The sequence below is a fragment of the Podarcis tiliguerta genome (assembly GCF_965153285.1).
Source record: "Podarcis tiliguerta genome assembly, chromosome: 6".
Classification (NCBI taxonomy): Eukaryota; Metazoa; Chordata; class Lepidosauria; order Squamata; family Lacertidae; genus Podarcis; species Podarcis tiliguerta.
The window spans coordinates 85775985-85848073 of NC_139539.1; positions in this window are offsets into that span (position 1 = coordinate 85775985).

Here is a 72089-nt window from a genome sequence, read left to right on the forward strand (position 1 = left end):
GCAACAGTTTGGCACCATTTTTGAGTGAATTGCAGAACGACAGATTTTTGCTGAAATTGTGACCGCGCGGCTTAGGGATTTTTTCAAAAAAAGTTGTTCAGACGTCGAGGGCTAATTCTGTTTCCCATGATAAAAACCCATCTGCTTCCACCGAAAAAGCTTTCAGGGCATCATTTGCAACAGTTTGGCACCATTTTTGAGTGAATTGCAGAACGACAGATTTTTGCTGAAATTGTGACCGCCGGGCTTAGGGATTTTTTCAAAAAAAGTTGTTCAGACGTCGAGGGCTAATTCTGTTTCCCATGATAAAAACCCACCTGTTTCCACCGAAAAAGCTTTCAGGGGATCATTTGCAACAGTTTGGCACCATTTTTGAGTGAATTGCAGAACGTCAGGTTTTTGCTGAAATTGTGACCGCGCGGCTTAGGGATTTTTTCAAAAAAGGTTTTTCAAGCGTCCAGGGCTAATTCTGTCTCGCATGATAAAAACCCATCTGTTTCCACCGAAAAAGCTTTCAGGGGATCGTTTGCAACAGTTTGGCACCATTTTTGAGTGAATTGCAGAACGTCAGATTTTTCCTGAAATTGTGACCGCGCGGCTTAGGGATTTTTTCAAAAAAAGTTGCTCAGACGTTGAGGGCTAATTCTGTTTCGCATGATAAAAATCCATCTGTTTCCACCGAGAAAGCTTTCAGCGGATCATTTTCAACAGTTGGGCACCATATTTGAGTGAATTGCAAAAAGTCAGATTTTTCCTGAAATTGTCACCGCGCAGCTTAGAAATTTTTTCAAAAAAGGTGTTCAGACGTCGAGGGCTAATTCTGTTTCAAATGATAAAAACCCATCGGTTTGCACCGAAAAAGCTTTCAGGGGATCGTTTGCAACAGTTTGGCACCATTTTTGAGTGAATTGCAGAACGTCATATTTTTGCTGAAATTGTGACCGCGCGGCTTAGGGATTTTTTCAAAAAAGGTTGGTCAGATGTTGAGGGCTAATTCTGTTTCGCATGATAAAAACCCATCTGTTTCCACCGAGAAAGCTTTCAGGGGATCATTTTCAACAGTTTGGCACCATTTTTGAGTGAATTGCAAAACGTCAGATTTTTCCTGAAATTGTGACCGCGCGGCTTAGGGATTTTTTCAAAAAAAGTTGTTCAGACGTCGAGGGCTAATTCTGTTTCCCATGATAAAAACCCATCTGCTTCCACCGAAAAAGCTTTCATGGGATCATTTGCAACAGTTTGGCACCATTTTTGAGTGAATTGCAGAACGACAGATTTTTGCTGAAATTGTGACCGCGGGGCTTAGAAATTTTTTCAAAAAAGATGTTCAGACGTCGAGGGCTAATTCTGTTTCCCATGATAAAAACCCACCTGTTTCCACCGAAAAAGCTTTCAGGGGATCATTTTCAACAGTTTGGCACCATTTTTGAGTGAATTGCAAAGCGTCAGGTTTTTGCTGAAATTGTGACCGCGCGGCTTAGGGATTTTTTCAAAAAAGGTTTTTCAAGCGTCGAGGGCTAATTCTGTCTCGCATGATAAAAACCCATCTGTTTCCACCGAAAAAGCTTTCAGGGGATCATTTGCAACAGTTTGGCACCATTTTTGAGTGAATTGCAAAACGTCAGATTTTTCCTGAAATTGTGACCGCGCGGCTTAGGGATCTTTTAAAAAAAAAAATTTCAGTCGTCGAGGGCTAATTCTGTTTCGCATGATAAAAACCCATCTGTTTCCACCGAAAAAGCTTTCAGGGGATCATTTGCAAAAGTTTGGCACCATTTTTGAGTGAATTGCAGAACGACAGATTTTTGCTGAAATTGTGACCGCGCGGCTTATGGATTTTCTCAAAAAAAGTTGTTCAGACGTCGAGGGCTAATTCTGTTTCCCATGATAAAAACCCACCTGTTTCCACCCAAAAAGCTTTCAGGGGATCGTTTGCAACAGTTTGTCACCATTTTTGAGTGAATTGCAGAACGTCAGGTTTTTGCTGAAATTGTGACCGCGCGGCTTAGGGATTTTTTCAAAAAAGGTTGTTAAAGCGCCGAGGGCTAATTCTGTCTCGCATGATAAAAACCCATCTGTTTCCACCGAAAAAGCTTTCAGGGGATCATTTGCAACAGTTTGGCACCATTTTTGAGTGAATTGCAAAACGTCAGATTTTTCCTGAAATTGTGACCGGGCGGCTTAGGGATTTTTTCAAAAAAAAAAATTCAGACGTCGAGGGCTTATTCTGTTTCCCATGATAAAAACCCATCTGTTTCCACCGAAAAAGCTTTCAGGGGATCGTTTGCAACAGTTTGGCACCATTTTTGAGTCAATTGCAGAACGACAGATTTTTGCTGAAATTGTGACCGCGCGGCTTAGGGATTTTTTCAAAAAAAGTTGTTCAGACGTCGAGGGCTAATTCTGTTTCCCATGATAAAAACCCATCTGCTTCCACCGAAAAAGCTTTCAGGGGATCATTTGCAACAGTTTGGCACCATTTTTGAGTGAATTGCAGAACGACAGATTTTTGCTGAAATTGTGACCGCCGGGCTTAGGGATTTTTTCAAAAAAAGTTGTTCAGACGTCGAGGGCTAATTCTGTTTCCCATGATAAAAACCCATCTGCTTCCACCGAAAAAGCTTTCAGGGGATCATTTGCAACAGTTTTTCACCATTTTTGAGTGAATTGCAGAACGTCAGGTTTTTGCTGTAATTGTGACCGCGCAGCTTAGAAATTTTTTCAAAAAAGGTGTTCAGACGTCGAGGGCTAATTCTGTTTCAAATGATAAAAACCCATCGGTTTGCACCGAAAAAGCTTTCAGGGGATCGTTTGCAACAGTTTGGCACCATTTTTGAGTGAATTGCAGAACGTCATATTTTTGCTGAAATTGTGACCGCGCGGCTTAGGGATTTTTTCAAAAAAGGTTGGTCAGATGTTGAGGGCTAATTCTGTTTCGCATGATAAAAACCCATCTGTTTCCACCGAGAAAGCTTTCAGGGGATCATTTTCAACAGTTTGGCACCATTTTTGAGTGAATTGCAAAACGTCAGATTTTTCCTGAAATTGTGACCGTGCGGCTTAGGGATTTTTTCAAAAAAAGTTGTTCAGACGTCGAGGGCTAATTCTGTTTCCCATGATAAAAACCCATCTGCTTCCACCGAAAAAGCTTTCAGGGGATCATTTGCAACAGTTTGGCACCATTTTTGAGTGAATTGCAGAACGACAGATTTTTCCTGAAATTGTGACCGCGGGGCTTAGAAATTTTTTCAAAAAAGGTGTTCAGAGGTCGAGGGCTAATTCTGTTTCCCATCATAAAAACCCATCTGTTTCCACCGAAAAAGCTTTCAGGGGATCATTTTCAACAGTTTGGCACCATTTTTGAGTGAATTGCAAAACGTCAGATTTTTCCTGAAATTGTGACCGCGCGGCTTAGGTGTTTTTTCAAAAAAGGTTGTTCAAGCGTCGAGGGCTAATTCTGTTTCCCATGATAAAAACCCATCTGTTTCCCCCGAAAAAGCTTTCAGGGGATCATTTGCAACAGTTTTGCACCATTTTTGAGTGAATTGCAGAACTACAGATTTTTCCTGAAATTGTGACTGTGCGGCTTAGGGATTTTTTCAAAAAAAGTTGTTCAGACGTCGAGGGCTAATTCTGTTTCCCATGATAAAAACCCATCTGCTTCCACCGAAAAAGCTTTCAGCAGATCATTTTCAACAGTTTTGCACCATTTATGAGTGAATTGCAAAACGTCAGATTTTTCCTGAAATTGTGACCGCGCGGCTTATGGATTTTCTCAAAAAAAGTTGTTGAGACGTCGAGGGCTAATTCTGTTTCCCATGATAAAAACCCACCTGTTTCCACCAAAAAAAGCTTTCAGGGGATTGTTTGCAACAGTTTGTCATCATTTTTGAGTGAATTGCAAAACGTCAGATTTTTCCTGAAATTGTGACCGCGCTGCTTAGGGATTTTTTCAAAAAAAAAATTTCAGACGTCGAGGGCTAATTCTGTTTCGCATGATAAAAAGCCATCTGTTTCCACCGAAAAAGCTTTCAGGGGATCGTTTGCAACAGTTTGGCACCATTTTTGAGTGAATGGCAGAACGTCATATTTTTGCTGAAATTGTGACCGCGCGGCTTAGGGATTTTTTCAAAAAAAAATTTTCAGACGTCGAGGGCTAATTCTGCTTCGCATGATAAAAATCCATCTGTTTCCACTGTGAAAGCTTTCAGGGGATCATTTGCAACAGTTTGGCACCATTTTTAAGTGAATTGCAAAACGTCAGATTTTTCCTGAAATTGTGACCTCGGGGCTTATGGATTTTCTCAAAAAAAGTTGTTCAGACGTCGAGGGCTAATTCTGTTTCCCATGATAAAAACCCACCTGTTTCCACCAAAAAAGCTTTCAGGGGATTGTTTGCAACAGTTTGTCACCATTTTTGAGTGAATTGCAGAACGTTAGGTTTTTGCTGAAATTGTGACCGCGCGGCTTAGGGATTTTTTCAAAAAAGGTTGTTCAAGCGTCGAGGGCTAATTCTGTCTCGCATGATAAAAACCCATCTGTTTCCACCGAGAAAGCTTTCAAGGGATCATTTTCAACAGTTTGGCACCATTTTTGAGTGAATTGCAAACGTCAGATTTTTCCTGAAATTGTGACCGCGCGGCTTAGGGATTCTTTCAAAAAAAGTTGTTCAGACGTCGAGGGCTAATTCTGTTTCGCATGATAAAAACCCATCTGTTTCCACCGAAAAAGCTTTCAGGGGATCGTTTGCAACAGTTTGGCACCATTTTTGAGTGAATTGCAGAACGTCAGATTTTTCCTGAAATTGTGACTGTGCGGCTTAGGGATTTTTTCAAAGAAAGTTGTTCAGACGTCGAGGCTAATTCTGTTTCCCATGATAAAAACCCATCTGTTTCCACCGAAAAAGCTTTCAGGGGATCATTTGCAACAGTTTGGCACCATTTTTGAGTGAATTGCAAAACGTCAGATTTTTCCTGAAATTGTGACCGCGCGGCTTAGAAATTTTTTCAAAAAAGGTGTTCAGAGGTCGAGGGCTAATTCTGTTTCCCATGATAAAAACCCATCTGTTTCCGCCGAAAAACCTTTCAGGGGATCATTTGCAACAGTTTGGCACCATTTTTGAGTGAATTGCAAAACGTCAGATTTTTCCTGAAATTGTGACCGCGCGGCTTAGGGATTTTTTCAACAAAAAAATTTCAGACGTCGAGGGCTAATTCTGTTTCCCATGATAAAAACCCATCTGTTTCCCCCGAAAAAGCTTTCAGGGGATCATTTGCAACAGTTTGGCACCATTTTTGAGTCAATTGCAGAACGACAGATTTTTGCTGAAATTGTGACCGCGCGGCTTAGGGATTCTTTCAAAAAAAGTTGCTCAGACGTTGAGGGCTAATTCTGTTTCGCATGATAAAAATCCATCTGTTTCCACCGAGAAAGCTTTCAGGGGATCATTTTCAACAGTTTGGCACCATTTTTGAGCGAATTGCGAAACGTCAGATTTTTCCTGAAATTGTGACCGCGTGGCTTAGGGATTTTTTCAAAAAAAGTTGTTGAGACGTCGAGGGCTAATTCTGTTTCGCATGATAAAAACCGATCTGTTTCCACCGAAAAAGCTTTCAGGGGATCATTTGCAACAGTTTGGCACCATTTTTGAGTGAATTGCAAAACGTCAGATTTTTCCTGAAATTGTGACCTCGGGGCATATGGACTTTCTCAAAAAAAGTTGTTCAGACGTCGAGGGCTAATTCTGTTTCCCATGATAAAAACCCATCTGTTTCCACCAAAAAAGCTTTCAGGGGATTGTTTGCAACAGTTTGTCACCATTTTTGAGTGAATTGCAGAACGTTAGGTTTTTGCTGAAATTGTGACCGCGCGGCTTAGGGATTTTTTCAAAAAAGGTTGTTCAAGCGTCGAGGGCTAATTCTGTCTCGCATGATAAAAACACATCTGTTTCCACCGAAAAAGCTTTCAGGGGATCATTTGCAACAGTTTGGCACCATTTTTGAGTGAATTGCAGAACGACTTTTTTTTGCTGAAATTGTGACCGCGCGGCTTAGGGATTTTTTCAAAAAAAGTTGTTCAGACGTCGAGGGCTAATTCTGTTTCCCATGACAAAAACCCATCTGTTTCCACCGAAAAAGCTTTCAGGGGATCATTTGCAACAGTTTGGCACCATTTTTGAGTGAATTGCAGAACGTCATATTTTTGCTGAAATTGTGACCGCGCGGCTTAGGGATTTTTTCAAAAAAAAATTTTCAGACGTCGAGGGCTAATTCTGCTTCGCATGATAAAAATCCATCTGTTTCCACTGTGAAAGCTTTCAGGGGATCATTTGCAACAGTTTGGCACCATTTTTGAGTGAATTGCAAAACGTCAGATTTTTCCTGAAATTGTGACCTCGGGGCTTATGGATTTTCTCAAAAAAAGTTGTTCAGACGTCGAGGGCTAATTCTGTTTCCCATGATAAAAACCCACCTGTTTCCACCAAAAAAGCTTTCAGGGGATTGTTTGCAACAGTTTGTCACCATTTTTGAGTGAATTGCAGAACGTTAGGTTTTTGCTGAAATTGTGACCGCGCGGCTTAGGGATTTTTTCAAAAAAGGTTGTTCAAGCGTCGAGGGCTAATTCTGTCTCGCATGATAAAAACCCATCTGTTTCCACCGAGAAAGCTTTCAGGGGATCATTTTCAACAGTTTGGCACCATTTTTGAGTGAATTGCAAACGTCAGATTTTTCCTGAAATTGTGACCGCGCGGCTTAGGGATTCTTTCAAAAAAAGTTGTTCAGACGTCGAGGGCTAATTCTGTTTCGCATGATAAAAACCCATCTGTTTCCACCGAAAAAGCTTTCAGGGGATCGTTTGCAACAGTTTGGCACCATTTTTGAGTGAATTGCAGAACGTCAGATTTTTCCTGAAATTGTGACTGTGCGGCTTAGGGATTTTTTCAAAGAAAGTTGTTCAGACGTCGAGGCTAATTCTGTTTCCCATGATAAAAACCCATCTGTTTCCACCGAAAAAGCTTTCAGGGGATCATTTGCAACAGTTTGGCACCATTTTTGAGTGAATTGCAAAACGTCAGATTTTTCCTGAAATTGTGACCGCGCGGCTTAGGGATTTTTTCAACAAAAAAATTTCAGACGTCGAGGGCTAATTCTGTTTCCCATGATAAAAACCCATCTGTTTCCCCCGAAAAAGCTTTCAGGGGATCATTTGCAACAGTTTGGCACCATTTTTGAGTCAATTGCAGAACGACAGATTTTTGCTGAAATTGTGACCGCGCGGCTTAGGGATTCTTTCAAAAAAAGTTGCTCAGACGTTGAGGGCTAATTCTGTTTCGCATGATAAAAATCCATCTGTTTCCACCGAGAAAGCTTTCAGGGGATCATTTTCAACAGTTTGGCACCATTTTTGAGCGAATTGCGAAACGTCAGATTTTTCCTGAAATTGTGACCGCGTGGCTTAGGGATTTTTTCAAAAAAAGTTGTTGAGACGTCGAGGGCTAATTCTGTTTCGCATGATAAAAACCGATCTGTTTCCACCGAAAAAGCTTTCAGGGGATCATTTGCAACAGTTTGGCACCATTTTTGAGTGAATTGCAAAACGTCAGATTTTTCCTGAAATTGTGACCTCGGGGCATATGGACTTTCTCAAAAAAAGTTGTTCAGACGTCGAGGGCTAATTCTGTTTCCCATGATAAAAACCCATCTGTTTCCACCAAAAAAGCTTTCAGGGGATTGTTTGCAACAGTTTGTCACCATTTTTGAGTGAATTGCAGAACGTTAGGTTTTTGCTGAAATTGTGACCGCGCGGCTTAGGGATTTTTTCAAAAAAGGTTGTTCAAGCGTCGAGGGCTAATTCTGTCTCGCATGATAAAAACACATCTGTTTCCACCGAAAAAGCTTTCAGGGGATCATTTGCAACAGTTTGGCACCATTTTTGAGTGAATTGCAGAACGACTTTTTTTTGCTGAAATTGTGACCGCGCGGCTTAGGGATTTTTTCAAAAAAAGTTGTTCAGACGTCGAGGGCTAATTCTGCTTCGCATGATAAAAATCCATCTGTTTCCACTGTGAAAGCTTTCAGGGGATCATTTGCAACAGTTTGGCACCATTTTTGAGTGAATTGCAAAACGTCAGATTTTTCCTGAAATTGTGACCTCGGGGCTTATGGATTTTCTCAAAAAAAGTTGTTCAGACGTCGAGGGCTAATTCTGTTTCCCATGATAAAAACCCACCTGTTTCCACCAAAAAAGCTTTCAGGGGATTGTTTGCAACAGTTTGTCACCATTTTTGAGTGAATTGCAGAACGTTAGGTTTTTGCTGAAATTGTGACCGCGCGGCTTAGGGATTTTTTCAAAAAAGGTTGTTCAAGCGTCGAGGGCTAATTCTGTCTCGCATGATAAAAACCCATCTGTTTCCACCGAGAAAGCTTTCAGGGGATCATTTTCAACAGTTTGGCACCATTTTTGAGTGAATTGCAAACGTCAGATTTTTCCTGAAATTGTGACCGCGCGGCTTAGGGATTCTTTCAAAAAAAGTTGTTCAGACGTCGAGGGCTAATTCTGTTTCGCATGATAAAAACCCATCTGTTTCCACCGAAAAAGCTTTCAGGGGATCGTTTGCAACAGTTTGGCACCATTTTTGAGTGAATTGCAGAACGTCAGATTTTTCCTGAAATTGTGACTGTGCGGCTTAGGGATTTTTTCAAAGAAAGTTGTTCAGACGTCGAGGCTAATTCTGTTTCCCATGATAAAAACCCATCTGTTTACACCGAAAAAGCTTTCAGGGATCATTTGCAACAGTTTGGCACCATTTTTGAGTGAATTGCAAACGTCAGATTTTTCCTGAAATTGTGACCGCGCGGCTTAGAAATTTTTTCAAAAAAGGTGTTCAGAGGTCGAGGGCTAATTCTGTTTCCCATGATAAAAACCCATCTGTTTCCGCCGAAAAACCTTTCAGGGGATCATTTGCAACAGTTTGGCACCATTTTTGAGTGAATTGCAAAACGTCAGATTTTTCCTGAAATTGTGACCGCGCGGCTTAGGGATTTTTTCAACAAAAAAATTTCAGACGTCGAGGGCTAATTCTGTTTCCCATGATAAAAACCCATCTGTTTCCCCCGAAAAAGCTTTCAGGGGATCATTTGCAACAGTTTGGCACCATTTTTGAGTCAATTGCAGAACGACAGATTTTTGCTGAAATTGTGACCGCGCGGCTTAGGGATTCTTTCAAAAAAGTTGCTCAGACGTTGAGGGCTAATTCTGTTTCGCATGATAAAAATCCATCTGTTTCCACCGAGAAAGCTTTCAGGGGATCATTTTCAACAGTTTGGCACCATTTTTGAGCGAATTGCGAAACGTCAGATTTTTCCTGAAATTGTGACCGCGTGGCTTAGGGATTTTTTCAAAAAAAGTTGTTGAGACGTCGAGGGCTAATTCTGTTTCGCATGATAAAAACCGATCTGTTTCCACCGAAAAAGCTTTCAGGGGATCATTTGCAACAGTTTGGCACCATTTTTGAGTGAATTGCAAAACGTCAGATTTTTCCTGAAATTGTGACCTCGGGGATTATGGATTTTCTCAAAAAAAGTTGTTCAGACGTCGAGGGCTAATTCTGTTTCCCATGATAAAAACCCACCTGTTTCCACCAAAAAAGCTTTCAGGGGATTGTTTGCAACAGTTTGCCACCATTTTTGAGTGAATTGCAGAACGTTAGGTTTTTGCTGAAATTGTGACCGCGCGGCTTAGGGATTTTTTCAAAAAAGGTTGTTCAAGCGTCGAGGGCTAATTCTGTCTCGCATGATAAAAACACATCTGTTTCCACCGAAAAAGCTTTCAGGGGATCGTTTGCAACAGTTTGGCACCATTTTTGAGTGAATTGCGGAACGTCATATTTTTGCTGAAATTGTGACCGCGCGGCTTAGGGATTTTTTCAAAAAAGGATGCTCAGACGTTGAGGGCTAATTCTGTTTCGCATGATAAAAACCCATCTGTTTCCACCGAGAAAGCTTTCAGGGGATCAATTGCAACAGTTTGGCACCATTTTTGAGTGAATTGCAAAACGTCAGATTTATGCTGAAATTGTGACCACGCGGCTTAGGGATTTTTTGAAAAAAAAAATTTCAGACGTCGATGGCTAATTCTGTTTCCCATGATAAAAACCCATCTGTTTCCACCGAAAAAGATTTCAGGGGATCATTTGCAACAGTTTGGCACCATTTTCGAGTGAGTTGCAGAACGATAGATTTTTGCTGAAATTGTGACCGCGGGGCTTATGGATTTTCTCAAAAAAAGTTGTTCAGACGTCGAGGGCTAATTCTGTTTCCCATGATAAAAACCCACCTGTTTCCACCAAAAAAGCTTTCAGGGAATTGTTTGCAACAGTTTGTCACCATTTTTGAGTGAATTGCAGAACGTCAGGTTTTTGCTGAAATTGTGACCGCGCGGCTTAGGGATTTTTTCAAAAAAGGTTGTTCAAGCGTCGAGGGCTAATTCTGTCTCGCATGATAAAAACACATCTGTTTCCACCGAAAAAGCTTTCAGGGGATCGTTTGCAACAGTATGGCACCATTTTTGAGTGAATTGCAGAACGTCATATATTTGCTGAAATTGTGACCGCGCGGCTTAGGGATTTTTTCAAAAAAGGTTGCTCAGACGTTGAGGGCTAATTCTGTTTCGCATGATAAAAACCCATCTCTTCCCCCGAAAAGCTTTCAGGGGATCATTTGCAACAGTTTGGCACCATTTTTGAGTGAATTGCAAAACGTCAGATTTTTCCTGAAATTGTGACCGCGCGGTGTAGTGATTTTTTCAAAAAAAGTTGTTCAGACGTCGAGGGCTAATTCTGTTTCGCATCATAAAAACCCATCTGTTTCCACCGAAAAAGCTTTCAGGGGATCATTTGCAACAGCTTGGCACCATTTTTGAGTGAATTGCAAAAAGTCAGATTTTTCCTGAAATTGTGACCGCGCGGCTTAGGGATTTTTTCAAAAAAAAAATTTAAGACGTCGAGGGCTAATTCTGTTTCTTATGATCAAAACCCATCTGTTTCCACCGAAAAAGCTTTCAGGGGATCGTTTGCAACAGTTTGGCACCATTTTTGAGTGAATTGCAGAACGACAGATTTTTGCTGAAATTGTGACCGCGCGGCTTAGGGATTTTTTCAAAAAAAGGTGCTCAGACGTTGAGGGCTAATTCTGTTTCGCATGATAAAAACCCATCTGTTTCCACCGATAAAGCTTTCAAGGGATCATTTTCAACAGTTTGGCACCATTTTTGAGTGAATTGCAAAACGTCAGATTTTTCCAGAAATTGTGACCGCGCGGCTTAGGGATTTTTTCAAAAAAAGTTGTTGAGACGTCGAGGGCTAATTCTGTTTCGCATGATAAAAACCCATCTGTTTCCACCGAAAAAGCTTTCAGGGGATCATTTGCAACAGTTTGGCACCATTTTTGAGTGAATTGCAAAAAGTCAGATTTTTCCTGAAATTGTGACTGCGCGGCTTAGGGATTTTTTCAAAAAAAAAATTTCAGACGTCGAGGGCTAATTCTGTTTCCCATGATAAAAACCCATCTGTTTCCACCGAAAAAGCTTTCAGGGGATCGTTTGCAACAGTTTGGCACCATTTTTGAGTGAATTGCAGAACGACAGATTTTTGCTGAAATTGTGACCGCGCGGCTTAGGGATTTTTTCAAAAAAAGGTGCTCAGACGTTGAGGGCTAATTCTGTTTCGCATGATAAAAACCCATCTGTTTCCACCGATAAAGCTTTCAAGGGATCATTTTAAACAGTTTGGCACCATTTTTGAGTGAATTGCAAAACGTCAGATTTTTCCAGAAATTGTGACCGCGCGGCTTAGGGATTTTTTCAAAAAAAGTTGTTGAGACGTCGAGGGCTAATTCTGTTTCGCATGATAAAAACCCATCTGTTTCCACCGAAAAAGCTTTCAGGGGATCATTTGCAACAGTTTGGCACCATTTTTGAGTGAATTGCAGAACGACAGATTTTTGCTGAAATTGTGACTGCGCGGCTTAGGGATTTTTTCAAAAAAAGTTGTTCAGACGTCGAGGGCAAATTCTGTTTCCCATGATAAAAACCCATCTGTTTCCACCGAAAAAGCTTTCAGGGGATCATTTGCAACAGTTTGGCACCATTTTTGAGTGAATTGCAGAACGTCATATTTTTGCTGAAATTGTGACCGCGCGGCTTAGGGATTTTTTCAAAAAAAAATATTCAGACGTCGAGGGCTAATTCTGCTTCGCATGATAAAAATCCATCTGTTTCCACTGTGAAAGCTTTCAGGGGATCATTTGCAACAGTTTGGCACCATTTTTGAGTTAATTGCAGAACGACAGATTTTTGCTGAAATTGTGACCGCGCGGCTTAGGGTTTTTTTTCAAAAAAAGGTGTTCAGACGTCGAGGGCTAATTCTGTTTCCCATGATAAAAACCCATCTGTTTCCACCGAAAAAGCTTTCAGGGGATCGTTTGCAACAGTTTGGCACCATTTGTGAGTCAATTGCAGAACGACAGATTTTTGCTGAAATTGTGACCGCGGGGCTTATGGATTTTTTCAAAAAAAGTTGCTCAGACGTCGACGGCTAATTCTGTTTCCCATCATAAAAACCCATCTGTTTCCACCGAAAAAGCTTTCAGGGGATCATTTGCAACAGTTTGGCACCATTTTTGAGTGAATTGCAAAACGTCAGATTTTTCCTGAAATTGTGACCGCGCGGCTTAGGGTTTTTTTCAAAAAAAACTTTTCATACGTCGAGGGCTAATTCTGTTTCCCATGATAAAAACCCATCTGTTTCCCCCGACAAAGCTTTAAGGGGATCATTTGCAACAGTTTGGCACCATTTTTGAGTTAATTGCAGAACGACAGATTTTTGCTGAAATTGTGACCGCGCGGCTTAGGGATTTTTTCAAAAAAAGTTGCTCAGACGTTGAGGGCTAATTCTGTTTCGCATGATTAAAATCCATCTGTTTCCACCGAGAAAGCTTTCAGGGAATCATTTGCAACAGTTTGGCACCATTTTTGAGTGAATTGCAAAACGTCAGATTTTTCCTGAAATTGTGACCGCGCGGCTTAGGGATTTTTTCAAAAAAAGTTGTTCAGACGTCGAGGGCTAATTCTGTTTCCCATGATAAAAACCCATCTGTTTCCACCGAAAAAGCTTTCAGGGGATCATTTGCAACACTTTGGCACCATTTTTGAGTGAATTGCAAAACGTCAGATTTTTCCTGAAATTGTGACCGCGCGGCTTAGGGATTTTTTCAAAAAAAGTTGTTCAGACGTCGAGGGCTAATTCTGTTTCCCATGATAAAAACCCATCTGTTTCCACCGAAAAAGCTTTCAGGGGATCATTTGCAATACTTTGGCACCATTTTTGAGTGAATTGCAAAACGTCAGATTTTTCCTGAAATTGTGACCGCGCGGCTTAGGGATTTTTTCAAAAAAAAAATTTCAGACGTCGAGGGCTAATTCTGTTTCCCATGATAAAAACCCATCTGTTTCCACCCCAAAAAGCTTTCAGGGGATCGTTTGCAACAGTTTGGCACCATTTTTGAGTTAATTGCAAAACGTCAGATTTTTGCTGAAATTGTGACCGCGCGGCTTAGGGATTTTTTCAAAAAAAAAATTTCAGACGTCGAGGGCTAATTCTGTTTCGCATGATAAAAATCCATCTGTTTCCACTGTGAAAGCTTTCAGGGGATCATTTGCAGCAGTTTGGCACCATTTTTGAGTGAATTGCAAAACGTCAGATTTTTGCTGAAATTGTGACCGCGGGGCTTAGGGATTTTTTTAAAAAAAGTTGTTCAGACGTCGAGGGCTAATTCTGTTTCCCATGATAAAAACCCATCTGTTTCCACCGAAAAAGCTTTCAGGGGATCATTTGCAACAGTTTGGCACCATTTTTGAGTGAATTGCAGAACGATAGATTTTTGCTGAAATTGTGACGGCGGGGCTTATGGATTTTCTCAAAAAAAGTTGTTCAGACGTCGAGGGCTAATTCTGTTTCCCATGATAAAAACCCACCTGTTTCCACCAAAAAAGCTTTCAGGGGATTGTTTGCAACAGTTTGTCACCATTTTTGAGTGAATTGCAGACCGTCAGGTTTTTGCTGAAATTGTGACCGCGCGGCTTAGGGATTTTTTCAAAATAGGTTGTTCAAGCCTCGAGGGCTAATTCTGTCTCGCATGATAAAAACACAACTGTTTCCACCAAAAAAGCTTTCAGGGGATCGTTTGCAACAGTTTGGCACCATTTTTGAGTGAATTGCAGAACGACAGATTTTTGCTGAAATTGTGACCGCGCGGCTTAGGGATTTTTTCAAAAAAAGTTGCTCAGATGTTGAGGGCTAATTCTGTTTCGCATGATTAAAATCCATCTGTTTCCACCGAGAAAGCTTTCAGGGAATCATTTTCAACAGTTTGGCACCATTTTTGAGTGAATTGCAAAACGTCAGATTTTTCCTGAAATTGTGACTGCGCGGCTTAGGGATTTTTTCAAAAAAAGTTGTTCAGACGTCGAGGGCTAATTCTGTTTCCCATGATAAAAACCCATCTGTTTCCACCGAAAAAGCTTTCAGGGGATCGTTTGCAACAGTTTGGCACCATTTGTGCGTCAATTGCAGAACGACAGATTTTTGCTGAAATTGTGACCGCAGGGCTTAGGGATTTTTTCAAAAAAAGTTGCTCAAACGTCGACGGGTAATTCTGTTTCCCATCATAAAAACCCATCTGTTTCCACCGAACAAGCTTTCAGGGGATCATTTGCAACAGTTTGGCACCATTTTTGAGTGAATTGCAGAACGACAGATTTTTGCTGAAATTGTGACCGCGGGGCTTATGGATTTTTTCAAAAAAAGTTGTTCAGACGTCGAGGGCGAATTCTGTTTCCCATCATAAAAACCCATCTGTTTCCCCCGAAAAAGCTTTCAGGGGATCATTTGCAACAGTTTGGCACCATGTTTGAGTGAACTGCAGAACGACAGATTTTTGCTGAAATTGTGACCGCGCGGCTTAGGGATTTTTTCAAAAAAAATTGCTCAGACGTTGAGGGCTAATTCTGTTTCGCATGATTAAAATCCATCTGTTTCCACCTAGAAAGCTATCAGGGAATCATTTGCAACAGTTTGGCACCATTTTTGAGTGAATTGCAAAACGTCAGATTTTTCCTGAAATTGTGACCGCGCGGCTTAGGGATTTTTTCAAAAAAAGTTGTTTAGACGTCGAGGGCTAATTCTGTTTCCCATGATAAAAACCCATCTGTTTCCACCGAAAAAGCTTTCAGGGGATCATTTGCAACAGTTTGGCACCATTTTTGAGTGAATTGCAGAACGTCAGATTTTTCCTGAAATTGTGACCGCGCGGCTTAGAAATTTTTTCAAAAAAGGTGTTCAGACGTCGAGGGCTAATTCTGTTTCAAATGATAAAAACCCATCGGTTTCCACCGAAAAAGCTTTCAGGGAATCATTTGCAACAGTTTGGCACCATTTTTGAGTGAATTGCAGAACGTCAGATTTTTCCTGAAATTGTGACCGCGCGGCTTAGAAATTTTTTCAAAAAAGGTGTTCAGACGTCGAGGGCTAATTCTGTTTCAAATGATAAAAACCCATCGGTTTCCACCGAAAAAGCTTTCAGGGAATCATTTGCAACAGTTTGGCACCATTTTTGAGTGAATTGCAAAACGTCAGATTTTTCCTGAAATTGTGACCGCGCGGCTTAGGGATTTTTTCAAAAAAAAAAATTTCAGACGTCGAGGGCTATTTCTGTTTCCCATGATAAAAACCCATCTGTTTCCACCGAAAAAGCTTTCAGGGGATCATTTGCAACAGTTTGGCACCATTTTTGAGTGAATTGCAAAACGTCGGATTTTTCCTGAAATTTTGACCGCGCGGCTTTGGGATTTTTTTTTTAAAAAATTTTCAGACGTTGAGGGCTAATTCTGTTTCCCATGATAAAAACCCATCTGCTTCCACCGAAAAAGCTTTCAGGGGATCATTTGCAACAGTTTGGCACCATTTTTGAGTGAATTGCAAAACGTCAGATTTTTCCTGAAATTGTGACCGCGCGGCTTAGGGATTTTTTCAAAAAAGGTTGTTCAAGCGTCGAGGGCTAATTCTGTCTCGCATGATAAAAACCCATCTGTTTCCACCGAAAAAGCTTTCAGGGGATCGTTTGCAACAGTTTGGCACCATTTTTGAGTGAATTGCAGAACGTCACATTTTTGCTAAAATAGTGACCGCGAGGCTTAGGGATTTTTTCAAAAAAAGTTGTTCAGACGTCGAGGGCTAATTCTGTTTCCCATGATAAAAACCCATATGTTTCCACCGAAAAAGCTTTCAGGGGATCATTTGGAACAGTTTGGCACCATTTTTGAGTGAATTGCAAAACGTCAGATTTTTCCTGAAATTGTGACCGCGCGGCTTTGGGATTTTTTTTTAAAAAAAATTTCAGACGTTGAGGGCTAATTCTGTTTCCCATGATAAAAACCCATCTGCTTCACCCGAAAAAGCTTTCAGGGGATCATTTGCAACAGTTTGGCACCATTTTTGAGTGAATTGCAGAACGACAGATTTTTGCTGAAATTGTGACCGCGCGGCTTAGGGTTTTTTTCAAAAAAAGTTGTTCAGACGTCAAGGGCTAATTCTGTTTCCCATGATAAAAACCCACCTGTTTCCACCAAAAAAGCTTTCAGGGGATTGTTTGCAACAGTTTTTCACCATTTTTGAGTGAATTGCAGAACGTCAGGTTTTTGCTGAAATTGTGACCGCGGGGCTTATGGATTTTTTCAAAAAAAAAATTTCAGACGTCGAGGGCTAATTCTGTTTCGCATGATAAAGATCCATCTGTTTCCACTGTGAAAGCTTTCAGGGGATCGTTTGCAACAGTTTGGCACCATTTTTGAGTGAATTGCAAAACGTCAGATTTTTGCTGAAATTGTGACTGCGGGGCTTAGGGATTTTTTTAAAAAAAGTTGTTCAGACGTCGAGGGCTAATTCTGTTTCCCATGATAAAAACCCATCTGTTTCCACCGAAAAAGCTTTCAGGGGATCATTTGCAACAGTTTGGCACCATTTTTGAGTGAATTGCAGAACGATAGATTTTTGCTGAAATTGTGACGGGGGGGGGTTATGGATTTTCTCAAAAAAAGTTGTTCAGACGTCGAGGCCTAATTCTGTTTCCCATGATAAAAACCCACCTGTTTCCACCAAAAAAGCTTTCAGGGGATTGTTTGCAACAGTTTGTCACCATTTTTGAGTGAATTGCAGAACGTCAGGTTTTTGCTGAAATTGTGACCGCGCGGCTTAGGGATTTTTTCAAAAAAGGTTGTTCAAGCGTCGAGGGCTAATTCTGTCTCGCATGATAAAAACACATCTGTTTCCACCAAAAAAGCTTTCAGGGGATCGTTTGCAACAGTTTGGCACCATTTTTGAGTGAATCGCAGAACGTCATATTTTTGCTGAAATAGTGACCGCGCGGTTAGGGATTTTTTCAAAAAAAAAATTTCAGACGTCGAGGGCTAATTCTGTTTCCCATGATAAAAACCCATCTGTTTCCCCCGAAAAAGCTTTCAGGGGATCATTTGCAACAGTTTGGCACCATTTTTGAGTGAATTGCAAAACGTCAGATTTTTCCTGAAATTGTGACCGCGCGGCTTTGGGATTTTTTTTAAAAAAAATTTTCAGACGTTGAGGGCTAATTCTGTTTCCCATGATAAAAACCCATCTGCTTCCACAGAAAAAGCTTTCAGGGGATCATTTGCAACAGTTTGGCACCATTTTTGAGTGAATTGCAGAACGTCAGATTTTTCCTGAAATTGTGACCGCGCGGCTTAGGGATTTTTTCAAAAAAAAAATTTCAGACGTCGACGGCTAATTCTGTTTCCCAATATAAAAATCCATCTGTTTCCACCGAGAAAGCTTTCAGCGGATCATTTTCAACAGTTTGGCACCATTTTTGAGTGAATTGCAAAAAGTCAGATTTTTCCTGAAATTGTGACCGCGCGGCTTAGAAATTTTTTCAAAAAAGGTGTTGAGACGTCGAGGGCTAATTCTGTTTCAAATGATAAAAACCCATCGGTTTCCACCGAAAAAGCTTTCAGGGAATCATTTGCAACAGTTTGGCACCATTTTTGAGTGAATTGCAAAACGTCAGATTTTTCCTGAAATTGTGACTTAGGGATTTTTTCAAAAAAAGTTGTTCAGACGTCGAGGGCTAATTCTGTTTCCCATGATAAAAACCCATCTGTTTCCACCGAAAAAGCTTTCAGGGGATCATATGCAACACTTTGGCACCATTTTTGAGTGAATTGCAAAACGTCAGATTTTTCCTGAAATTGTGACCGCGGGGCTTAGGGATTTTTTCAAAAAAAGTTGCTCAAACGTCGAGGGCTAATTCTGTTTCCCATCATAAAAACCCATCTGTTTCCACCGAACAAGCTTTCAGGGGATCATTTGCAACAGTTTGACACCATTTTTGAGTGAATTGCAGAACGACAGATTTTTGCTGAAATTGTGACCGCGGGGCTTATGGATTTTTTCAAAAAAAGTTGTTCAGACGTCGAGGGCGAATTCTATTTCCCATCATAAAAACCCACCTGTTTCCACCAAAAAAGCTTTCAGGGGATCGTTTGCAACAGTTTGGCACCATTTTTGAGTGAATTGCAAAACGTCAGATTTTTCCTGAAATTGTGACCGCGCGGCTTAGGGATTTTTTCAAAAAAGGTTGTTCAAGCGTCGAGGGCTAATTCTGTCTCGCATGATAAAAACCCATCTTTTTCCACCGAAAAAGCTTTCAGGGGATCGTTTGCAACAGTTTGGCACCATTTTTGAGTGAATTGCAGAACGTCAGATTTTTCCTGAAATTGTGACCGCGCGGCTTAGGGATTTTTTCAAAAAAAGTTTCTCAGACGTTGAGGGCTAATTCTGTTTCGCATGATAACAATCCATCTGTTTCCACCGAGAAAGCTTTCAGGGGATCATTTTCAGCAGTTTGGCACCATTTTTGAGTGAATTGCAAAACGTCAGATTTTTGATGAAATTGTGACCGCGCGGCTTAGAAATTTTTTCAAAAAAGGTGTTCAGACGTCGAGGGCTAATTCTGTTTCAAATGATAAAAACCCATCTGTTTCCACCGAAAAAGCTTTCAGGGAATCATTTGCAACAGTTTGGCACCATTTTTGAGTGAATTGCAGAACGACAGATTTTTGCTGAAATTGTGACCGTGGGGCTTATGGATTTTTTCAAAAAAAGTTGTTCATACGTCGAGGGCTAATTCTGTTTCCCATCATAAAAACCCATCTGTTTCCACCGAAAAAGCTTTCAGGGAATCATTTGCAACAGTTTGGCACCATTTTTGAGTGAATTGCAAAACGTCAGATTTTTCCTGAAATTGTGACTGCGCGGCTTAGGGATTTTTTCAAAAAAAGTTGTTCAGACGTCGAGGGCTAATTCTGTTTCCCATGATAAAAACCCATCTGTTTCCACCGAAAAAGCTTTCAGGGGATCATTTGCATCACTTTGGCACCATTTTTGAGTGAATTGCAAAACGTCAGATTTTTCCTGAAATTGTGACCCCGCGGCTTAGGGATTTTTTCCAAAAAAAAATTTCAGACGTCGAGGGCTAATTCTGTTTCCCATGACAAAAACCCATTTGTTTCCACCGAAAAAGCTTTCAGGGGATCGTTTGCAACAGTTTGGCACCATTTGTGAGTCAATTGCAGAACGACAGATTTTTGCTGAAATTGTGACCGCGGGGCTTAGGGATTTTTTCAAAAAAAGTTGCTCAAACGTCGACGGCTAATTCTGTTTCCCATCATAAAAACCCATCTGTTTCCACCGAAAAAGCTTTCAGGGGATCATTTGCAACAGTTTGGCACCATTTTTGAGTGAATTGCAGAATGACAGATTTTTGCTGAAATTGTGACCGCGGGGCTTATGGATTTTTTCAAAAAAAAAATTCAGACGTTGAGGGCTAATTCTGTTTCCCATGATAAAAACCCATCTGCTTCCACCGAAAAAGCTTTCAGGGGATCATTTGCAACAGTTTGGCACCATTTTTGAGTGAATTGCAGAACGACAGATTTTTGCTGAAATTGTGACCGCCGGGCTTATGGATTTTTTCAAAAAAAGGTGTTCAGACGTCGAGGGCTAATTCTGTTTCCCATGATAAAAACCCACCTGTTTCCACCAAAAAAGCTTTCAGGGGATTGTTTGCAACAGTTTTTCACCATTTTTGAGTGAATTGCAGAACGTCAGGTTTTTGCTGAAATTGTGACCGCGCGGCTTAGGGATTTTTTCAAAAAAGGTTGTTCAAGCGTCGAGGGCTAATTCTGTCTCGCATGATAAAAACCCATCTGTTTCCACCGAAAAAGCTTTCAGGGGATCGTTTGCAACAGTTTGGCACCATTTTTGAGTGAATTGCAGAACGTCAGATTTTTCCTGAAATTGTGACCGCGCGGCTTAGAAATTTTTTCAAAAAAAGTTGTTCAGACGTCGAGGGCTAATTCTGTTTCCCATGATAAAAACCCATCTGTTTCCACCGAAAAAGCTTTCAGGGGATCATTTGCAACACTTTGGCACCATTTTTGAGTGAATTGCAAAACGTCAGATTTTTCCTGAAATTGTGACCGCGCGGCTTAGGGATTTTTTCAAAAAAAAAATTTCAGACGTCGAGGGCTAATTCTGTTTCCCATGATAAAAACCCATCTGTTTCCACCGAAAAACCTTTCAGGGGATCATTTGCAACAGTTTGGCACCATTTTTGAGTGAATTGCAAAACGTCAGATTTTTCCTGAAATTGTGACCGCGCGGCTTTGGGATTTTTTTTTTAAAAAAAATTTCAGACGTTGAGGGCTAATTCTGTTTCCCATGATAAAAACCCATCTGCTTCCACCGAAAAAGCTTTCAGGGGATCATTTTCAACAGTTTGGCACCATTTTTAGTGAATTGCAGAACGACAGATTTTTGCTGAAATTGTGACCGCGCGGCTTAGGGATTTTTTCAAAAAAAGTTGTTCAGACGTCGAGGGCTAATTCTGTTTCCCATGATAAAAACCCATCTGTTTCCACCGAAAAAGCTTTCAGGGGATCATTTGCAACAGTTTGGCACCATTTTTGAGTGAATTGCAAAACGTCAGATTTTTCCTAAAATTGTGACCGCGCGGCTTAGGGATTTTTTCAAAAAAGGTTGTTCAAGCGTCGAGGGCTAATTCTGTCTCGCATGATAAAAACCCATCTGTTTCCACCGAAAAAGCTTTCAGGGGATCGTTTGCAACAGTTTGGCACCATTTTTGAGTGAATTGCAGAACGTCAGATTTTTCCTGAAATTGTGACCGCGCGGCTTAGGGATTTTTTCAAAAAAAGTTTCTCAGACGTTGAGGGCTAATTCTGTTTCGCATGATAAAAATCCATCTGTTTCCACCGAGAAAGCTTTCAGCGGATCATTTTCAACAGTTTGGCACCATTTTTGAGTGAATTGCAAAAAGTCAGATTTTTCCTGAAATTGTGACCGCGCGGCTTAGAAATTTTTTCAAAAAAGGTGTTCAGACGTCGAGGGCTAATTCTGTTTCAAATGATAAAAACCCATCTGTTTCCACCGCAAAAGCTTTCAGGGAATCATTTGCAACAGTTTGGCACCATTTTTGAGTGAATTGCAAAACGTCAGATTTTTCCTGAAATTGTGACTGCGCGGCTTAGGGATTTTTTTAAAAAAAAGTTGTTCAGACGTCGAGGGCTAATTCTGTTTCCCATGATAAAAACCCATCTGTTTCCACCGAAAAAGCTTTCAGGGAATCATTTGCAACAGTTTGGCACCATTTTTGAGTGAATTGCAGAACGACAGATTTTTGCTGAAATTGTGACCGCGCGGCTTAGGGATTTTTTCAAAAAAATTTGCTCAGACGTTGAGGGCTAATTCTGTTTCGCATGATTAAAATCCATCTGTTTCCACCTAGAAAGCTATCAGGGAATCATTTGCAACAGTTTGGCACCATTTTTGAGTGAATTGCAAAACGTCAGATTTTTCCTGAAATTGTGACCGCGCGGCTTAGGGATTTTTTCAAAAAAAGTTGTTCAGACGTCGAGGGCTAATTCTGTTTCCCATGATAAAAACCCATCTGTTTCCACCGAAAAAGCTTTCAGGGGATCATTTGCAACAGTTTGGCACCATTTTTGAGTGAATTGCAGAACGACAGATTTTTGCTGAAATTGTGACCGTGGGGCTTAGGGATTCTTTCAAAAAAAGTTGTTCAGACGTCGAGGGCTAATTCTGTTTCCCATCATAAAAACCTATCTGTTTCCACCGAAAAAGCTTTCAGGGGATCATTTGCAACAGTTTGGCACCATTTTTGAGTGAATTGCAGAACGACAGATTTTTGCTGAAATTGTGACCGTGGGGCTTATGGATTTTTTCAAAAAAAGTTGTTCAGACGTCGAGGGCTAATTCTGTTTCCCATCATAAAAACCCATCTGTTTCCACCGAAAAAGCTTTCAGGGGATCATTTGCAACAGTTTGGCACCATTTTTGAGTGAATTGCAGAACGACAGATTTTTGCTGAAATTGTGACCCCGGGGCTTATGGATTTTTTCAGAAAAAAGTTGTTCAGACGTCGAGGGCGAATTCTGTTTCCCATGATAAAAACCCACCTGTTTCCCCCGAAAAAGCTTTCAGGGGATCATTTGCAACAGTTTGGCACCATTTTTGAGTGAATTGCAGAACGACAGATTTTTGCTGAAATTGTGACCGCGCGGCTTAGGGATTTTTTCAAAAAAAGTTGTTCAGACGTCGAGGGCTAATTCTGTTTCCCATGATTAAAATCCATCTGTTTCCACCTAGAAAGCTATCAAGGAATCATTTGCAACAGTTTGGCACCATTTTTGAGTGAATTGCAAAACGTCAGATTTTTCCTGAAATTGTGACTGCGCGGCTTAGGGATTTTTTCAAAAAAGGTTGTTCAAGCGTCGAGGGCTAATTCTGTCTCGCATGATAAAAATCCATCTGTTTCCCCCGAAAAACCTTTCAGGGGATCATTTGCAACAGTTTGGCACCATTTTTGAGTGAATTGCAGAACGTCAGATTTTTCCTGAAATTGTGACCGCGCGGCTTAGAAATTTTTTCAAAAAAAGTTGTTCAGACGTCGAGGGCTAATTCTGTTTCCCATGATAAAAACCCATCTGTTTCCACCGAAAAAGCTTTCAGGGGATCATTTGCAACACTTTGGCACCATTTTTGAGTGAATTGCAAAACGTCAGATTTTTCCTGAAATTGTGACCGCGCGGCTTAGGGATTTTTTCAAAAAAAAAATTTCAGACGTCGAGGGCTAATTCTGTTTCCCATGATAAAAACCCATCTGTTTCCACCGAAAAAGCTTTCAGGGGATCATTTGCAACAGTTTGGCACCATTTTTGAGTGAATTGCAAAACGTCAGATTTTTCCTGAAATTGTGACCGCGCGGCTTTGGGATTTTTTTTTAAAAAAATTTTCAGACGTTGAGGGCTAATTCTGTTTCCCATGATAAAAACCCATCTGTATCCACCGAAAAAGCTTTCAGGGGATCATTTGCAACAGTTTGGCACCATTTTTAGTGAATTGCAGAACGACAGATTTTTGCTGAAATTGTGACCGCGCGGCTTAGGGATTTTTTCAAAAAAAGTTGTTCAGACGTCGAGGGCTAATTCTGTTTCCCATGATAAAAACCCATCTGTTTCCACCGAAAAAGCTTTCAGGGGATCATTTGCAACAGTTTGGCACCATTTTTGAGTGAATTGCAAAACGTCAGATTTTTCCTGAAATTGTGACCGCGCGGCTTAGGGATTTTTTCAAAAAAGGTTGTTCAAGCGTCGAGGGCTAATTCTGTCTCGCATGATAAAAACCCATCTGTATCCACCGAAAAAGCTTTCAGGGGATCGTTTGCAACAGTTTGGCACCATTTTTGAGTGAATTGCACAACGTCAGATTTTTCCTGAAATTGTGACCGCGCGGCTTAGGGATTTTTTCAAAAAAAGTTTCTCAGACGTTGAGGGCTAATTCTGTTTCGCATGATAAAAATCCATCTCTTTCCACCGAGAAAGCTTTCAGCGGATCATTTGCAACAGTTTGGCACCATTTTTGAGTGAATTGCAGAACGACAGATTTTTGCTGAAATTGTGACCGTGGGGCTTAGGGATTCTTTCAAAAAAAGTTGTTCAGACGTCGAGGGCTAATTCTGTTTCCCATGATAAAAACCCATCTGTTTCCACCGAAAAAGCTTTCAGGGGATCATTTGCAACAGTTTGGCACCATTTTTGAGTGAATTGCAGAACGACAGATTTTTGCTGAAATTGTGACCGCGCGGCTTAGGGATTTTTTCAAAAAAATTTGCTCAGACGTTGAGGGCTAATTCTGTTTCGCATGATTAAAATCCATCTGTTTCCACCGAAAAAGCTTTCAGGGAATCATTTGCAACAGTTTGGCACCATTTTTGAGTGAATTGCAAAACGTCAGATTTTTCCTGAAATTGTGACTGCGGGGCTTAGGGATTTTTTCAAAAAAAGTTGTTCAGACGTCGAGGGCTAATTCTGTTTCCCATGATAAAAACCCATCTGTTTCCACCGAACAAGCTTTCAGGGGATCATTTGCAACAGTTTGGCACCATTTTTGAGTGAATTGCAGAACGACAGATTTTTGCTGAAATTGTGACCGCCGGGCTTATGGATTTTTTCAAAAAAAGTTGTTCAGACGTCGAGGGCGAATTCTGTTTCCCATCATAAAAACCCATCTGTTTCCCCCGAAAAAGCTTTCAGGGGATCATTTGCAACAGTTTGGCACCACTTTTGAGTGAATTGCAGAACGACAGATTTTTGCTGAAATTGTGACCGCGCGGCTTAGGGATTTTTTCAAAAAAATTTGCTCAGACGTTGAGGGCTAATTCTGTTTCGCATGATTAAAATCCATCTGTTTCCACCTAGAAAGCTATCAGGGAATCATTTGCAACAGTTTGGCACCATTTTTGAGTGAATTGCAAAACGTCAGATTTTTCCTGAAATTGTGACCGCGCGGCTTAGGGATTTTTTCAAAAAAAGTTGTTCAGACGTCGAGGGCTAATTCTGTTTCCCATGATAAAAACCCATCTGTTTCCACCGAAAAAGCTTTCAGGGGATCATTTGCAACAGTTTGGCACCATTTTTGAGTGAATTGCAAAACGTCAGATTTTTCCTGAAATTGTGACCGCGCGGCTTAGGGATTTTTTTAAAAAAAAGTTGTTCAGACGTCGAGGGCGAATTCTGTTTCCCATCATAAAAACCCATCTGTTTCCCCCGAAAAAGCTTTCAGGGGATCATTTGCAACAGTTTGGCACCATTTTTGAGTGAATTGCAGAACGACAGATTTTTGCTGAAATTGTGACCGTGGGGCTTATGGATTTTTTCAAAAAAAGTTGTTCAGACGTCGAGGGCTAATTCTGTTTCCCATCATAAAAACCCATCTGTTTCCACCAAAAAAGCTTTCAGGGGATCATTTGCAACAGTTTGGCACCATTTTTGAGTGAATTGCAGAACGACAGATTTTTGCTGAAATTGTGACCCCGGGGCTTATGGATTTTTTCAGAAAAAAGTTGTTCAGACGTCGAGGGCGAATTCTGTTTCCCATGATAAAAACCCACCTGTTTCCCCCGAAAAAGCTTTCAGGGGATCATTTGCAACAGTTTGGCACCATTTTTGAGTGAATTGCAGAACGACAGATTTTTGCTGAAATTGTGACCGCGCGGCTTAGGGATTTTTTCAAAAAAAGTTGTTCAGACGTCGAGGGCTAATTCTGTTTCCCATGATTAAAATCCATCTGTTTCCACCTAGAAAGCTATCAAGGAATCATTTGCAACAGTTTGGCACCATTTTTGAGTGAATTGCAAAACGTCAGATTTTTCCTGAAATTGTGACTGCGCGGCTTAGGGATTTTTTCAAAAAAGGTTGTTCAAGCGTCGAGGGCTAATTCTGTCTCGCATGATAAAAATCCATCTGTTTCCCCCGAAAAACCTTTCAGGGGATCATTTGCAACAGTTTGGCACCATTTTTCAGTGAATTGCAGAACGTCAGATTTTTCCTGAAATTGTGACCGCGCGGCTTAGAAATTTTTTCAAAAAAAGTTGTTCAGACGTCGAGGGCTAATTCTGTTTCCCATGATAAAAACCCATCTGTTTCCACCGAAAAAGCTTTCAGGGGATCATTTGCAACACTTTGGCACCATTTTTGAGTGAATTGCAAAACGTCAGATTTTTCCTGAAATTGTGATCGCGCGGCTTAGGGATTTTTTCAAAAAAAAAATTTCAGACGTCGAGGGCTAATTCTGTTTCCCATGATAAAAACCCATCTGTTTCCACCGAAAAAGCTTTCAGGGGATCATTTGCAACAGTTTGGCACCATTTTTGAGTGAATTGCAAAACGTCAGATTTTTCCTGAAATTGTGACCGCGCGGCTTTGGGATTTTTTTTAAAAAAAATTTTCAGACGTTGAGGGCTAATTCTGTTTCCCATGATAAAAACCCATCTGTATCCACCGAAAAAGCTTTCAGGGGATCATTTGCAACAGTTTGGCACCATTTTTAGTGAATTGCAGAACGACAGATTTTTGCTGAAATTGTGACCGCGCGGCTTAGGGATTTTTTCAAAAAAAGTTGTTCAGACGTCGAGGGCTAATTCTGTTTCCCATGATAAAAACCCATCTGTTTCCACCGAAAAAGCTTTCAGGGGATCATTTGCAACAGTTTGGCACCATTTTTGAGTGAATTGCAAAACGTCAGATTTTTCCTGAAATTGTGACCGCGCGGCTTAGGGATTTTTTCAAAAAAGGTTGTTCAAGCGTCGAGGGCTAATTCTGTCTCGCATGATAAAAACCCATCTGTATCCACCGAAAAAGCTTTCAGGGGATCGTTTGCAACAGTTTGGCACCATTTTTGAGTGAATTGCAGAACGTCAGATTTTTCCTGAAATTGTGACCGCGCGGCTTAGGGATTTTTTCAAAAAAAGTTTCTCAGACGTTGAGGGCTAATTCTGTTTCGCATGATAAAAATCCATCTCTTTCCACCGAGAAAGCTTTCAGCGGATCATTTGCAACAGTTTGGCACCATTTTTGAGTGAATTGCAGAACGACAGATTTTTGCTGAAATTGTGACCGTGGGGCTTAGGGATTCTTTCAAAAAAAGTTGTTCAGACGTCGAGGGCTAATTCTGTTTCCCATGATAAAAACCCATCTGTTTCCACCGAAAAAGCTTTCAGGGGATCATTTGCAACAGTTTGGCACCATTTTTGAGTGAATTGCAGAACGACAGATTTTTGCTGAAATTGTGACCGCGCGGCTTAGGGATTTTTTCAAAAAAATTTGCTCAGACGTTGAGGGCTAATTCTGTTTCGCATGATTAAAATCCATCTGTTTCCACCGAAAAAGCTTTCAGGGAATCATTTGCAACAGTTTGGCACCATTTTTGAGTGAATTGCAAAACGTCAGATTTTTCCTGAAATTGTGACTGCGGGGCTTAGGGATTTTTTCAAAAAAAGTTGTTCAGACGTCGAGGGCTAATTCTGTTTCCCATGATAAAAACCCATCTGTTTCCACCGAACAAGCTTTCAGGGGATCATTTGCAACAGTTTGGCACCATTTTTGAGTGAATTGCAGAACGACAGATTTTTGCTGAAATTGTGACCGCCGGGCTTATGGATTTTTTCAAAAAAAGTTGTTCAGACGTCGAGGGCGAATTCTGTTTCCCATCATAAAAACCCATCTGTTTCCCCCGAAAAAGCTTTCAGGGGATCATTTGCAACAGTTTGGCACCACTTTTGAGTGAATTGCAGAACGACAGATTTTTGCTGAAATTGTGACCGCGCGGCTTAGGGATTTTTTCAAAAAAATTTGCTCAGACGTTGAGGGCTAATTCTGTTTCGCATGATTAAAATCCATCTGTTTCCACCTAGAAAGCTATCAGGGAATCATTTGCAACAGTTTGGCACCATTTTTGAGTGAATTGCAAAACGTCAGATTTTTCCTGAAATTGTGACCGCGCGGCTTAGGGATTTTTTCAAAAAAAGTTGTTCAGACGTCGAGGGCTAATTCTGTTTCCCATGATAAAAACCCATCTGTTTCCACCGAAAAAGCTTTCAGGGGATCATTTGCAACAGTTTGGCACCATTTTTGAGTGAATTGCAAAACGTCAGATTTTTCCTGAAATTGTGACCGCGCGGCTTAGGGATTTTTTCAAAAAAAGTTGTTCAGACGTCGAGGGCTAATTCTGTTTCCCATGATAAAAACCCATCTGTTTCCACCGAAAAAGCTTTCAGGGGATCGTTTGGAACAGTTTGGCACCATTTTTGAGTGAATTGCAGAACGACAGATTTTTGCTGAAATTGTGATCGTGGGGCTTATGGATTTTTTCAAAAAAAGTTGTTCAGACGTCGAGGGCTAATTCTGTTTCCCATCATAAAAACCTATCTGTTTCCACCGAAAAAGCTTTCAGGGGATCATTTGCAACAGTTTGGCACCATTTTTGAGTGAATTGCAGAACGACAGATTTTTGCTGAAATTGTGACCGCGCGGCTTAGGGATTTTTTTAAAAAAAAGTTGTTCAGACGTCGAGGGCGAATTCTGTTTCCCATCATAAAAACCCATCTGTTTCCACCGAAAAAGCTTTCAGGGGATCATTTGCAACAGTTTGGCACCATTTTTGAGTGAATTGCAGAACGACAGATTTTTGCTGAAATTGTGACCGCGCGGCTTAGGGATTTTTTCAAAAAAATTTGCTCAGACGTTGAGGGCTAATTCTGTTTCCCATGATTAAAATCCATCTGTTTCCACCTAGAAAGCTATCAGGGAATCATTTGCAACAGTTTGGCACCATTTTTGAGTGAATTGCAAAACGTCAGATTTTTCCTGAAATTGTGACCGCCCGGCTTAGGGATTTTTTCGAAAAAAGTTGTTCAGACGTCGAGGGCTAATTCTGTTTCCCATGATAAAAACCCACCTGTTTCCTCCGAAAAAGCTTTCAGGGAATCATTTGCAACAGTTTGTCACCATTTTTGAGTGAATTGCAAAACGTCAGATTTTTCCTGAAATTGTGACCGCGCGGCTTAGGGATTTTTTCAAAAAAAGTTGTTCAGACGTCGAGGGCTAATTCTGTCTCGCATGATAAAAACCCATCTGTTTCCCCCGAAAAAGCTTTCAGGGGATCATTTGCAACAGTTTGGCACCATTTTTGAGTGAATTGCAGAACGTCAGATTTTTCCTGAAATTGTGACCGCGCGGCTTAGGGATTTTTTCAAAAAAAGTTGTTTAGACTTCGAGGGCTAATTCTGTTTCCCATCATAAAAACCCATCTGTTTCCACCGGAAAAGCTTTCAGGGGATCATTTGCAACAGTTTGGCACCATTTTTGAGTGAATTGCAGAACGTCAAATTTTTCCTGAAATTGTGACCGCGCGGCTTAGGGTTTTTTTCAAAAAAAGTTGTTCAGACGTCGAGGGCTAATTCTGTTTCCCATGATCAAAACCCATCTGTTTCCACCGAAAAAGCTTTCAGGGGATCGTTTGCAACACTTTGGCACCATTTTTGAGTGAATTGCAAAACGTCAGATTTTTCCTGAAATTGTGACCGCGCGGCTTAGGGATTTTTTCAAAAAAAAAATTTCAGACGTCGAGGGCTAATTCTGTTTCCCATGATAAAAACCCACCTGTTTCCACCGAAAAAGCTTTCAGGGAATCATTTGCAACAGTTTGGCACCATTTTTGAGTGAATTGCAGAACGACAGATTTTTGCTGAAATTGTGACCGCGGGGCTTATGGATTTTTTCAAAAAAAGGTGTTCAGACTTCGAGGGCTAATTCTGTTTCCCATCATAAAAACCCATCTGTTTCCCCCGAAAAATCTTTCAGGGGATCGTTTGCAACAGTTTGGGACCATTTTTGAGTGAATTGCAGAACGACAGATTTTTGCTGATATTGTGACCGCGCGGCTTAGGGATTTTTTCAAAAAAAAAATTTCAGACGTCGAGGGCTAATTCTGTTTCCCATCATAAAAACCCATCTGTTTCCCCCGAAAAAGCTTTCAGGGGATCATTTGCAACAGTTTGGAACCATTTTTGAGTGAATTGCAGAACGACAGATTTTTGCTGAAATTGTGACCGCACAGCTTAGGGATTTTTTCAAAAAAAGTTGCTCAGACGTTGAGGGCTAATTCTATTTCGCATGATAAAAATCCATCTGTTTCCACCGAGAAAGCTTTCAGGGAATCATTTGCAACAGTTTGGCACCATTTTTGAGTGAATTGCAAAACGTCAGATTTTTCCTGAAATTGTGACCGCGCGGCTTAGGGATTTTTTCAAAAAAAGTTGTTCAGACGTCGAGGGCTAATTCTGTTTCCCATGATAAAAACCCATCTGTTTCCACCGAAAAAGCTTTCAGGGGATCATTTGCAACAGTTTGGCACCATTTTTGAGTGAATTGCAAAACGTCAGATTTTTCCTGAAATTGTGACCGCGCGGCTTAGGGATTTTTTCAAAAAAAGTTGTTCAGACGTCGAGGGCTAATTCTGTTTCCCATGATAAAAACCCATCTGTTTCCACCGAAAAAGCTTTCAGGGGATCGTTTGCAACAGTTTGGCACCATTTTTGAGTGAATTGCAGAACGACAGATTTTTGCTGAAATTGTGATCGTGGGGCTTATGGATTTTTTCAAAAAAAGTTGTTCAGACGTCGAGGGCTAATTCTGTTTCCCATCATAAAAACCTATCTGTTTCCACCGAAAAAGCTTTCAGGGGATCATTTGCAACAGTTTGGCACCATTTTTGAGTGAATTGCAGAACGACAGATTTTTGCTGAAATTGTGACCGCGCGGCTTAGGGATTTTTTTAAAAAAAAGTTGTTCAGACGTCGAGGGCGAATTCTGTTTCCCATCATAAAAACCCATCTGTTTCCACCGAAAAAGCTTTCAGGGGATCATTTGCAACAGTTTGGCACCATTTTTGAGTGAATTGCAGAACGACAGATTTTTGCTGAAATTGTGACCGCGCGGCTTAGGGATTTTTTCAAAAAAATTTGCTCAGACGTTGAGGGCTAATTCTGTTTCCCATGATTAAAATCCATCTGTTTCCACCTAGAAAGCTATCAGGGAATCATTTGCAACAGTTTGGCACCATTTTTGAGTGAATTGCAAAACGTCAGATTTTTCCTGAAATTGTGACCGCCCGGCTTAGGGATTTTTTCGAAAAAAGTTGTTCAGACGTCGAGGGCTAATTCTGTTTCCCATGATAAAAACCCACCTGTTTCCTCCGAAAAAGCTTTCAGGGAATCATTTGCAACAGTTTGTCACCATTTTTGAGTGAATTGCAAAACGTCAGATTTTTCCTGAAATTGTGACCGCGCGGCTTAGGGATTTTTTCAAAAAAAGTTGTTCAGACGTCGAGGGCTAATTCTGTCTCGCATGATAAAAACCCATCTGTTTCCCCCGAAAAAGCTTTCAGGGGATCATTTGCAACAGTTTGGCACCATTTTTGAGTGAATTGCAGAACGTCAGATTTTTCCTGAAATTGTGACCGCGCGGCTTAGGGATTTTTTCAAAAAAAGTTGTTTAGACTTCGAGGGCTAATTCTGTTTCCCATCATAAAACCCCATCTGTTTCCACCGGAAAAGCTTTCAGGGGATCATTTGCAACAGTTTGGCACCATTTTTGAGTGAATTGCAGAACGTCAAATTTTTCCTGAAATTGTGACCGCGCGGCTTAGGGTTTTTTTCAAAAAAAGTTGTTCAGACGTCGAGGGCTAATTCTGTTTCCCATGATCAAAACCCATCTGTTTCCACCGAAAAAGCTTTCAGGGGATCGTTTGCAACACTTTGGCACCATTTTTGAGTGAATTGCAAAACGTCAGATTTTTCCTGAAATTGTGACCGCGCGGCTTAGGGATTTTTTCAAAAAAAAAATTTCAGACGTCGAGGGCTAATTCTGTTTCCCATGATAAAAACCCACCTGTTTCCACCGAAAAAGCTTTCAGGGAATCATTTGCAACAGTTTGGCACCATTTTTGAGTGAATTGCAGAACGACAGATTTTTGCTGAAATTGTGACCGCGGGGCTTATGGATGTTTTCAAAAAAAGTTGTTCAGACGTCGAGGGCGAATTCTGTTTCCCATCATAAAAACCCATCTGTTTCCCCCGAAAAAGCTTTCAGGGGATCATTTGCAACAGTTTGGCACCATTTTTGAGTGAATTGCAAAACGTCAGATTTTTCCTGAAATTGTGACCGCGCGGCTTAGGGATTTTTTCAAAAAAAGTTGTTCAGACGTCGAGGGCTAATTCTGTTTCCCATGATAAAAACCCATCTGTTTCCACCGAAAAAGCTTTCAGGGGATCGTTTGCAACAGTTTGGCACCATTTTTGAGTGAATTGCAAAACGACAGATTTTTGCTGAAATTGTGATCGTGGGGCTTATGGATTTTTTCAAAAAAAGTTGTTCAGACGTCGAGGGCTAATTCTGTTTCCCATCATAAAAACCTATCTGTTTCCACCGAAAATGCTTTCAGGGGATCATTTGCAACAGTTTGGCACCATTTTTGAGTGAATTGCAGAACGACAGATTTTTGCTGAAATTGTGACCGCGCGGCTTAGGGATTTTTTAAAAAAAAAGTTGTTCAGACGTCGAGGGCGAATTCTGTTTCCCATCATAAAAACCCATCTGTTTCCCCCGAAAAAGCTTTCAGGGGATCATTTGCAACACTTTGGCACCATTTTTGAGTGAATTGCAAAACGTCAGATTTTTCCTGAAATTGTGACCGCGCGGCTGAGGGATTTTTTTAAAAAAAAAAATTCAGACGTCGAGGGCTAAATCTGTTTCCCATGATAAAAACCCACCTGTTTCCACCGAAAAAGCTTTCAGTGAATCATTTGCAACAGTTTGGCACCATTTTTGAGTGAATTGCAGAACGACAGATTTTTGCTGAAATTGTGACCGCGCGGCTTAGGGATTTTTTCAAAAAAAGTTGCTCAGACGTTGAGGGCTAATTCTGTTTCGCATGATAAAAATCCATCTGTTTCCACCGAGAAAGCTTTCAGGGAATCATTTGCAACAGTTTGGCACCATTTTTGAGTGAATTGCAAAACGTCAGATTTTTCCTGAAATTGTGAACGCGCGGCTTAGGGATTTTTTCAAAAAAGGTTGTTCAGACGTTGAGGGCTAATTCTGTTTCGCATGATAAAAATCCATCTGTTTCCACCGAGAAAGCTTTCAGCGGATCATTTGCAACTGTTTGGCACCATTTTTGAGTGAATTGCAAAACGTCAGATTTTTCCTGAAATTGTGACCGCGCGGCTTATGGATTTTTTCAAAAAAAGTTGTTCAGACGTCGAGGGCTAATTCTGTTTCCAATGATAAAAACCCAACTGTTTCCCCCGAAAAAGCTTTCAGGGGATCATTTGCAACAGTTTGGCACCATTTTTGAGTGAATTGCAGAACGACAGATTTTTGCTGAAATTGTGACCGCGCGGCTTAGGGATTTTTTCAAAAAAAAAATTTCAGACGTCGAGGGATAATTCTGTTTCTTATGATCAAACCCCATCTGTTTCCAACGAAAAAGCTTTCAGGGGATCGTTTGCAACAGTTTGGCACCATTTTTGAGTGAATTGCAAAACGTCAGATTTTTCCTGAAATTGTGACCGCGCGGCTTAGGGATTTTTTCAAAAAAGGTTGTTCAGACGTTGAGGGCTAATTCTGTTTCGCATGATAAAAATCCATCTGTTTCCACCGAGAAAGCTTTCATCGGATCATTTGAAACAGTTTGGCACCATTTTTGAGTGAATTGCAAAACGTCAGATTTTTCCTGAAATTGTGACCGCGCGGCTTATGGATTTTTTCAAAAAAAGTTGTTCAGACGTTGAGGGCTAATTCTGTTTCGCATGATAAAAATCCATCTGTTTCCACCGAGAAAGCTTTCAGGGAATCATTTGCAACAGTTTGGCACCATTTTTGAGTGAATTGCAAAACGTCAGATTTTTCCTGAAATTGTGACCGCGCGGCTTAGGGATTTTTTCAAAAAAGGTTGTTCAGACGTTGAGGGCTAATTCTGTTTCGCATGATAAAAATCCATCTGTTTCCACCGAGAAAGCTTTCAGCGGATCATTTGCAACAGTTTGGCACCATTTTTGAGTGAATTGCAAAACGTCAGATTTTTCCTGAAATTGTGACCGCGCGGCTTATGGATTTTTTCAAAAAAAGTTGTTCAGACGTCGAGGGCTAATTCTGTTTCCCATGATAAAAACCCAACTGTTTCCCCCGAAAAAGCTTTCAGGGGATCATTTGCAACAGTTTGGCACCATTTTTGAGTGAATTGCAGAATGACAGATTTTTGCTGAAATTGTGACCGCGCGGCTTAGGGATTTTTTCAAAAAAAAAATTTCAGACGTCGAGGGATAATTCTGTTTCTTATGATCAAACCCCATCTGTTTCCACCGAAAAAGCTTTCAGGGGATCGTTTGCAACAGTTTGGCACCATTTTTGAGTGAATTGCAAAACGTCAGATTTTTCCTGAAATTGTGACCGCGCGGCTTAGGGATTTTTTCAAAAAAGGTTGTTCAGACGTTGAGGGCTAATTCTGTTTCGCATGATAAAAACCCACCTGTTTCCACCGAAAAAGCTTTCAGTGAATCATTTGCAACAGTTTGGCACCATTTTTGAGTGAATTGCAGAACGACAGATTTTTGCTGAAATTGTGACCGCGGGGCTTATGGATTTTTTCAAAAAAAGTTGTTCAGACTTCGAGGGCTAATTCTGTTTCCCATCATAAAAACCCATCTGTTTCCACCGAAAAAGCTTTCAGGGGATCGTTTGCAACAGTTTGGGACCATTTTTGAGTGAATTGCAGAACGACAGATTTTTGCTGAAATTGTGACCGCGCGGCTTAGGGATTTTTTCAAAAAAAAAATTTCAGACGTCGAGGGCTAATTCTGTTTCCCATCATAAAAACCCATCTGTTTCCCCCGAAAAAGCTTTCAGGGGATCATTTGCAACAGTTTGGAACCATTTTTGAGTGAATTGCAGAACGACAGATTTTTGCTGAAATTGTGACCGCGCAGCTTAGGGATTTTTTCAAAAAAAGTTGCTCAGACGTTGAGGGCTAATTCTATTTCGCATGATAAAAATCCATCTGTTTCCACCGAGAAAGCTTTCAGGGAATCATTTGCAACAGTTTGGCACCATTTTTGAGTGAATTGCAAAACTTCAGATTTTTCCTGAAAATGTGACCGCGCGGCTTAGGGATTTTTCAAAAAAAAAATTTCAGACGTCGAGGGCTAATTCTGTTTCCCATGATAAAAACCCATCTGTTTCCACCGAAAAAGCTTTCAGGGGATCATTTGCAACAGTTTGGCACCATTTTTGAGTGAATTGCAGAACGACAGATTTTTGCTGAAATTGTGACCGCGCGGCTTAGGGATTTTTTCAAAAAAGGTGTTCAGACGTCGAGGGCTAATTCTGTTTCCCATGACAAAAACCCATCTGTTTCCCCCGAAAAAGATTTCAGGCGATCATTTTCAACATTTTGGCACCATTTTTGAGTGAATTGCAAAACGTCAGATTTTTCCTGAAATTGTGACCGCGCGGCTTAGGGATTTTTTCAAAAAAAAAAATTCAGACGTCGAGGGCTAATTCTGTTTCCCATCACAAAAACCCATCTGTTTCCACCGAAAAAGCTTTCAGGGGATCGTTTGCAAAAGTTTGGCACCATTTTTGAGTTAATTGCAAAACGTCAGATTTTTCCTGAAATTGTGACCGCGTGGCTTAGGGATTTTTTCAAAAAAGGTTGTTCAGACGTTGAGGGCTAATTCTGTTTCGCATGATAAAAATCCATCTGTTTCCACCGAGAAAGCTTTCAGCGGATCATTTGCAACAGTTTGGCACCATTTTTGAGTGAATTGCAAAACGTCAGATTTTTCCTGAAATTGTGACCGCGCTGCTTAGGGATTTTTTCAAAAAAAGTTGTTCAGACGTCGAGGGCTAATTCTGTTTCCCATGATAAAAACCCATCTGTTTCCACCGAAAAAGCTTTCAGGGGATCATTTGCAACACTTTGGCACCATTTTTGAGTGAATTGCAAAACGTCAGATTTTTCCTGAAATTGTGACCGCGCGGGTTAGGGATTTTTTCAAAAAAAAAATTTCAGACGTCGAGGGCTAATTCTGTTTCCCATGATAAAAACCCACCTGTTTCCACCGAAAAAGCTTTCAGGGAATCATTTGCAACAGTTTGGCACCATTTTTGAGTGAATTGCAGAACGACAGATTTTTGCTGAAATTGTGACCGCGGGGCTTATGGATGTTTTCAAAAAAAGTTGTTCAGACGTCGAGGGCTAATTCTGTTTCCCATCATAAAAACCCATCTGTTTCCCCCGAAAAAGCTTTCAGGGGATCATTTGCAACAGTTTGGCACCATTTTTGAGGGAATTGCAGAACGACAGATTTTTGCTGAAATTGTGACCGCGCGGCTTAGGGATTTTTTTCAAAGAAAGTTGCTCAGACGTTGAGGGCTAATTCTGTTTCCCATCATAAAAACCCATCTGTTTCCACCGAGAAAGCTTTCAGGGAATCATTTGCAACAGTTTGGCACCATTTTTGAGTGAATTGCAAAACGTCAGATTTTTCCTGAGATTGTGACCGCGCGGTTTAGGGATTTTTTCAAAAAAAGTTCTTCAGACGTCGAGGGCTAATTCTGTTTCCCATGATAAAAACCCACCTGTTTCCACCAAAAAAGCTTTCAGGGGATTGTTTGCAACAGTTTGTCACCATTTTTGAGTGAATTGCAGAACGTCAGGTTTTTGCTGAAATTGTGACCGCGCGGCTTAGGGATTTTTTCAAAAAAGGTTGTTCAAGCGTGGAGGGCTAATTCTGTTTCCCATGATAAAAACCCATCGGTTTCCACCGAAAAAGCTTTCAGGGAATCATTTGCAACAGTTTGGCACCATTTTTGAGTGAATTGCAAAACGTCAGATTTTTCCTGAAATTGTGACCGCGCGGCTTAGGGATTTTTTCAAAAAAAGTTCTTCAGACGTCGAGGGCTAATTCTGTTTCCCATGATAAAAACCCATCTGTTTCCACCGAAAAAGCTTTCAGGGGATCATTTGCAACACTTTGGCACCATTTTTGAGTGAATTGCAAAACGTCAGATTTTTCCTGAAATTGTGACCGCGCGGCTGAGGGATTTTTTCAAAAAAAAAAATTTCAGACGTCGAGGGCTAAATCTGTTTCCCATGATAAAAACCCACCTGTTTCCACCGAAAAAGCTTTCAGTGAATCATTTGCAACAGTTTGGCACCATTTTTGAGTGAATTGCAGAACGACAGATTTTTGCTGAAATTGTGACCGCGCGGCTTAGGGATTGTTTCAAAAAAAGTTGTTCAGACTTCGAGGGCTAATTCTGTTTCCCATGATAAAAACCCATCTGTTTCCACCGAAAAAGCTTTCAGGGGATCATTTGCAACAGTTTGGCACCATTTTTGAGTGAATTGCAAAACGTCAGATTTTTCCTGAAATTGTGACCGCGCGGCTTAGGGATTTTTTCAAAAAAGGTTGTTCAGACGTTGAGGGCTAATTCTGTTTCGCATGATAAAAATCCATCTGTTTCCACCGAGAAAGCTTTCAGCGGATCGTTTGCAACAGTTTGGCACCATTTTTGAGTGAATTGCAAAACGTCAGATTTTTCCTGAAATTGTGACCGCGCGGCTTATGGATTTTTTCAAAAAAAGTTGTTCAGACGTCGAGGGCGAATTCTGTTTCCCATGATAAAAACCCAACTGTTTCCCCCGAAAAAGCTTTCAGGGGATCATTTGCAACAGTTTGGCACCATTTTTGAGTGAATTGCAGAAAGTCAGATTTTTCCTGAAATTGTGACCGCGCGGCTTAGAAATTTTTTCAAAAAAGGTGTTCAGACGTCAAGGGCTAATTCTGTTTCCCATGATAAAAACCCATCTGTTTCCACCGAAAAAGCTTTCAGGGGATCATTTGCAACACTTTGGCACCATTTTTGAGTGAATTGCAGAACGACAGATTTTTGCTGAAATTGTGACCGCGCGGCTTAGGGATTTTTTCAAAAAAAGTTGCTCAGACGTTGAGGGCTAATTCTGTTTCGCATGATAAAAATCCATCTGTTTCCACCGAGAAAGCTTTCAGGGAATCATTTGCAACAGTTTGGCACCATTTTTGAGTGAATTGCAAAACGTCAGATTTTTCCTGAAATTGTGACCGCGCGGCTTAGGGATTTTTTCAAAAAAGGTTGTTCAGACGTTGAGGGCTAATTCTGTTTCGCATGATAAAAATCCATCTGTTTCCACCGAGGAAGCTTTCAGCGGATCATTTGCAACTGTTTGGCACCATTTTTGAGTGAATTGCAAAACGTCAGATTTTTCCTGAAATTGTGACCGCGCGGCTTATGGATTTTTTCAAAAAAAGTTGTTCAGACGTCGAGGGCTAATTCTGTTTCCCATGATAAAAACCCAACTGTTTCCCCCGAAAAAGCTTTCAGGGGATCCTTTGCAACAGTTTGGCACCATTTTTGAGTGAATTGCAGAACGACAGATTTTTGCTGAAATTGTGACCGCGCGGCTTAGGGATTTTTTCAAAAAAAAAATTTCAGACGTCGAGGGATAATTCTGTTTCTTATGATCAAACCCCATCTGTTTCCAACGAAAAAGCTTTCAGGGGATCGTTTGCAACAGTTTGGCACCATTTTTGAGTGAATTGCAAAACGTCAGATTTTTCCTGAAATTGTGACCGCGCGGCTTAGGGATTTTTTCAAAAAAAGTTGTTCAGACGTCGAGGGCTAATTCTGTTTCCCATGATAAAAACCCATCTGTTTCCACCGAAAAAGGTTTCAGGGGATCATTTGCAACAGTTTGGCACCATTTTTGAGTGAATTGAAAAAGGTCAGATTTTTCATGAAATTGTGACCGCGCGGCATAGGGATTTTTTCAAAAAAAAAATTTCAGACGTCGAGGGCTAATTCTGTTTCCCATGACAAAAACCCATCTGTTTCCTCCGAAAAAGCTTTCAGTGGATCGTTTGCAACAGTTTGGCACCATTTTTCAGTGAATTGCAGAACGACAGATTTTTGCTGAAATTGTGACCGCGGGGCTTATGGATTTTTTCCAAAAAAGGTTTTTCAGACGTCGAGGGCTAATTCTGTTTCTCATGATAAAAACCCACCTGTTTCCACCAAAAAAGCTTTCAGGGAATTGTTTGCAACAGTTTGTCACCATTTTTGAGTGAATTGCAGAACGTCAGGTTTTTGCTGAAATTGTGACCGCGCGGCTTAGGGATTTTTTCAAAATAGGTTGTTCAAGCGTCGAGGCCTAATTCTGTCTCGCATGATAAAAACCCATCTGTTTCCACCGAAAAAGCTTTCAGGGGATCGTTTGCAACATTTTGGCACCATTTTTGAGTTAATTGCAAAGCGTCAGATTTTTCCTGAAATTGTGAACGCGAGGCTTAGGGATTTTTTCAGAAAACGTTGCTCAGACGTTGAGGGCTAATTCTGTTTCGCATGATAAAAATCCATCTGTTTCCACCGAGAAAGCTTTCAGGGGATCATTTTCAACAGTTTGGCACCATTTTTGAGTGAATTGCAAAACGTCAGATTTTTCCTGAAATTGTGACCGCGCGGCTTAGGGATTTTTTCAAAAAAAAAATTTCAGACGTCGAGGGCTAATTCTGTTTCCCATCATAAAAACCCATCTGTTTCCCCCGAAAAAGCTTTCAGGGGATCATTTGCAACAGTTTGGCACCATTTTTGAGTGAATTGCAGAACGACAGATTTTTGCTGAAATTGTGACCGCGCGGCTTAGGGATTTTTTCAAAAAAAGTTGCTCAGACGTTGAGGGCTAATTCTGTTTCGCATGATAAAAATCCATCTGTTTCCACCGAGAAAGCTTTCAGGGGATCGTTTGCAACAGTTTGGCACCATTTTTGAGTTAATTGCAAAACGTCAGATTTTTCCTGAAATTGTGACCGCGCGGCTTAGGGATTTTTTCAAAAAAAGTTGTTCAGACGTCGAGGGCTAATTCTGTTTCCCATGATAAAAACCCATCTGTTTCCACCGAAAAAGCTTTCAGGGGATCATTTGCAACAGTTTGGCACCATCTTTGAGTGAATTGCAAAACGTGAGATTTTTCCTGAAATTGTGACCGCGCGGCTTAGGGATTTTTTCAAAAAAAAAAATTCAGACGTCGAGGGCTAATTCTGTTTCCCATGACAAAAACCCATCTGTTTCCACCGAAAAAGCTTTCAGGGGATCGTTTGCAACAGTTTGGCACCATTTTTGAGTGAATTGCAAAACGTCAGATTTTTCCTGAAATTGTGACCGCGCGGCTTATGGATTTTTTCAAAAAAAGTTGTTCAGACGTCGAGGGCTAATTCTGTTTCCCATGATAAAAACCCAACTGTTTCCCCCGAAAAAGGTTTCAGGGGATCATTTGCAACAGTTTGGCACCATTTTTGAGTGAATTGCAGAACGACAGATTTTTGCTGAAATTGTGACCGCGCGGCTTAGGGATTTTTTCAAAAAAAAAATTTCAGACGTCGAGGGATAATTCTGTTTCTTATGATCAAACCCCATCTATTTCCAACGAAAAAGCTTTCAGGGGATCGTTTGCAACAGTTTGGCACCATTTTTGAGTGAATTGCAAAACGTCAGATTTTTCCTGAAATTGTGACCGCGCGGCTTAGGGATTTTTTCAAAAAAGGTTGTTCAGACGTTGAGGGCTAATTCTGTTTCGCATGATAAAAATCCATCTGTTTCCACCGAGAAAGCTTTCATCGGATCATTTGAAACAGTTTGGCACCATTTTTGAGTGAATTGCAAAACGTCAGATTTTTCCTGAAATTGTGACCGCGCGGCTTATGGATTTTTTCAAAAAAAGTTGTTCAGACGTTGAGGGCTAATTCTGTTTCGCATGATAAAAATCCATCTGTTTCCACCGAGAAAGCTTTCAGGGAATCATTTGCAACAGTTTGGCACCATTTTTGAGTGAATTGCAAAACGTCAGATTTTTCCTGAAATTGTGACCGCGCGGCTTAGGCATTTTTTCAAAAAAGGTTGTTCAGACGTTGAGGGCTAATTCTGTTTCGCATGATAAAAATCCATCTGTTTCCACCGAGAAAGCTTTCAGCGGATCATTTGCAACAGTTTGGCACCATTTTTGAGTGAATTGCAAAACGTCAGATTTTTCCTGAAATTGTGACCGCGCGGCTTATGGATTTTTTCAAAAAAAGTTGTTCAGACGTCGAGGGCTAATTCTGTTTCCCATGATAAAAACCCAACTGTTTCCCCCGAAAAAGCTTTCAGGGGATCATTTGCAACAGTTTGGCACCATTTTTGAGTGAATTGCAGAACGACAGATTTTTGCTGAAATTGTGACCGCGCGGCTTAGGGATTTTTTCAAAAAAAAAATTTCAGACGTCGAGGGATAATTCTGTTTCTTATGATCAAACCCCATCTGTTTCCAACGAAAAAGCTTTCAGGGGATCGTTTGCAACAGTTTGGCACCATTTTTGAGTGAATTGCAAAACGTCAGATTTTTCCTGAAATTGTGACCGCGCGGCTTAGGGATTTTTTCAAAAAAGGTTGTTCAGACGTTGAGGGCTAATTCTGTTTCGCATGATAAAAATCCATCTGTTTCCACCGAGAAAGCTTTCATCGGATCATTTGAAACAGTTTGGCACCATTTTTGAGTGAATTGCAAAACGTCAGATTTTTCCTGAAATTGTGACCGCGCGGCTTATGGATTTTTTCAAAAAAAGTTGTTCAGACGTTGAGGGCTAATTCTGTTTCGCATGATAAAAATCCATCTGTTTCCACCGAGAAAGCTTTCAGGGAATCATTTGCAACAGTTTGGCACCATTTTTGAGTGAATTGCAAAACGTCAGATTTTTCCTGAAATTGTGACCGCGCGGCTTAGGGATTTTTTCAAAAAAGGTTGTTCAGACGTTGAGGGCTAATTCTGTTTCGCATGATAAAAATCCATCTGTTTCCACCGAGAAAGCTTTCAGCGGATCATTTGCAACAGTTTGGCACCATTTTTGAGTGAATTGCAAAACGTCAGATTTTTCCTGAAATTGTGACCGCGCGGCTTATGGATTTTTTCAAAAAAAGTTGTTCAGACGTCGAGGGCTAATTCTGTTTCCCATGATAAAAACCCAACTGTTTCCCCCGAAAAAGCTTTCAGGGGATCATTTGCAACAGTTTGGCACCATTTTTGAGTGAATTGCAGAATGACAGATTTTTGCTGAAATTGTGACCGCGCGGCTTAGGGATTTTTTCAAAAAAAAAATTTCAGACGTCGAGGGATAATTCTGTTTCTTATGATCAAACCCCATCTGTTTCCACCGAAAAAGCTTTCAGGGGATCGTTTGCAACAGTTTGGCACCATTTTTGAGTGAATTGCAAAACGTCAGATTTTTCCTGAAATTGTGACCGCGCGGCTTAGGGATTTTTTCAAAAAAGGTTGTTCAGACGTTGAGGGCTAATTCTGTTTCGCATGATAAAAACCCACCTGTTTCCACCGAAAAAGCTTTCAGTGAATCATTTGCAACAGTTTGGCACCATTTTTGAGTGAATTGCAGAACGACAGATTTTTGCTGAAATTGTGACCGCGGGGCTTATGGATTTTTTCAAAAAAAGTTGTTCAGACTTCGAGGGCTAATTCTGTTTCCCATCATAAAAACCCATCTGTTTCCCCCGAAAAAGCTTTCAGGGGATCGTTTGCAACAGTTTGGGACCATTTTTGAGTGAATTGCAGAACGACAGATTTTTGCTGAAATTGTGACCGCGCGGCTTAGGGATTTTTTCAAAAAAAAAATTTCAGACGTCGAGGGCTAATTCTGTTTCCCATCATAAAAACCCATCTGTTTCCCCCGAAAAAGCTTTCAGGGGATCATTTGCAACAGTTTGGAACCATTTTTGAGTGAATTGCAGAACGACAGATTTTTGCTGAAATTGTGACCGCGCAGCTTAGGGATTTTTTCAAAAAAAGTTGCTCAGACGTTGAGGGCTAATTCTATTTCGCATGATAAAAATCCATCTGTTTCCACCGAGAAAGCTTTCAGGGAATCATTTGCAACAGTTTGGCACCATTTTTGAGTGAATTGCAAAACTTCAGATTTTTCCTGAAAATGTGACCGCGCGGCTTAGGGATTTTTCAAAAAAAAAATTTCAGACGTCGAGGGCTAATTCTGTTTCCCATGATAAAAACCCATCTGTTTCCACCGAAAAAGCTTTCAGGGGATCATTTGCAACAGTTTGGCACCATTTTTGAGTGAATTGCAGAACGACAGATTTTTGCTGAAATTGTGACCGCGCGGCTTAGGGATTTTTTCAAAAAAGGTGTTCAGACGTCGAGGGCTAATTCTGTTTCCCATGACAAAAACCCATCTGTTTCCCCCGAAAAAGATTTCAGGCGATCATTTTCAACATTTTGGCACCATTTTTGAGTGAATTGCAAAACGTCAGATTTTTCCTGAAATTGTGACCGCGCGGCTTAGGGATTTTTTCAAAAAAAAAAATTCAGACGTCGAGGGCTAATTCTGTTTCCCATCACAAAAACCCATCTGTTTCCACCGAAAAAGCTTTCAGGGGATCGTTTGCAAAAGTTTGGCACCATTTTTGAGTTAATTGCAAAACGTCAGATTTTTCCTGAAATTGTGACCGCGTGGCTTAGGGATTTTTTCAAAAAAGGTTGTTCAGACGTTGAGGGCTAATTCTGTTTCGCATGATAAAAATCCATCTGTTTCCACCGAGAAAGCTTTCAGCGGATCATTTGCAACAGTTTGGCACCATTTTTGAGTGAATTGCAAAACGTCAGATTTTTCCTGAAATTGTGACCGCGCTGCTTAGGGATTTTTTCAAAAAAAGTTGTTCAGACGTCGAGGGCTAATTCTGTTTCCCATGATAAAAACCCATCTGTTTCCACCGAAAAAGCTTTCAGGGGATCATTTGCAACACTTTGGCACCATTTTTGAGTGAATTGCAAAACGTCAGATTTTTCCTGAAATTGTGACCGCGCGGGTTAGGGATTTTTTCAAAAAAAAAATTTCAGACGTCGAGGGCTAATTCTGTTTCCCATGATAAAAACCCACCTGTTTCCACCGAAAAAGCTTTCAGGGAATCATTTGCAACAGTTTGGCACCATTTTTGAGTGAATTGCAGAACGACAGATTTTTGCTGAAATTGTGACCGCGGGGCTTATGGATGTTTTCAAAAAAAGTTGTTCAGACGTCGAGGGCTAATTCTGTTTCCCATCATAAAAACCCATCTGTTTCCCCCGAAAAAGCTTTCAGGGGATCATTTGCAACAGTTTGGCACCATTTTTGAGGGAATTGCAGAACGACAGATTTTTGCTGAAATTGTGACCGCGCGGCTTAGGGATTTTTTTCAAAGAAAGTTGCTCAGACGTTGAGGGCTAATTCTGTTTCCCATCATAAAAACCCATCTGTTTCCACCGAGAAAGCTTTCAGGGAATCATTTGCAACAGTTTGGCACCATTTTTGAGTGAATTGCAAAACGTCAGATTTTTCCTGAGATTGTGACCGCGCGGTTTAGGGATTTTTTCAAAAAAAGTTCTTCAGACGTCGAGGGCTAATTCTGTTTCCCATGATAAAAACCCACCTGTTTCCACCAAAAAAGCTTTCAGGGGATTGTTTGCAACAGTTTGTCACCATTTTTGAGTGAATTGCAGAACGTCAGGTTTTTGCTGAAATTGTGACCGCGCGGCTTAGGGATTTTTTCAAAAAAGGTTGTTCAAGCGTGGAGGGCTAATTCTGTTTCCCATGATAAAAACCCATCGGTTTCCACCGAAAAAGCTTTCAGGGAATCATTTGCAACAGTTTGGCACCATTTTTGAGTGAATTGCAAAACGTCAGATTTTTCCTGAAATTGTGACCGCGCGGCTTAGGGATTTTTTCAAAAAAAGTTCTTCAGACGTCGAGGGCTAATTCTGTTTCCCATGATAAAAACCCATCTGTTTCCACCGAAAAAGCTTTCAGGGGATCATTTGCAACACTTTGGCACCATTTTTGAGTGAATTGCAAAACGTCAGATTTTTCCTGAAATTGTGACCGCGCGGCTGAGGGATTTTTTCAAAAAAAAAATTTCAGACGTCGAGGGCTAAATCTGTTTCCCATGATAAAAACCCACCTGTTTCCACCGAAAAAGCTTTCAGTGAATCATTTGCAACAGTTTGGCACCATTTTTGAGTGAATTGCAGAACGACAGATTTTTGCTGAAATTGTGACCGCGCGGCTTAGGGATTGTTTCAAAAAAAGTTGTTCAGACTTCGAGGGCTAATTCTGTTTCCCATGATAAAAACCCATCTGTTTCCACCGAAAAAGCTTTCAGGGGATCATTTGCAACAGTTTGGCACCATTTTTGAGTGAATTGCAAAACGTCAGATTTTTCCTGAAATTGTGACCGCGCGGCTTAGGGATTTTTTCAAAAAAGGTTGTTCAGACGTTGAGGGCTAATTCTGTTTCGCATGATAAAAATCCATCTGTTTCCACCGAGAAAGCTTTCAGCGGATCGTTTGCAACAGTTTGGCACCATTTTTGAGTGAATTGCAAAACGTCAGATTTTTCCTGAAATTGTGACCGCGCGGCTTATGGATTTTTTCAAAAAAAGTTGTTCAGACGTCGAGGGCGAATTCTGTTTCCCATGATAAAAACCCAACTGTTTCCCCCGAAAAAGCTTTCAGGGGATCATTTGCAACAGTTTGGCACCATTTTTGAGTGAATTGCAGAAAGTCAGATTTTTCCTGAAATTGTGACCGCGCGGCTTAGAAATTTTTTCAAAAAAGGTGTTCAGACGTCAAGGGCTAATTCTGTTTCCCATGATAAAAACCCATCTGTTTCCACCGAAAAAGCTTTCAGGGGATCATTTGCAACACTTTGGCACCATTTTTGAGTGAATTGCAGAACGACAGATTTTTGCTGAAATTGTGACCGCGCGGCTTAGGGATTTTTTCAAAAAAAGTTGCTCAGACGTTGAGGGCTAATTCTGTTTCGCATGATAAAAATCCATCTGTTTCCACCGAGAAAGCTTTCAGGGAATCATTTGCAACAGTTTGGCACCATTTTTGAGTGAATTGCAAAACGTCAGATTTTTCCTGAAATTGTGACCGCGCGGCTTAGGGATTTTTTCAAAAAAGGTTGTTCAGACGTTGAGGGCTAATTCTGTTTCGCATGATAAAAATCCATCTGTTTCCACCGAGAAAGCTTTCAGCGGATCATTTGCAACTGTTTGGCACCATTTTTGAGTGAATTGCAAAACGTCAGATTTTTCCTGAAATTGTGACCGCGCGGCTTATGGATTTTTTCAAAAAAAGTTGTTCAGACGTCGAGGGCTAATTCTGTTTCCCATGATAAAAACCCAACTGTTTCCCCCGAAAAAGCTTTCAGGGGATCCTTTGCAACAGTTTGGCACCATTTTTGAGTGAATTGCAGAACGACAGATTTTTGCTGAAATTGTGACCGCGCGGCTTAGGGATTTTTTCAAAAAAAAAATTTCAGACGTCGAGGGATAATTCTGTTTCTTATGATCAAACCCCATCTGTTTCCAACGAAAAAGCTTTCAGGGGATCGTTTGCAACAGTTTGGCACCATTTTTGAGTGAATTGCAAAACGTCAGATTTTTCCTGAAATTGTGACCGCGCGGCTTAGGGATTTTTTCAAAAAAAGTTGTTCAGACGTCGAGGGCTAATTCTGTTTCCCATGATAAAAACCCATCTGTTTCCACCGAAAAAGGTTTCAGGGGATCATTTGCAACAGTTTGGCACCATTTTTGAGTGAATTGAAAAAGGTCAGATTTTTCATGAAATTGTGACCGCGCGGCATAGGGATTTTTTCAAAAAAAAAATTTCAGACGTCGAGGGCTAATTCTGTTTCCCATGACAAAAACCCATCTGTTTCCTCCGAAAAAGCTTTCAGTGGATCGTTTGCAACAGTTTGGCACCATTTTTCAGTGAATTGCAGAACGACAGATTTTTGCTGAAATTGTGACCGCGGGGCTTATGGATTTTTTCCAAAAAAGGTTTTTCAGACGTCGAGGGCTAATTCTGTTTCTCATGATAAAAACCCACCTGTTTCCACCAAAAAAGCTTTCAGGGAATTGTTTGCAACAGTTTGTCACCATTTTTGAGTGAATTGCAGAACGTCAGGTTTTTGCTGAAATTGTGACCGCGCGGCTTAGGGATTTTTTCAAAATAGGTTGTTCAAGCGTCGAGGCCTAATTCTGTCTCGCATGATAAAAACCCATCTGTTTCCACCGAAAAAGCTTTCAGGGGATCGTTTGCAACATTTTGGCACCATTTTTGAGTTAATTGCAAAGCGTCAGATTTTTCCTGAAATTGTGAACGCGAGGCTTAGGGATTTTTTCAGAAAACGTTGCTCAGACGTTGAGGGCTAATTCTGTTTCGCATGATAAAAATCCATCTGTTTCCACCGAGAAAGCTTTCAGGGGATCATTTTCAACAGTTTGGCACCATTTTTGAGTGAATTGCAAAACGTCAGATTTTTCCTGAAATTGTGACCGCGCGGCTTAGGGATTTTTTCAAAAAAAAAATTTCAGACGTCGAGGGCTAATTCTGTTTCCCATCATAAAAACCCATCTGTTTCCCCCGAAAAAGCTTTCAGGGGATCATTTGCAACAGTTTGGCACCATTTTTGAGTGAATTGCAGAACGACAGATTTTTGCTGAAATTGTGACCGCGCGGCTTAGGGATTTTTTCAAAAAAAGTTGCTCAGACGTTGAGGGCTAATTCTGTTTCGCATGATAAAAATCCATCTGTTTCCACCGAGAAAGCTTTCAGGGGATCGTTTGCAACAGTTTGGCACCATTTTTGAGTTAATTGCAAAACGTCAGATTTTTCCTGAAATTGTGACCGCGCGGCTTAGGGATTTTTTCAAAAAAAGTTGTTCAGACGTCGAGGGCTAATTCTGTTTCCCATGATAAAAACCCATCTGTTTCCACCGAAAAAGCTTTCAGGGGATCATTTGCAACAGTTTGGCACCATCTTTGAGTGAATTGCAAAACGTGAGATTTTTCCTGAAATTGTGACCGCGCGGCTTAGGGATTTTTTCAAAAAAAAAAATTCAGACGTCGAGGGCTAATTCTGTTTCCCATGACAAAAACCCATCTGTTTCCACCGAAAAAGCTTTCAGGGGATCGTTTGCAACAGTTTGGCACCATTTTTGAGTGAATTGCAAAACGTCAGATTTTTCCTGAAATTGTGACCGCGCGGCTTAGGGATTTTTTCAAAAGAGGTTGTTCAGACGTTGAGGGCTAATTCTGTTTCGCATGATAAAAACCCATCTGTTTCCACCGAGAAAGCTTTCAGCGGATCATTTGCAACTGTTTGGCACCATTTTTGAGTGAATTGCAAAACGTCAGATTTTTCCTGAAATTGTGACCGCGCGGCTTATGGATTTTTTCAAAAAAAGTTGTTCAGACGTCGAGGGCTAATTCTGTTTCCCATGATAAAAACCCAACTGTTTCCCCCGAAAAAGGTTTCAGGGGATCATTTGCAACAGTTTGGCACCATTTTTGAGTGAATTGCAGAACGACAGATTTTTGCTGAAATTGTGACCGCGCGGCTTAGGGATTTTTTCAAAAAAAAAATTTCAGACGTCGAGGGATAATTCTGTTTCTTATGATCAAACCCCATCTATTTCCAACGAAAAAGCTTTCAGGGGATCGTTTGCAACAGTTTGGCACCATTTTTGAGTGAATTGCAAAACGTCAGATTTTTCCTGAAATTGTGACCGCGCGGCTTAGGGATTTTTTCAAAAAAGGTTGTTCAGACGTTGAGGGCTAATTCTGTTTCGCATGATAAAAATCCATCTGTTTCCACCGAGAAAGCTTTCATCGGATCATTTGAAACAGTTTGGCACCATTTTTGAGTGAATTGCAAAACGTCAGATTTTTCCTGAAATTGTGACCGCGCGGCTTATGGATTTTTTCAAAAAAAGTTGTTCAGACGTTGAGGGCTAATTCTGTTTCGCATGATAAAAATCCATCTGTTTCCACCGAGAAAGCTTTCAGGGAATCATTTGCAACAGTTTGGCACCATTTTTGAGTGAATTGCAAAACGTCAGATTTTTCCTGAAATTGTGACCGCGCGGCTTAGGGATTTTTTCAAAAAAGGTTGTTCAGACGTTGAGGGCTAATTCTGTTTCGCATGATAAAAATCCATCTGTTTCCACCGAGAAAGCTTTCAGCGGATCATTTGCAACAGTTTGGCACCATTTTTGAGTGAATTGCAAAACGTCAGATTTTTCCTGAAATTGTGACCGCGCGGCTTATGGATTTTTTCAAAAAAAGTTGTTCAGACGTCGAGGGCTAATTCTGTTTCCCATGATAAAAACCCAACTGTTTCCCCCGAAAAAGCTTTCAGGGGATCATTTGCAACAGTTTGGCACCATTTTTGAGTGAATTGCAGAACGACAGATTTTTGCTGAAATTGTGACCGCGCGGCTTAGGGATTTTTTCAAAAAAAAAATTTCAGACGTCGAGGGATAATTCTGTTTCTTATGATCAAACCCCATCTGTTTCCACCGAAAAAGCTTTCAGGGGATCGTTTGCAACAGTTTGGCACCATTTTTGAGTGAATTGCAAAACGTCAGATTTTTCCTGAAATTGTGACCGCGCGGCTTAGGGATTTTTTCAAAAAAGGTTGTTCAGACGTTGAGGGCTAATTCTGTTTCGCATGATAAAAATCCATCTGTTTCCACCGAGAAAGCTTTCATCGGATCATTTGCAACAGTTTGGCACCATTTTTGAGTGAATTGCAAAACGTCAGATTTTTCCTGAAATTGTGACCGCGCGGCTTATGGATTTTTTCAAAAAAAGTTGTTCAGATGTCGAGGGCTAATTCTGTTTCCCATGATAAAAACCGAACTGTTTCCCCTGAAAAAGCTTTCAGGGGATCATTTGCAACAGTTTGGCACCATTTTTGAGTGAATTGCAGAACGACAGATTTTTGCTGAAATTGTGACCGCGCGGCTTAGGGATTTTTTCAAAAAAAAAATTTCAGACGTCGAGGGCTAATTCTGTTTCTTTGATCAAAACCCATCTGTTTCCTCCGAAAAAGCTTTCAGGGGATCGTTTGCAACAGTTTGGCCCCATTTTTGAGTGAATTGCAGAACGACAGATTTTTGCTGAAATTGTGAACGCGCGAATTAGGGATTTTTTCAAAAAAAGGTGCTCAGACGTCGAGGGCTAATTCTGTTTCGCATGATAAAAATCCATCTGTTTCCACAGAAAAACCTTTCAGGGGATCATTTTCAACAGTTTGGCACCATGTTTGAGTGAATTGCAAAACGTCAGATTTTTCCTGAAATTGTGGGATTTTTTCAAAAAAAGTTGTTCAGACGTCGAGGGCTAATTCTGTCTCGCATGATAAAAACCCATCTGTTTCCACCGAAAAAGGTTTCAGGGGATCATTTGCAACAGTTTGGCACCATTTTTGAGTGAATTGCAGAACGACAGATTTTTGCTGAAATTGTGACCGCGGGGCTTATGGATTTTTTCCAAAAAAGGTTGTTCAGACGTCGAGGGCTAATTCTGTTTCCCATGATAAAAACCCACCTGTTTCCACCGAAAAAGCTTTCAGGGAATCATTTGCAACAGTTTGGCACCATTTTTGAGTGAATTGCAGAACGACAGATTTTTGCTGAAATTGTGACCGCGGGACTTATGCATTTTTTCAAAAAAAGTTGTTCAGACGTCGAGGGCTAATTCTGTTTCCCATCATAAAAACCCATCTGTTTCCCCCGAAAAAGCTTTCAGGGGATCATTTGCAACAGTTTGGCACCATTTTTGAGTGAATTGCAGAACGACAGATTTTTGCTGAAATTGTGACCGCGCGGCTTAGGGATTTTTTCAAAAAAAAGTTGCTCAGACGTTGAGGGCTAATTCTGTTTCGCATGATAAAAATCCATCTGTTTCCACCGAGAAAGCTTTCAGGGAATCATTTGCAACAGTTTGGCACCATTTTTGAGTGAATTGCAAAACGTCAGATTTTTCCTGAAATTGTGACCGCGCGGCTTAGGGATTTTTTCAAAAAAGGTTGTTCAGACGTTGAGGGCTAATTCTGTTTCGCATGATAAAAATCCATCTGTTTCCACCGAGAAAGCTTTCAGCGGATCATTTGCAACAGTTTGGCACCATTTTTGAGTGAATTGCAAAACGTCAGATTTTTCCTGAAATTGTGACCGCGCGGCTTATGGATTTTTTCAAAAAAAGTTGTTCAGACGTCGAGGGCGAATTCTGTTTCCCATGATAAAAACCCAACTGTTTCCCCCGAAAAAGCTTTCAGGGGATCATTTGCAACAGTTTGGCACCATTTTTGAGTGAATTGCAGAACGACAGATTTTTGCTGAAATTGTGACCGCGCGGCTTAGGGATTTTTTCAAAAAAAAAATTTCAGACGTCGAGGAATAATTCTGTTTCTTATGATCAAACCCCATCTGTTTCCACCGAAAAAGCTTTCAGGGGATCGTTTGCAACAGTTTGGCACCATTTTTGAGTGAATTGCAAAACGTCAGATTTTTCCTGAAATTGTGACCGTGCGGCTTAGGGATTTTTTCAAAAAAGGTTGTTCAGACGTTGAGGGCTATTTCTGTTTCGCATGATAAAAATCCATCTGTTTCCACCGAGAAAGCTTTCATCGGATCATTTGCAACAGTTTGGCACCATTTTTGAGTGAATTGCAAAACGTCAGATTTTTCCTGAAATTGTGACCGCGCGGCTTATGGATTTTTTCAAAAAAAGTTGTTCAGATGTCGAGGGCTAATTCTGTTTCCCATGATAAAAACCCAACTGTTTCCCCCGAAAAAGCTTTCAGGGGATCATTTGCAACAGTTTGGCACCATTTTTGAGTTAATTGCAGAACGACAGATTTTTGCTGAAATTGTGACCGCGCGGCTTAGGGATTTTTTCAAAAAAAAAATTTCAGACGTCGAGGGCTAATTCTGTTTCTTTGATCAAAACCCATCTGTTTCCACCGAAAAAGCTTTCAGGGGATCGTTTGCAACAGTTTGGCCCCATTTTTGAGTGAATTGCAGAACGACAGATTTTTGCTGAAATTGTGAACGCGCGAATTAGGGATTTTTTCAAAAAAAGGTGCTCAGACGTCGAGGGCTAATTCTGTTTCCCATCATAAAAACCCATCTGTTTCCCCCGAAAAAGCTTTCAGGGGATCATTTGCAACAGTTTGGCACCATTTTTGAGTGAATTGCAAAACGACAGATTTTTGCTGAAATTGTGACCGCGCGGCTTAGGGATTTTTTCAAAAAAAGTTGCTCAGACGTTGAGGGCTAATTCTGTTTCGCATGATAAAAATCCATCTGTTTCCACCGAGAAAGCTTTCAGGGAATCATTTGCAACAGTTTGGCACCATTTTTGAGTGAATTGCAAAACGTCAGATTTTTCCTGAAATTGTGACCGCGCGGCTTAGGGATTTTTTCAAAAAAGGTTGTTCAGACGTTGAGGGCTAATTCTGTTTCGCATGATAAAAATCCATCTGTTTCCACCGAGAAAGCTTTCAGCGGATCATTTGCAACAGTTTGGCACCATTTTTGAGTGAATTGCAAAACGTCAGATTTTTCCTGAAATTGTGACCGCGCGGCTTATGGATTTTTTCAAAAAAAGTTGTTCAGACGTCGAGGGCGAATTCTGTTTCCCATGATAAAAACCCAACTGTTTCCCCCGAAAAAGCTTTCAGGGGATCATTTGCAACAGTTTGGCACCATTTTTGAGTGAATTGCAGAACGACAGATTTTTGCTGAAATTGTGACCGCGCGGCTTAGGGATTTTTTCAAAAAAAAAATTTCAGACGTCGAGGAATAATTCTGTTTCTTATGATCAAACCCCATCTGTTTCCACCGAAAAAGCTTTCAGGGGATCGTTTGCAACAGTTTGGCACCATTTTTGAGTGAATTGCAAAACGTCAGATTTTTCCTGAAATTGTGACCGCGCGGCTTAGGGATTTTTTCAAAAAAGGTTGTTCAGACGTTGAGGGCTAATTCTGTTTCGCATGATAAAAATCCATCTGTTTCCACCGAGAAAGCTTTCATCGGATCATTTGCAACAGTTTGGCACCATTTTTGAGTGAATTGCAAAACGTCAGATTTTTCCTGAAATTGTGACCGCGCGGCTTATGGATTTTTTCAAAAAAAGTTGTTCAGATGTCGAGGGCTAATTCTGTTTCCCATGATAAAAACCCAACTGTTTCCCCCGAAAAAGCTTTCAGGGGATCATTTGCAACAGTTTGGCACCATTTTTGAGTTAATTGCAGAACGACAGATTTTTGCTGAAATTGTGACCGCGCGGCTTAGGGATTTTTTCAAAAAAAAAATTTCAGACGTCGAGGGCTAATTCTGTTTCTTTGATCAAAACCCATCTGTTTCCACCGAAAAAGCTTTCAGGGGATCATTTGCAACAGTTTGGCACCATTTTTGAGTTAATTGCAGAACGACAGATTTTTGGTGAAATTGTGAACGCGCGAATTAGGGATTTTTTCAAAAAAAGGTGCTCAGACGTCGAGGGCTAATTCTGTTTCGCATGATAAAAATCCATCTGTTTCCACAGAAAAACCTTTCAGGGGATCATTTTCAACAGTTTGGCACCATGTTTGAGTGAATTGCAAAATGTCAGATTTTTCCTGAAATTGTGGGATTTTTTCAAAAAAAGTTGTTCAGACGTCGAGGGCTAATTCTGTCTCGCATGATAAAAACCCATCTGTTTCCACCGAAAAAGCTTTCAGGGGATCATTTGCAACAGTTTGGCACCATTTTTGAGTGAATTGCAGAACGACAGATTTTTGCTGAAATTGTGACCGCGGGGCTTATGGATTTTTTCCAAAAAAGGTTGTTCAGACGTCGAGGGCTAATTCTGTTTCCCATGATAAAAACCCACCTGTTTCCACCGAAAAAGCTTTCAGGGAATCATTTGCAACAGTTTGGCACCATTTTTGAGTGAATTGCAGAACGACAGATTTTTGCTGAAATTGTGACCGTGGGACTTATGCATTTTTTCAAAAAAAGTTGTTCAGACGTCGAGGGCTAATTCTGTTTCCCATCATAAAAACCCATCTGTTTCCCCCGAAAAAGCTTTCAGGGGATCATTTGCAACAGTTTGGCACCATTTTTGAGTGAATTGCAGAACGACAGATTTTTGCTGAAATTGTGACCGCGCGGCTTAGGGATTTTTTCAAAAAAAGTTGCTCAGACGTTGAGGGCTAATTCTGTTTCGCATGATAAAAATCCATCTGTTTCCACCGAGAAAGCTTTCAGGGAATCATTTGCAACAGTTTGGCACCATTTTTGAGTGAATTGCAAAACGTCAGATTTTTCCTGAAATTGTGACCGCGCGGCTTAGGGATTTTTTCAAAAAAAAAATTTCAGACGTCGAGGGATAATTCTGTGTCCCATGATAAAAATCCATCTGTTTCCACCGAAAAAGCTTTCAGGGAATCGTTTGCAACAGTTTGGCACCATTTTTCAGTGAATTGCAAAACGTCAGATTTTTCCTGAAATTGTGACCGCGCGGTTTAGCGATTTTTTCAAAAAAGGTTGTTCAGACGTTGAGGGTTAATTCTGTTTCGCATGATAAAAATCCATCTGTTTCCACCGAGAAAGCTTTCAGGGGATCATTTTCAACAGTTTGGCACCATTTTTGAGTGAATTGCAGAACTACAGATTTTTGCTGAAATTGTGACCGCGGGGCTTATGGATTTTTTCAAAAAAAGTTGTTCAGACGTCGAGGGCTAATTCTGTTTCCCATGATAAAAACCCACCTGTTTCCACCAAAAAAAGCTTTCAGGGGATTGTTTGCAACAGTTTGTCACCATTTTTGAGTGAATTGCAGAACGTCAGGTTTTTGCTGAAATTGTGACCGCGCAGCTTAGGGATTTTTTCAAAAAAGTTTGTTCAAGCGTCGAGGGCTTATTCTGTCTCGCATGATAAAAACCCATCTGTTTCCACCGAAAAAGCTTTCAGGGGATCGTTTGTAACAGTTTGGCACCATTTTTGAGTGAATTGCAGAACGTCATATTTTTGCTGAAATTGTGACCGTGCGGCTTAGGGATTTTTTCAAAAAAGGTTGTTCAGACGTTGAGGGCTAATTCTGTTTCGCATGATAAAAATCCATCTGTTTCCACCGAGAAAGCTTTCAGCGGATCATTTGCAACAGTTTGGCACCATTTTTGAGTGAATTGCAAAACGACAGATTTTTCCTGAAATTGTGACCGCGGGGCTTATCGATTTTTTCCAAAAAAGGTTGTTCAGACGTCGAGGGCTAATTCTGTTTCCCATCATAAAAACCCATCTGTTTCCACCGAAAAAGCTTTCAGGGGATCGTTTGCAACAGTTTGGCACCATTTTTGAGTGAATTGCAGAACGACAGATATTTGCTGAAATTGTGACCGCGCGGCTTAGAAATTTTTTCAAAAAAAGTTGTTCAGACGTCTAGGGCTAATTCTGTTTCCCATGATAAAAATCCATCTGTTTCCACCGAAAAAGCTTTCAGGGGATCATTTGCAACAGTTTGGCACCATCTTTGAGTGAATTGCAAAACTTCAGATTTTTCCTGAAATTGTGACCGCGCGGCTTAGGGATTTTTTTGAAAAAAAAATTTTCAGACGTCGAGGGCTAATTCTGTTTCCCATGATAAAAATCCATCTGTTTCCACCGAAAAAGCTTTCAGGGAATCGTTTGCAACAGTTTGGCACCATTTTTCAGTGAATTGCAAAACGTCAGATTTTTCCTGAAATTGTGACCGCGCGGCTTAGGGATTTTTTCAAAAAAGGTTGTTCAGACGTTGAGGGCTAATTCTGTTTCGCATGATAAAAATCCATCTGTTTCCACCGAGAAAGCGTTCAGCGGATCATTTGCAACAGTTTGGCACCATTTTTGAGTGAACTGCAAAACGTCAGATTTTTCCTGAAATTGTGACCGCGCGGCTTAGGGATTTTTTCAAAAAAAGTTGTTCAGACGTCAAGGGCTAATTCTGTTTCCCATGATAAAAACCCATCTGTTTCCACCGAAAAAGCTTTCAGGGGATCATTTGCAACAGTTATGCACCATTTTTGAGTGAATTGCAAAACGTCAGATTTTTCCTGAAATTGTGACCGCGGAGCTTATGGATTTTTTCCAAAAAAGGTTGTTCAGACGTCGAGGGCTAATTCTGTTTCCCATGATAAAAACCCTCCTGTTTCCACCAAAAAAGCTTTCAGGGGATTGTTTGCAACAGTTTGTCACCATTTTTGAGTGAATTGCAGAACGTCAGGTTTTTGCTGAAATTGTGACCGCGCGGCTTAGGGATTTTTTCCAAAAAAGGTTGTTCAGACGTCGAGGGCTAATTCTGTCTCGCATGATAAAAACCCATCTGTTTCCACCGAAAAAGCTTTCAGGGGATCGTTTGCAACAGTTTGGCACCATTTTTGAGTGAATTGCAAAACGTCAGATTTTTCCTGAAATTGTGACCGCGCGGCTTAGGGATTTTTTTTAAAAAAAAATTTCAGACGCCGAGGGCTAATTCTGTTTCCCATCATAAAAACCCATCTGTTTCCCCCGAAAAAGCTTTCAGGGGATCGTTTGCAACAGTTTGGCACCATTTTTGAGTGAATTGCAGAACGACAGATTTTTGCTGAAATTGTGACCGTGCGGCTTAGGGATTTTTTCAAAAAAGGTTGTTCAGACGTTGAGGGCTAATTCTGTTTCGCATGATAAAAATCCATCTGTTTCCACCGAGAAAGCTTTCAGCGGATCATTTGCAACAGTTTGGCACCATTTTTGAGTGAATTGCAAAACGTCAGATTTTTCCTGAAATTGTGACCGCGGGGCTTATCGATTTTTTCCAAAAAAGGTTGTTCAGACGTCGAGGGCTAATTCTGTTTCCCATCATAAAAACCCATCTGTTTCCACCGAAAAAGCTTTCAGGGGATCATTTGCAACAGTTTTGCACCATTTTTGAGTGAATTGCAGAACGACAGATATTTGCTGAAATTATGACCGCGCGGCTTAGGGATTTTTTCAAAAAAAGTTGCTCAGACGTTGAGGGCTAATTCTGTTTCGCATGATAAAAATCCATCTGTTTCCACCGAGAAAGCTTTCAGGGAATCGTTTGCAACAGTTTGGCACCATTTTTGAGTGAATTGCAAAACGTCAGATTTTTCCTGAAATTGTGACCGCGCGGCTTAGGGATTTTTTCAAAAAAAGTTTTTCAGACGTCGAGGGCTAATTCTGTTTCCCATGATAAAAACCCATCTGTTTCCACCGAAAAAGCTTTCAGGGGATCATTTGCAACAGTTTTGCACCATTTTTGAGTGAATTGCAGAACGACAGATTTTTGCTGAAATTGTGACCGCGGGGCTTATGGATTTTTTCCAAAAAAGGTTGTTCAGACGTCGAGGGCTAATTCTGTTTCCCATCATAAAAACCCACCTGTTTCCACCAAAAAAGCTTTCAGGGGATTGTTTGCAACAGTTTGTCACCATTTTTGAGTGAATAGCAGAACGTCAGGTTTTTGCTGAAATTGTGATCGCGCGGCTTAGGGATTTTTTCAAAAAAGGTTGTTCAAGCGTCGAGGGCTAATTCTGTCTCGCATGATAAAAACCCATCTGTTTCCACCGAAAAAGCTTTCAGGGGATCGTTTGCAACAGTTTGGCACCATTTTTGAGTGAATTGCAAAACGTCAGATTTTTCCTGAAATTGTGACCGCGCGGCTTAGGGATTTTTTCCAAAAAAGGTTGTTCAGACGTCGAGGGCTAATTCTGTTTCCCATGATAAAAACCCACCTGTTTCCACCAAAAAAGCTTTCAGGGGATTGTTTGCAACAGTTTGTCACCATTTTTGAGTGAATTGCAAAACGTCAGATTTTTCCTGAAATTGTGACCGCGCGGCTTAGGGAATTTTTCAAAAAAGGTTGTTCAGACGTTGAGGGCTAATTCTGTTTCCCATGATAAAAACCCATCTGTTTCCCCCGAAAAAGCTTTCAGGGGATCGTTTGCAACATTTTGGCACCATTTTTGAGTGAATTGCAAAACGTCAGATTTTTGCTGAAATTGTGACCGCGCTGCTTAGGGATTTTTTCAAAAAAAGTTGCTCAGACGTTGAGGGCTAATTCTGTTTCGCATGATAAAAATCCATCTGTTTCCACCGAGAAAGCTTTCAGGGAATCGTTTGCAACAGTTTGGCACCATTTTTGAGTGAATTGCAAAACGTCAGATTTTTCCTGAAATTGTGACCGCGCGGCTTAGGGATTTTTTCAAAAAAAGTTGTTCAGACGTCGAGGGCTAATTCTGTTTCCCATGATAAAAACCCATCTGTTTCCCCCGAAAAAGCTTTCCGGGGGTCATTTGCAACAGTTTGGCACCATTTTTGAGTGAATTCAAAAAGGCCGGTTTTTCCTGAAATTGTGACCGCGCGGCTTAGGGATTTTTTCAAAAAAAAAAATTCAGACGTTGAGGGCTAATTCTGTTTCGCATGATAAAAATCCATCTGTTTCCACCGAGAAAGCTTTCAGGGAATCGTTTGCAACAGTTTGGCACCATTTTTGAGTGAATTGCAGAACGACAGATTTTTGCTGAAATTGTGACCGCGCTGCTTAGGGATTTTTTCAAAAAAGGTTGTTCAGACGTCGAGGGCTAATTCTGTTTCCCATGATAAAAACCCCCCTGTTTCCACCAAAAAAGCTTTCAGGGGATTGTTTGCAACAGTTTGGCACCATTTTTGAGTGAATTGCAAAACGTCAGATTTTTCCTGAAATTGTGACCGCGCGGCTTAGGGATTTTTTCAAAAAAAGTTGTTCAGACGTCGAGGGCTAATTCTGTTTCCCATGATAAAAACCCATCTGTTTCCCCCGAAAAAGCTTTCCGGGGGTCATTTGCAACAGTTTGGCACCATTTTTGAGTGAATTCAAAAAGGCCGGTTTTTCCTGAAATTGTGACCGCGCGGCTTAGGGATTTTTTCAAAAAAAAAATTTCAGACGTCGAGGGCTAATTCTGTTTCCCATGACAAAAACCCATCTGTTTCCACCGAAAAAGCTTTCAGGGGATCGTTTGCAACAGTTTGGCACCATTTTTGCGTGAATTGCAGAACGACAGATTTTTCCTGAAATTGTGACCGCGCGGCTTAGGGATTTTTTTTTAAAAAAATTTTCAGACGCCGAGGGCTAATTCTGTCTCGCATGATAAAAACCCATCTGTTTCCACCGAAAAAGCTTTCAGGGGATCGTTTGCAACAGTTTGGCACCATTTTTGAGTGAATTGCAGAACGCCATATTTTTGCTGAAATTGTGACCGCGCGGCTTAGGGAATTTTTCAAAAAAGGTTGTTCTGACGTTGAGGGCTAATTCTGTTTCCCATGATAAAAACCCATCTGTTTCCACCGAAAAAGCTTTCAGGGGATCGTTTGCAACATTTTGCCACCATTTTTGAGTTAATTGTAAAGCGTCAGATTTTTCCTGAAATTGTGAACGCGCGGCTTAGGGATTTTTTCAAAGAAGGTTGTTCAAGCGTCGAGGGCTAATTCTGTTTCCCATGATAAAAACCCATCTGTTTCCACCGAAAAAGCTTTCAGGGGATCGTTTGCAACAGTTTGGCACCATTTTTGAGTCAATTGCAGAACGACAGATTTTTGCTGCAATTGTGACCGCGCGGCTTAGGGATTTTTTCAAAAAAAGTTGCTCAGACGTTGAGGGCTAATTCTGTTTCCCATGATAAAAATCCATCTGTTTCCACCAAGAAAGCTTTCAGGGGATCGTTTGCAACAGTTTGGCACCATTTTTGAGTCAATTGCAGAACGACAGATATTTGCTGAAATTGTGACCGCGCGGCTTAGGGATTTTTTCAAAAAAAGTTGCTCAGACGTTGAGGGCTAATTCTGTTTCGCATGATAAAAATCCATCTGTTTCCACCGACAAAGCTTTCAGGGAATCGTTTGCAACAGTTTGGCACCATTTTTGAGTGAATTGCAAAACGTCAGATTTTTCCTGAAATTGTGACCGCGCGGCTTAGGGATTTTTTCAAAAAAAGTTGTTCAGACGTTGAGGGCTAATTCTGTTTCGCATGATAAAAATCCATCTGTTTCCACCGAGAAAGCTTTCAGCGGATCATTTGCAACAGTTTGGCACCATTTTTGAGTGAATTGCAAAACGACAGATTTTTCCTGAAATTGTGACCGCGGGGCTTATCGATTTTTTCCAAAAAAGGTTGTTCAGACGTCGAGGGCTAATTCTGTTTCCCATCATAAAAACCCATCTGTTTCCACCGAAAAAGCTTTCAGGGGATCGTTTGCAACAGTTTGGCACCATTTTTGAGTGAATTGCAGAACGACAGATATTTGCTGAAATTGTGACCGCGCGGCTTAGAAATTTTTTCAAAAAAAGTTGTTCAGACGTCTAGGGCTAATTCTGTTTCCCATGATAAAAATCCATCTGTTACCACCGAAAAAGCTTTCAGGGGATCATTTGCAACAGTTTGGCACCATCTTTGAGTGAATTGCAAAACTTCAGATTTTTCCTGAAATTGTGACCGCGCGGCTTAGGGATTTTTTTGAAAAAAAAATTTTCAGACGTCGAGGGCTAATTCTGTTTCCCATGATAAAAATCCATCTGTTTCCACCGAAAAAGCTTTCAGGGAATCGTTTGCAACAGTTTGGCACCATTTTTCAGTGAATTGCAAAACGTCAGATTTTTCCTGAAATTGTGACCGCGCGGCTTAGGGATTTTTTCAAAAAAGGTTGTTCAGACGTTGAGGGCTAATTCTGTTTCGCATGATAAAAATCCATCTGTTTCCACCGAGAAAGCGTTCAGCGGATCATTTGCAACAGTTTGGCACCATTTTTGAGTGAACTGCAAAACGTCAGATTTTTCCTGAAATTGTGACCGCGCGGCTTAGGGATTTTTTCAAAAAAAGTTGTTCAGACGTCAAGGGCTAATTCTGTTTCCCATGATAAAAACCCATCTGTTTCCACCGAAAAAGCTTTCAGGGGATCATTTGCAACAGTCTTGCACCATTTTTGAGTGAATTGCAAAACGTCAGATTTTTCCTGAAATTGTGACCGCGGGGCTTATGGATTTTTTCCAAAAAAGGTTGTTCAGACGTCGAGGGCTAATTCTGTTTCCCATGATAAAAACCCTCCTGTTTCCACCAAAAAAGCTTTCAGGGGATTGTTTGCAACAGTTTGTCACCATTTTTGAGTGAATTGCAGAACGTCAGGTTTTTGCTGAAATTGTGACCGCGCGGCTTAGGGATTTTTTCCAAAAAAGGTTGTTCAGACGTCGAGGGCTAATTCTGTCTCGCATGATAAAAAACCCATCTGTTTCCACCGAAAAAGCTTTCAGGGGATCGTTTGCAACAGTTTGGCACCATTTTTGAGTGAATTGCAAAACGTCAGATTTTTCCTGAAATTGTGACCGCGCGGCTTAGGGATTTTTTTTAAAAAAAATTTTCAGACGCCGAGGGCTAATTCTGTTTCCCATCATAAAAACCCATCTGTTTCCCCCGAAAAAGCTTTCAGGGGATCGTTTGCAACAGTTTGGCACCATTTTTGAGTGAATTGCAGAACGACAGATTTTTGCTGAAATTGTGACCGTGCGGCTTAGGGATTTTTTCAAAAAAGGTTGTTCAGACGTTGAGGGCTAATTCTGTTTCGCATGATAAAAATCCATCTGTTTCCACCGAGAAAGCTTTCAGCGGATCATTTGCAACAGTTTGGCACCATTTTTGAGTGAATTGCAAAACGTCAGATTTTTCCTGAAATTGTGACCGCGGGGCTTATCGATTTTTTCCAAAAAAGGTTGTTCAGACGTCGAGGGCTAATTCTGTTTCCCATCATAAAAACCCATCTGTTTCCACCGAAAAAGCTTTCAGGGGATCATTTGCAACAGTTTTGCACCATTTTTGAGTGAATTGCAGAACGACAGATATTTGCTGAAATTATGACCGCGCGGCTTAGGGATTTTTTCAAAAAAAGTTGCTCAGACGTTGAGGGCTAATTCTGTTTCGCATGATAAAAATCCATCTGTTTCCACCGAGAAAGCTTTCAGGGAATCGTTTGCAACAGTTTGGCACCATTTTTGAGTGAATTGCAAAACGTCAGATTTTTCCTGAAATTGTGACCGCGCGGCTTAGGGATTTTTTCAAAAAAAGTTTTTCAGACGTCGAGGGCTAATTCTGTTTCCCATGATAAAAACCCATCTGTTTCCACCGAAAAAGCTTTCAGGGGATCATTTGCAACAGTTTTGCACCATTTTTGAGTGAATTGCAGAACGACAGATTTTTGCTGAAATTGTGACCGCGGGGCTTATGGATTTTTTCCAAAAAAGGTTGTTCAGACGTCGAGGGCTAATTCTGTTTCCCATCATAAAAACCCACCTGTTTCCACCAAAAAAGCTTTCAGGGGATTGTTTGCAACAGTTTGTCACCATTTTTGAGTGAATAGCAGAACGTCAGGTTTTTGCTGAAATTGTGATCGCGCGGCTTAGGGATTTTTTCAAAAAAGGTTGTTCAAGCGTCGAGGGCTAATTCTGTCTCGCATGATAAAAACCCATCTGTTTCCACCGAAAAAGCTTTCAGGGGATCGTTTGCAACAGTTTGGCACCATTTTTGAGTGAATTGCAAAACGTCAGATTTTTCCTGAAATTGTGACCGCGCGGCTTAGGGATTTTTTCCAAAAAAGGTTGTTCAGACGTCGAGGGCTAATTCTGTTTCCCATGATAAAAACCCACCTGTTTCCACCAAAAAAGCTTTCAGGGGATTGTTTGCAACAGTTTGTCACCATTTTTGAGTGAATTGCAAAACGTCAGATTTTTCCTGAAATTGTGACCGCGCGGCTTAGGGAATTTTTCAAAAAAGGTTGTTCAGACGTTGAGGGCTAATTCTGTTTCCCATGATAAAAACCCATCTGTTTCCCCCGAAAAAGCTTTCAGGGGATCGTTTGCAACATTTTGGCACCATTTTTGAGTGAATTGCAAAACGTCAGATTTTTGCTGAAATTGTGACCGCGCTGCTTAGGGATTTTTTCAAAAAAAGTTGCTCAGACGTTGAGGGCTAATTCTGTTTCGCATGATAAAAATCCATCTGTTTCCACCGAGAAAGCTTTCAGGGAATCGTTTGCAACAGTTTGGCACCATTTTTGAGTGAATTGCAAAACGTCAGATTTTTCCTGAAATTGTGACCGCGCGGCTTAGGGATTTTTTCAAAAAAAGTTGTTCAGACGTCGAGGGCTAATTCTGTTTCCCATGATAAAAACCCATCTGTTTCCCCCGAAAAAGCTTTCCGGGGGTCATTTGCAACAGTTTGGCACCATTTTTGAGTGAATTCAAAAAGGCCGGTTTTTCCTGAAATTGTGACCGCGCGGCTTAGGGATTTTTTCAAAAAAAAAAATTCAGACGTTGAGGGCTAATTCTGTTTCGCATGATAAAAATCCATCTGTTTCCACCGAGAAAGCTTTCAGGGAATCGTTTGCAACAGTTTGGCACCATTTTTGAGTGAATTGCAGAACGACAGATTTTTGCTGAAATTGTGACCGCGCTGCTTAGGGATTTTTTCAAAAAAGGTTGTTCAGACGTCGAGGGCTAATTCTGTTTCCCATGATAAAAACCCCCCTGTTTCCACCAAAAAAGCTTTCAGGGGATTGTTTGCAACAGTTTGTCACCATTTTTGAGTGAATTGCAGAACGTCAGGTTTTTGCTGAAATTGTGACCGCGTGGCTTAGGGATTTTTTCAAAAAAGGTTGTTCAAGCGTCGAGGGTTAATTCTGTCTCGCATGATAAAAACCCATCTGTTTCCACCGAAAAAGCTTTCAGGGCATCGTTTGCAACAGTTTGGCACCATTTTTGAGTGAATTGCAAAACGTCAGATTTTTCCTGAAATTGTGACCGCGTGGCTTATGGATTTTTTTAAAAAAAAAATTTCAGACGCCGAGGGCTAATTCTGTTTCCCATCATAAAAACCCATCTGTTTCCCCCGAAAAAGCTTTCAGGGGATCGTTTGCAAAAGTTTGGCACCATTTTTGAGTGAATTGCAGAACGACAGATTTTTGCTGAAATTGTGACCGCGCTGCTTAGGGATTTTTTCAAAAAAAGTTGCTCAGACGTTGAGGTCTAATTCTGTTTCGCATGATAAAAATCCATCTGTTTCCACCGAGAAAGCTTTCAGGGAATCGTTTGCAACAGTTTGGCACCATTTTTGAGTGAATTGCAAAACGTCAGATTTTTCCTGAAATTGTGACCGCGCGGCTTAGGGATTTTTTCAAAAAAAGTTGTTCAGACGTCGAGGGCTAATTCTGTTTCCCATGATAAAAACCCATCTGTTTCCCCCGAAAAAGCTTTCCGGGGGTCATTTGCAACAGTTTGGCACCATTTTTGAGTGAATTCAAAAAGGCCGGTTTTTCCTGAAATTGTGACCGCGCGGCTTAGGGATTTTTTCAAAAAAAAAATTTCAGACGTCGAGGGCTAATTCTGTTTCCCATGACAAAAACCCATCTGTTTCCACCGAAAAAGCTTTCAGGGGATCGTTTGCAACAGTTTGGCACCATTTTTGCGTGAATTGCAGAACGACAGATTTTTCCTGAAATTGTGACCGCGCGGCTTAGGGATTTTTTTTTTAAAAAATTTTCAGACGCCGAGGGCTAATTCTGTCTCGCATGATAAAAACCCATCTGTTTCCACCGAAAAAGTTTTCAGGGGATCGTTTGCAACAGTTTGGCACCATTTTTGAGTGAATTGCAGAACGCCATATTTTTGCTGAAATTGTGACCGCGCGGCTTAGGGAATTTTTCAAAAAAGGTTGTTCTGACGTTGAGGGCTAATTCTGTTTCCCATGATAAAAACCCATCTGTTTCCACCGAAAAAGCTTTCAGGGGATCGTTTGCAACATTTTGGCACCATTTTTGAGTTAATTGTAAAGCGTCAGATTTTTCCTGAAATTGTGAACGCGCGGCTTAGGGATTTTTTCAAAGAAGGTTGTTCAAGCGTCGAGGGCTAATTCTGTTTCCCATGATAAAAACCCATCTGTTTCCACCGAAAAAGCTTTCAGGGGATCGTTTGCAACAGTTTGGCACCATTTTTGAGTCAATTGCAGAACGACAGATTTTTGCTGCAATTGTGACCGCGCGGCTTAGGGATTTTTTCAAAAAAAGTTGCTCAGACGTTGAGGGCTAATTCTGTTTCCCATGATAAAAATCCATCTGTTTCCACCAAGAAAGCTTTCAGGGGATCGTTTGCAACAGTTTGGCACCATTTTTGAGTCAATTGCAGAACGACAGATATTTGCTGAAATTGTGACCGCGCGGCTTAGGGATTTTTTCAAAAAAAGTTGCTCAGACGTTGAGGGCTAATTCTTTTTCGCATGATAAAAATCCATCTGTTTCCACCGACAAATCTTTCAGGGAATCGTTTGCAACAGTTTGGCACCATTTTTGAGTGAATTGCAAAACGTCAGATTTTTCCTGAAATTGTGACCGCGCGGCTTAGGGATTTTTTCAAAAAAAGTTGTTCAGACGTTGAGGGCTAATTCTGTTTCGCATGATAAAAATCCATCTGTTTCCACCGAGAAAGCTTTCAGCGGATCATTTGCAACAGTTTGGCACCATTTTTGAGTGAATTGCAAAACGACAGATTTTTCCTGAAATTGTGACCGCGGGGCTTATCGATTTTTTCCAAAAAAGGTTGTTCAGACGTCGAGGGCTAATTCTGTTTCCCATCATAAAAACCCATCTGTTTCCACCGAAAAAGCTTTCAGGGGATCGTTTGCAACAGTTTGGCACCATTTTTGAGTGAATTGCAGAACGACAGATATTTGCTGAAATTGTGACCGCGCGGCTTAGAAATTTTTTCAAAAAAAGTTGTTCAGACGTCTAGGGCTAATTCTGTTTCCCATGATAAAAATCCATCTGTTACCACCGAAAAAGCTTTCAGGGGATCATTTGCAACAGTTTGGCACCATCTTTGAGTGAATTGCAAAACTTCAGATTTTTCCTGAAATTGTGACCGCGCGGCTTAGGGATTTTTTTGAAAAAAAAATTTTCAGACGTCGAGGGCTAATTCTGTTTCCCATGATAAAAATCCATCTGTTTCCACCGAAAAAGCTTTCAGGGAATCGTTTGCAACAGTTTGGCACCATTTTTCAGTGAATTGCAAAACGTCAGATTTTTCCTGAAATTGTGACCGCGCGGCTTAGGGATTTTTTCAAAAAAGGTTGTTCAGACGTTGAGGGCTAATTCTGTTTCGCATGATAAAAATCCATCTGTTTCCACCGAGAAAGCGTTCAGCGGATCATTTGCAACAGTTTGGCACCATTTTTGAGTGAACTGCAAAACGTCAGATTTTTCCTGAAATTGTGACCGCGCGGCTTAGGGATTTTTTCAAAAAAAGTTGTTCAGACGTCAAGGGCTAATTCTGTTTCCCATGATAAAAACCCATCTGTTTCCACCGAAAAAGCTTTCAGGGGATCATTTGCAACAGTCTTGCACCATTTTTGAGTGAATTGCAAAACGTCAGATTTTTCCTGAAATTGTGACCGCGGGGCTTATGGATTTTTTCCAAAAAAGGTTGTTCAGACGTCGAGGGCTAATTCTGTTTCCCATGATAAAAACCCTCCTGTTTCCACCAAAAAAGCTTTCAGGGGATTGTTTGCAACAGTTTGTCACCATTTTTGAGTGAATTGCAGAACGTCAGGTTTTTGCTGAAATTGTGACCGCGCGGCTTAGGGATTTTTTCCAAAAAAGGTTGTTCAGACGTCGAGGGCTAATTCTGTCTCGCATGATAAAAACCCATCTGTTTCCACCGAAAAAGCTTTCAGGGGATCGTTTGCAACAGTTTGGCACCATTTTTGAGTGAATTGCAAAACGTCAGATTTTTCCTGAAATTGTGACCGCGCGGCTTAGGGATTTTTTTTTTAAAAAATTTTCAGACGCCGAGGGCTAATTCTGTTTCCCATCATAAAAACCCATCTGTTTCCCCCGAAAAAGCTTTCAGGGGATCGTTTGCAACAGTTTGGCACCATTTTTGAGTGAATTGCAGAACGACAGATTTTTGCTGAAATTGTGACCGTGCGGCTTAGGGATTTTTTCAAAAAAGGTTGTTCAGACGTTGAGGGCTAATTCTGTTTCGCATGATAAAAATCCATCTGTTTCCACCGAGAAAGCTTTCAGGGAATCGTTTGCAACAGTTTGGCACTATTTTTGAGTGAATTGCAAAACGTCAGATTTTTGCTGAAATTGTGACCGCGCGGCTTAGGGATTTTTTCAAAAAAAGTTTTTCAGACGTCGAGGGCTAATTCTGTTTCCCATGATAAAAACCCATCTGTTTCCACCGAAAAAGCTTTCAGGGGATCATTTGCAACAGTTTTGCACCATTTTTGAGTGAATTGCAGAACGACAGATTTTTGCTGAAATTGTGACCGCGGGGCTTATGGATTTTTTCCAAAAAAGGTTGTTCAGACGTCGAGGGCTAATTCTGTTTCCCATCATAAAAACCCACCTGTTTCCACCAAAAAAGCTTTCAGGGGATTGTTTGCAACAGTTTGTCACCATTTTTGAGTGAATAGCAGAACGTCAGGTTTTTGCTGAAATTGTGATCGCGCGGCTTAGGGATTTTTTCAAAAAAGGTTGTTCAAGCGTCGAGGGCTAATTCTGTTTCCCATGATAAAAACCCACCTGTTTCCACCAAAAAAGCTTTCAGGGGATTGTTTGCAACAGTTTGTCACCATTTTTGAGTGAATTGCAAAACGTCAGATTTTTCCTGAAATTGTGACCGCGCGGCTTAGGGAATTTTTCAAAAAAGGTTGTTCAGACGTTGAGGGCTAATTCTGTTTCCCATGATAAAAACCCATCTGTTTCCCCCGAAAAAGCTTTCAGGGGATCGTTTGCAACATTTTGGCACCATTTTTGAGTGAATTGCAAAACGTCAGATTTTTGCTGAAATTGTGACCGCGCTGCTTAGGGATTTTTTCAAAAAAAGTTGCTCAGACGTTGAGGGCTAATTCTGTTTCGCATGATAAAAATCCATCTGTTTCCACCGAGAAAGCTTTCAGGGAATCGTTTGCAACAGTTTGGCACCATTTTTGAGTGAATTGCAAAACGTCAGATTTTTCCTGAAATTGTGACCGCGCGGCTTAGGGATTTTTTCAAAAAAAGTTGTTCAGACGTCGAGGGCTAATTCTGTTTCCCATGATAAAAACCCATCTGTTTCCCCCGAAAAAGCTTTCCGGGGGTCATTTGCAACAGTTTGGCACCATTTTTGAGTGAATTCAAAAAGGCCGGTTTTTCCTGAAATTGTGACCGCGCGGCTTAGGGATTTTTTCAAAAAAAAAAATTCAGACGTTGAGGGCTAATTCTGTTTCGCATGATAAAAATCCATCTGTTTCCACCGAGAAAGCTTTCAGGGAATCGTTTGCAACAGTTTGGCACCATTTTTGAGTGAATTGCAGAACGACAGATTTTTGCTGAAATTGTGACCGCGCTGCTTAGGGATTTTTTCAAAAAAGGTTGTTCAGACGTCGAGGGCTAATTCTGTTTCCCATGATAAAAACCCCCCTGTTTCCACCAAAAAAGCTTTCAGGGGATTGTTTGCAACAGTTTGTCACCATTTTTGAGTGAATTGCAGAACGTCAGGTTTTTGCTGAAATTGTGACCGCGTGGCTTAGGGATTTTTTCAAAAAAGGTTGTTCAAGCGTCGAGGGCTAATTCTGTCTCGCATGATAAAAACCCATCTGTTTCCACCGAAAAAGCTTTCAGGGCATCGTTTGCAACAGTTTGGCACCATTTTTGAGTGAATTGCAAAACGTCAGATTTTTCCTGAAATTGTGACCGCGTGGCTTAGGGATTTTTTTAAAAAAAAATTTTCAGACGCCGAGGGCTAATTCTGTTTCCCATCATAAAAACCCATCTGTTTCCCCCGAAAAAGCTTTCAGGGGATCGTTTGCAAAAGTTTGGCACCATTTTTGAGTGAATTGCAGAACGACAGATTTTTGCTGAAATTGTGACCGCGCTGCTTAGGGATTTTTTCAAAAAAAGTTGCTCAGACGTTGAGGTCTAATTCTGTTTCGCATGATAAAAATCCATCTGTTTCCACCGAGAAAGCTTTCAGGGAATCGTTTGCAACAGTTTGGCACCATTTTTGAGTGAATTGCAAAACGTCAGATTTTTCCTGAAATTGTGACCGCGCGGCTTAGGGATTTTTTCAAAAAAAGTTGTTCAGACGTCGAGGGCTAATTCTGTTTCCCATGATAAAAACCCATCTGTTTCCCCCGAAAAAGCTTTCCGGGGGTCATTTGCAACAGTTTGGCACCATTTTTGAGTGAATTCAAAAAGGCCGGTTTTTCCTGAAATTGTGACCGCGCGGCTTAGGGATTTTTTCAAAAAAAAAATTTCAGACGTCGAGGGCTAATTCTGTTTCCCATGACAAAAACCCATCTGTTTCCACCGAAAAAGCTTTCAGGGGATCGTTTGCAACAGTTTGGCACCATTTTTGCGTGAATTGCAGAACGACAGATTTTTCCTGAAATTGTGACCGCGCGGCTTAGGGATTTTTTTTTTAAAAAATTTTCAGACGCCGAGGGCTAATTCTGTCTCGCATGATAAAAACCCATCTGTTTCCACGGAAAAAGCTTTCAGGGGATCGTTTGCAACAGTTTGGCACCATTTTTGAGTGAATTGCAGAACGCCATATTTTTGCTGAAATTGTGACCGCGCGGCTTAGGGAATTTTTCAAAAAAGGTTGTTCTGACGTTGAGGGCTAATTCTGTTTCCCATGATAAAAACCCATCTGTTTCCACCGAAAAAGCTTTCAGGGGATCGTTTGCAACATTTTGGCACCATTTTTGAGTTAATTGTAAAGCGTCAGATTTTTCCTGAAATTGTGAACGCGCGGCTTAGGGATTTTTTCAAAGAAGGTTGTTCAAGCGTCGAGGGCTAATTCTGTTTCCCATGATAAAAACCCATCTGTTTCCACCGAAAAAGCTTTCAGGGGATCGTTTGCAACAGTTTGGCACCATTTTTGAGTCAATTGCAGAACGACAGATTTTTGCTGCAATTGTGACCGCGCGGCTTAGGGATTTTTTCAAAAAAAGTTGCTCAGACGTTGAGGGCTAATTCTGTTTCCCATGATAAAAACCCATCTGTTTCCACTGAAAAAGCTTTCAGGGGATCATTTGCAACAGTTTGGCACCATCTTTGAGTGAATTGCAAAACGTCAGATTTTTCCTGAAATTGTGACCGCGCGGCTTAGGGATTTTTTTGAAAAGAAAATTTTCAGACGTCGAGGGCTAATTCTGTTTCCCATGATAAAAATCCATCTGTTTCCACCGAAAAAGCTTTCAGGGAATCGTTTGCAACAGTTTGGCACCATTTTTCAGTGAATTGCAAAACGTCAGATTTTTCCTGAAATTGTGACCACGCGCCTTAGGGATTTTTTCAAAAAAGGTTGTTCAGACGTTGAGGGCTAATTCTGTTTCGCATGATAAAAATCCATCTGTTTCCACCGAGAAAGCTTTCAGCGGATCATTTGCAACAGTTTGGCACCATTTTTGAGTGAACTGCAAAACGTCAGATTTTTCCTGAAATTGTGATCGTGCGGCTTAGGGATTTTTTCAAAAAAGGTTGTTCAGACGTCAAGGGCTAATTCTGTTTCCCATGATAAAAACCCATCTGTTTCCACCGAAAAAGCTTTCAGGGGATCATTTGCAACAGTTTTGCACCATTTTTGAGTGAATTGCAGAACGACAGATTTTTGCTGAAATTGTGACCGCGGGGCTTATGGATTTTTTCCAAAAAAGGTTGTTCAGACGTCGAGGGATAATTCTGTTTCCCATGATAAAAACCCACCTGTTTCCACCAAAAAAGCTTTCAGGGGATTGTTTGCAACAGTTTGTCACCACTTTTGAGTGAATTGCAGAACGACAGATTTTTGCTGCAATTGTGACCGCGCGGCTTAGGGATTTTTTCAAAAAAAGTTGCTCAGACGTTGAGGGCTAATTCTGTTTCCCATGATAAAAACCCATCTGTTTCCACTGAAAAAGCTTTCAGGGGATCATTTGCAACAGTTTGGCACCATCTTTGAGTGAATTGCAAAACGTCAGATTTTTCCTGAAATTGTGACCGCGCGGCTTAGGGATTTTTTTGAAAAGAAAATTTTCAGACGTCGAGGGCTAATTCTGTTTCCCATGATAAAAATCCATCTGTTTCCACCGAAAAAGCTTTCAGGGAATCGTTTGCAACAGTTTGGCACCATTTTTCAGTGAATTGCAAAACGTCAGATTTTTCCTGAAATTGTGACCACGCGCCTTAGGGATTTTTTCAAAAAAGGTTGTTCAGACGTTGAGGGCTAATTCTGTTTCGCATGATAAAAATCCATCTGTTTCCACCGAGAAAGCTTTCAGCGGATCATTTGCAACAGTTTGGCACCATTTTTGAGTGAACTGCAAAACGTCAGATTTTTCCTGAAATTGTGATCGTGCGGCTTAGGGATTTTTTCAAAAAAGGTTGTTCAGACGTCAAGGGCTAATTCTGTTTCCCATGATAAAAACCCATCTGTTTCCACCGAAAAAGCTTTCAGGGGATCATTTGCAACAGTTTTGCACCATTTTTGAGTGAATTGCAGAACGACAGATTTTTGCTGAAATTGTGACCGCGGGGCTTATGGATTTTTTCCAAAAAAGGTTGTTCAGACGTCGAGGGATAATTCTGTTTCCCATGATAAAAACCCACCTGTTTCCACCAAAAAAGCTTTCAGGGGATTGTTTGCAACAGTTTGTCACCACTTTTGAGTGAATTGCAGAACGTCAGGTTTTTGCTGAAATTGTGATCGTGCGGCTTAGGGATTTTTTCAAAAAAGGTTGTTCAAGCATCGAGGGCTAATTCTGTGTCGCATGATAAAAACCCATCTGTTTCCACCGAAAAAGCTTTCAGGGGATCGTTTGCAACAGTTTGGCACCATTTTTGAGTGAATTGCAAAATGTCAGATTTTTCCTGAAATTGTGACCGCGCGGCTTAGGGATTTTTTTTAAAAAAAATTTTCAGACGCCGAGGGCTAATTCTGTTTCCCATCATAAAAAC